The sequence below is a fragment of the Rhinatrema bivittatum genome, chromosome 1 (assembly GCF_901001135.1).
Source record: "Rhinatrema bivittatum chromosome 1, aRhiBiv1.1, whole genome shotgun sequence".
Lineage (NCBI taxonomy): Eukaryota > Metazoa > Chordata > Amphibia > Gymnophiona > Rhinatrematidae > Rhinatrema > Rhinatrema bivittatum.
The window spans coordinates 34,592,922-34,665,010 of record NC_042615.1 but is presented as its reverse complement, the minus strand read 5'-3'; positions in this window follow the sequence as shown (position 1 = coordinate 34,665,010).

Genomic DNA, 72,089 nt, shown 5'->3' with positions numbered 1-72,089 from the left:
GCCAAATACCAAGGCATTAGACACGAAGGCTTCCCCAATATAAAAATTATTCGACTCATAAATGCTGTCAAGAGAACCTGTAAAGATTTTTCTCTGTCGTGAAATAAATAGTGCTTTCCTGTTTAAGTGGGTTTAGCATGCACTAGCGACCGGGGTTCAAATTGAAGCCTACCTTTATTTGTAAAAATTATAGAATGAGGCAGATCCTTTTTTTTTTTTTTGCTGTTGTTGCCCCTGAAAATACTGAACTCAGAAACAAATCTTCCATCGCTGAGCAATGCAAATCAAGAGAAAAACGGATTCTGAAATGTCTCACTCACATCATTCTCGACCGATCCACAGGGAGAGCAATTTTCCAAAGGACACCTGGGCAGATTGAGTTGCAATTGGTCCTCATCTGCTGACATCCACGATGCTGCTACTACCCCCACCAGCTATTAGACACACCCAACGTTGTTTAGATATACCTAAGAGGCAGTCCCTGCTCCATAGAGCTTACAGCCCGGTCATGGCAGATAGAAAGGACAATCAAGAATCCAAGGGAAGAGCACTTATTGCAGAGACGTGGTTAGGATTCAAAAGTAGCCTGAATAAAAGGTGAACCCTAGAAGGAGCCCGACGCCCCAGCTCGGAAAGTCCATTCCATGCATATGCGGCACAGCAAGGTAGAGAGGGTGGAGTCAGTGGAGGAGGAACCATTTACCTGGGTAAATCAACTCCCAATGCCCCAGTTTTTGCTGGGCAACATTTGAAAGCATGCATATGACATTTGATTTTTTGTTTATTTTGTTTATGCTTTTTATATACCGTTGTTCCAACAGAAGATCAGAATGGCTCACATAAATTGCATTCATTGATCTGCACGGACACATTTACACCTGCTAATGATTGACTGTAAATGTGCACACATAAGGCTGCGCTGTATTCTGTCTACTCACAGCCGCTAATTTTATGCATGCAAGTCTGCTCCGGAAATTCAGGGCAAAGCCTGTGTGTGAAAATTCCCCTGCTAGTACTGAAGTGAAATAACAACACTTTGCTCTTACTCAGTAGGAAACTGTCTTCTGAATTTTTATAGGATCCATCTTTGTGGGTTTTTTTAGTTACTTGTCCTTCTGGCTATTTAAGCAATGTCTCCAGCAGCCCTGGTGCTGTTTTACAGAGGTCTCTGTCCTTTTCCTCTGTTATTGGTGTCCTAATTGTTCAAACCACTCCATGGTCTCAGAAGAAATGTTCTAATACCACTTACTCCTTCTACATTCAATGCACTTTCTTATTACTGATTATAGCAAAACAACATTAGACATAACATACGTGATTTAGCACCAGCTTAAGCTTTAATATTCCTAGGGGAGAGTTCTCGTATCTGTGCTAGGCCTAAAGAAAACCAAATCCTTGCCTGTTGTGCGACCTTTTATTGGATCACCATAAGAATTACGCAGGTCCTTTCTTCGGATGTGACAAGGCTGAAGGGAAGACGCATATATTTGAAAAACTAATCAATAGTTCTTCTTGAATTGGATGGCATGAAGCATTGCGGATGATACAAAATTATTCAGAGTAGTTAAATCACAAGCAGACTGTGATACATTACAGGAGGATCGTGCAAGACTGGAAGATTGGGCATCCAAATGGCAGATGAAATTTAATGTGGACAAGTGCAAGGTGTTGCATATAGGGAAAAATAACCCTTGCTGTAGTTACACAATCTTAGGTTCCATATTAGGAGCTACCACCCAGGAAATAGATCTAGGCATCATAGTGGATAATACTTTAAAATTGTCGGCTCAGTGTGCTGCAGCAGTCAAAAAAGCAAACAATGTTAGGAATTATTAGGAAGGGAATGGTTAATAAAATGGAAAATGTCATAATGCCTCTGTATCACTCCATGGTGAGACCGCACCTTGAATACCGTGCGCAATTCTGGTCGCCGCATCTCAAAAAAGATATAATTGCGATGGAGAAGGTACAGAGAAGAGCAACCAAAATGATAAAGGGGATGGAACAGCTCCCCTATGAGGAAAGGCTGAAGAGGTTAGGGCTGTTCAGCTTGGAAAAGAGACGGCTGAGGGGGGATATGATAGAGGTCTTTAAGATCATGAGAGGTCTTGAACGAGTAGATGTGAATTGGTTATTTACACTTTCAAATAATAGAAGGACTAGCGGGCACTCCATGAAGTTACAAGTAGCACATTTGAGACGTCACCTAAAGATCAAGGAAGACCATCTAAAGTATGATGAATCAGAGGACACAGAGAAGCAGCAAATACAGACATATAGTCCAACGGACATGACATTTGTTTAATCTAGACTGACATTGACATTTTCATTTTATATGCCGTCCTACTGCAGGAAGCACCTAGAGTGACTCAGCACAGAACAGCAACAATATAACCAGCTGTTGCATCAAAAAATAAAATAGCAAATTCAAGCAGCATGAAAGTACATCAACAGATGGTTATTTCCACAAACTACTATACAGTTTGGTATCAAATTTGATCATAACAGCACGATGTCAAAAAAGATATAGTTGCGATGGAGAAGGTACAGAGAAAAGCAACCAAAATGATAAAGGGGATGGAACAGGTCCCCTATGAGGGGGACCTGTTCCATCCCCTAAAGAGGTTAGGGCTGTTCAGCTTGGAGAAGAGGTGGCTGAGGGGGATATGATAGAGGTCTTTAAAATTATGGGAGGTCTTGAACAAGTGGATGTGAATTGGTTATTTACACTTTCGGATAATAGAAGGACTAGGGGGCATTCCATGAAGTTAGCAAGTAGCACATTTAAGACTAATCGGAGAAAATGCCAGAGGAATTGGTTAGTGCAGTTAGTGTAGCTGGGTTTAAAAAAGGTTTGGATAAGTTCTTGGAGGAGAAGTCCATTAACTGCTATGAATCAAGTTGACGTAGGGAATGGCCTCTGCTATTACTGGCATCAGTAGTATGAGATCTTCTTAGTGTTTGACTACTTGCCAGGTTCTTGTAGCCTGGTTTGGCTTCTGTTGGAAACAGGATTCTGGGCTTGATGGACCCTTGGTCTGACCCAGCATGGCAAGTTCTTATGTTCTTATATTCTTATGATGTCAGGAGTTAAAATACCTTGATGGAGCTTCAAGAAGTAAAATATGATGGGCAAAGCCAATTGTGTGGGCTTCTGTGGAAGGGTATCACCCCTTCCCAAGACCAGAGCTGACTGAGCTTTTACCAGAAATTCTGGGCCTCTGAGAAGCACGACCATGTGGATGTGCTAAGCACACCCTTAACATGAATTCTGTGTGGGTGTGAGGAAACCCACGAGATTGACCAGCATACAAGGCAAAGATGAGGCTGTAGCGTGTAGTGCAGTCTTTATTTGAATGACAAAACTTGGGGAGACCCAGCCTTTGAGGCTTCCAGTCTGGCTTTGTGATTTGCCTTAAAGTAGCGTGGCTCACAGTTATAGTAGCAGGGTTTCCAGTACCAAGCAGGTGATTGCCTTAATTTAAAAAAAGGCCGCTGGCCTAAACATAAGGAAAGCACTTGGCTTTAAACAAAGGGAAAAACGTTTAGATGGTAACTTCTAATGAGGTGCGCGGGTGCACGTGTGCGCACATTTGCCAGTTCGTGCCTATGGACGCAGCCATTTATAGCATATGCGCATACACGCGGGCATGTTATAAAATAAACTGAATGGGCCGGATTTTAAAAGGTACGCCCGATTCTATAACACGTGCGCGCACGTTATAAAATCTAGGGTCGGCGCGAGCAAAGGAGTGCACAATTGTACAACTTGCGCGTGCCGAGCCGCGCAGCCTTCCTCCATTCCCTCCAAGGCCGCTCCGAGGGAACTTTCCTTCTGCCCCCCACCCCCACCTTCCCCTCCCTTCCCCTACCTAACCCGCCCCCCCAGCCCTACCTATATCCCCCCCTACCTTTCTTTTGTTATTTACGCCTGCCTCTGGGCAGCGTAGGTTGTCCGCGCCGGCTGAGTGCCAGCGCGCGATCCTCGGGCCCAGCAGCAGTGGAGAGGCCTCTGGCCACGTCCACGCCCTGCTCCCGGACCGCCCCGCCCACTCCCCGCCCATTTTTTCAAGCCCCGGGACTTACACGTGTGCTGGGGCTTGCGCTCGTCGCCGGGCTTATGCAAAATAGGCTCGGCACGCGCAACCCCCCCCAGGCACGTAAATCCACCTAGATTTATGCGCGTAGGCTTTGAAAATCTGCCCCAATGTGTGCACATGTGCATGCAATTTTAAGTGGGCACGCGTGTGTGTGCGCGCACAAGTCCCGCATAAGTGGGGGAATTTTAAAAGGGGCGCGCGTCCAACGCCATTGCCAGTTTCACCAATTTGTTCCCAGTTTGGCCAGGTAAGGGATAGGACTTCCAAACTTCCCTCGTTTAATAGCCTCCCTTCTCCCCCTGTTAGCCCCGACCCTTCAAACCCCGCTGACCTGCCTGGATTGTTTTATTTTATTACTTACATGCCATCCATAGCAGAAGTAAATGTACGCGGCAGGGGACCACCCAGCGCGCGCTTGTGTGAGGAAGTAACTTATGCGCTAGTTTCATTGTGAAATCCAGGAGCGTCCATGCCCCTCCCAGACCATGTCCAAGCCCTGCCCCTTTCTTGAAACGTTTTATTTGTGGGTGTGGCATACGAGAGCAAATGAGTGTGTGAGTGTATGATTGAGCAGGTGAGAGAGAGTAACTGAGCATGTGTATGTGTGTGCCAAATGTAGGCAGTGACTAACTTGCAGATGTAGGCTAAAGAAATGCAGGGCTGGCAAAAAGAAAAGATTATTATTATTATTATTATTTTTATTTTCAAGTTATTTTCTGTGGCCGCTAGTTGGCAAGGTGTTTATCGATAGCACACACAATGCGAAGTCTTCTGGAAAGTGCAAGACACACACACACATGCTTGTTCACTCTCACGTACTCAATTATACACACACATGCTCATTCGCCCACTCACATGCTCAGTCATCCACACGTACACACTCGCTTGTACTCTCACACTTAATTATACACACACATGCTCATTCGCCCACTCACATGCTCAGTCATACACACGTACACACTCGCTTGTACTCTCACACTTAATTATACACACACATGCTCATTCGCCCACTCACATGCTCAGTCATACACACGTACACACTCGCTTGTACTCTCACACTTAATTATACACACACATGCTCATTCGCCCACTCACATGCTCAGTCATACACACGTACACACTCGCTTGTACTCTCACACTTAATTATACACACACATGCTCATTCGCCCACTCACATGCTCAGTCATCCACACGTACACACTCACTTGTACTCTCACACTTAATTATACACACACATGCTCATTCGCCCACTCACATGCTCAGTCATCCACACGTACACACTCGCTTGTACTCTCACACTTAATTATACACACACATGCTCATTCGCCCACTCACATGCTCAGTCATCCACACGTACACACTCGCTTGTACTCTCACACTTAATTATACACACACATGCACATTCGCCCACTCACATGCTCAGTCATCCACACGTACACACTCGCTTGCACTCTCACACTTAATTATACACACACATGCTCATTCGCCCACTCACATGCTCAGTCATCCACACGTACACACTCGCTTGCACTCTCACACTTAATTATACACACACATGCTCATTCGCCCACTCACATGCTCAGTCATCCACACGTACACACTCGCTTGCACTCTCACACTTAATTATACACACACATGCTCATTCGCCCACTCACATGCTCAGTCATCCACACGTACACACTCGCTTGCACTCTCACACTTAATTATACACACACATGCTCATTCGCCCACTCACATGCTCAGTCATCCACACGTACACACTCGCTTGCACTCTCACACTTAATTATACACACAACATGCTCATTCGCCCACTCACATGCTCAGTCATCCACACGTACACACTCGCTTGCACTCTCACACTTAATTATACACACACATGCTCATTCGCCCACTCACATGCTCAGTCATCCACACGTACACACTCGCTTGTACTCTCACACTTAATTATACACACACATGCTCAGTCATCCACACGTACACACTCGCTTGTACTCTCACACTTAATTATACACACACATGCTCATTCGCCCACTCACATGCTCAGTCATCCACACGTACACACTCGCTTGTACTCTCACACTTAATTATACACATACATGCTCATTCGCCCACTCACATGCTCAGTCATCCACACGTACACACTCGCTTGTACTCTCACACTTAATTATACACACACATGCTCATACACACAAACTCTTTGCTCTGTCTCTCCTATGTTCAATTATACACACACAGACATACTCATTTGGTTTCTCTCACATACACAATTGCACACATACTCTCAAATGCACAATCATACACACATATACACATTCGCTCAATCTCTCACATGCACAATCACTCACATGCTTGCTTTCTCTTTTACATATACAATTATACACACAGAAAAGCTCATTTACTCCCACACATGCTCAATCACACACACACAAGTACTCGTTTGCTCTCTCACATGTTCAAACATAAACACAAACAAATGCTCATTTGCTTTCTCACATGTTCAGTCATGCACCCACTCATGCTGCACTCTCTCATACGCTCAACCATACACACATGCTCAAATCATACATAAATGCTCGCTTGCTTTCTCACATGTTCAATCATATACACACACATGCTCCGCTCTCTCTCATACATGCTCAGACATGCGCACACACACACACACCTCATTCGCTCACTCGCATGCTCACATACACACACATGCTCCTGTGCTCTCTCTCATACACACATGATCAGCCCTACACACATGCTCCGCTCTCTCTCACACGTGCTCAATCACAAACACACACACATACCTGGTCCTTTGCTCTTTCTCACACACACACACACACCCACACACACACATGCTCCTCCTTTCTCTCTCTTTCTCTTTGCAGGCATGCTTCTTCTGACTGCAGGGGCAGAATGGGAGGCCATGGTTTGGTTTTGTTTTTCAGTCTGCTGGCCATGCTCTTCTTAAATGTGGAGGAGGCCTCTGTTACTGCATGGGCTGGCTCCGCCTCACTTCCAGGGGTGAGAGGTGAATGCTGCTTTTGTTGCTGCGTGGGCTGCGCTCATTCTGACTGCCGAGGCAGGGTGGGAAGCCGATGCAGCTCCGAGGGCAGTACTTCTTTCAGGCTGCGGGGGCGGAGTGAGAGGTTGGTTTTGTTTTTGTGGCTCACGGCCCCCCCTAAATGCAGTGGAGGAGGCTGACGCTGCTTGGCAGGGTGTGTGCTCCTGACCTCCGCGGCTGGGGAGACCGATGCTGCTTCTTGCAGCTCTATGGGCCCCTCTGCTTCTGACCGCGCATGTGCAGGGGGCAGCGGTGGTGGGGGTTTTTTTTGTCCCAATTTGGGGGCCGCTGCTGCTTCCCACCCCGGACTCCAGAAGCTGGTACAGCAGTTCTTCCTCCCCTGGCAGCTGAGCTCGAGGCGCCAAGCCTCTGTCAGTAGAGGGGAGGATGGCGGATTGTCTATCAAATTTTGAAAGTCTTGGCCCCCCTCGTGGATGGTGCCGAGGCCATATCGGCCAAGGGCTAGCTATGGCTCTGGAGCCCCGCCATGGTTTGTTTAAGGTACTTCCACAAGGAAGGGTAGCTAAACCTCAGGGGAGAAATCTTTCTTTTCCTCTAAGGTAAAATGTACCCTCTCCTGGCAGTTTGGGCAGTGACTCCGTGGAAGGCTTTCCATGTTCTGGTTCTCTCTCTTGCTCCCTCCCTTCTGAGTAAGGAGAGGGTGCTATAGAGGAGAAAGATGTGGCTCCACGACTCTGCAGCTCTCTTACCCTCCTTCTCCTTACTACACATTTCATAGGGAGGAGTTTGGGCCGAGTTGCTCGGAAGGATCTGGAGACTCGTTCGCACTTGGGAATGTGGGAAATGGAAACGAGACCCCTTCCTCACTAGGACTCCCCCCTTGTGGTTTTGAAACAAATCTGACTTAAGCCTCCCTGAACTAAGGAGGCAATGGCATAACGCCTCCCGCTGCAGCGTGTTTATTCTCATGAATGTCGTTCGGCGTGAAGGCTACATGTTCACAGCATAATGCATTCAGGAAAGGCTCATGTTTATAGGCCTTCTCAGGGGTCTAGAGAGGCCTGGGCCATTTCCAGCTTTTGAGACCCCCCCCTGGCCATAATAAAAATAAAAAATGATAACACACGACGATGTGAACAAGTACAAAAGGGATACGCCCACTAACAATATACAGCTGTGTGGCGTTCTTGTAGACTTGCCCGTGTCTGCCTGGCCAGTGTGAAAGTTGGCGATTGCAACTACTACACAATACTCTCAAAGAGCAACATCCTACTTCCTGTCATTTTGCATGCGATATTAGATCACAGACAAACAGACAGACGGACATGGTCTCTCCATAAGGTATTCTAGCTCTACTTTATACAAGAATGTCTAAAAATTAACAAGTTCTCAAAACTGGAGACCCCCATTTAACTTGAAACATAGGCAAAATGGCCCTCCCGACCACCTTCTGATCTCCCCTCCTTCCTCCACCAGTCTGCAGTCGGAGAGTGGCGCTTCATGATGAAGCCTCCTTTTTATCCATCTGAGGCTGATGACCATTCAAACCTCGAACCTGGCCCCAGGCTGACCGAGGGAGAGGATGTGGTATAAAGTGCCAGTCTCTCCTGTACGCTGCTCCAAGCAGCCCAAGTGACCAACCCCAACCTGGCTCCATCCTGCTGTGGCTTCCCAGCTCTTGCCGCAGGTTTGATGGCTTCCTGAGATTCCGTGAGAGGTGGCACTTTCTGCATCAAGGATCAGATTTTGTGTCTCTTGCTGTAGCATTGGGGGAAACCAGGGGGGGCTATGATGTTATCTACTACTCTCAAATGGTGGATAAAATCACGGCCCCTGTGATTTTCATTTGCTGCTTGTTGTGGGAAGTGCTTATGAAAAAGTATAATAATAATAATATCTCTGGATTCCTATAGCATGTGTTGTTACTTAGCAGAGAAAGGTGAGGGGTTTTTTTTGTGGCATGGGTGGTACTCGTCACAGAAAAATATCCTATGAGATGTTCTCAGATAAAGACCATTTGGCCCTAGTCTGTCTGACTACCTCTGCCTACATTATTCTAGCTCTGCTCATCACGCTTCCTTGCCCTTATTATTAACCTCTGTGCTATGGAGATCTCTCAGTTCTCACGTGTACAAGTGTGACCATCTGTAAAAGATTGTTTCTTAATTAGGGTTATGCTGAGGAAATATATTTTTTTCTTCATTTCATTTTTGGTTTTGCTTTTAGCGCATATTACATGTTTTAGCATATACTAAATGGTTTTAGTGCAGGTTAGAAAGAAACGTGCAGTGGATGTCAACATCCACTGAATGTGTATTCAAATGTTTTAACACATGCAAAACTTTTTTTTTGCGTGCACTGAGAAAGATAACAAAAGCACATCCGCTCTGATCAACTTGCCCTGGAAAATTGGGCCACATAAGATTTTAGAAATAAATGAAATAGATGCAGTACAAATATGCCTTATCCTTTCTGCCTTTAGCTGGAGAGTAGCCAAGCCATCCTGCAGTCCATGCTAGGCACCCTGCTGCCTTCCTCAAGCTACGTCTAAGAGCGTGCCAGGAGCTATTGTCTCATTAGTGCATCCTTACAAAAATTAATGCAGACAGCTTCTGATATGTTAATTGAATGATATGGCTTGTACTGATTTGGAGAAGGGTAGGAGATGTGATACAAGTTTAGGAATCCGTGTATAATGATTTTTCTTTTTAAACATGCACTTCACACCGAAAAAGAACTTACCGTGTTGAGACTAGAGCTCTGCCTCTCTAGCATGGCCTGGAGGGTGACGTTTGCTGCAGAATGTCGAGTGGTCAGCGGGTTCAGAGTGCTGCTCCTCCATTCAGGCCTTTGCCGTGCCTTCTGAACCCGGGCAGCTTGAGTACCATTTGTGGCCAAATACCTCTTACTGTATTCACTCAAATTTAGGGCTTTACAGGCTCGGACACATTTGGTGAATGAAACAACTATCTCCTTTGTGTCAAAAAAAAAAAGCTGAGAAGTCCTGGGTATCTCTGGGAAACCGAATAAACCTCTATACAGGAAGGAGTCTCAAAACCATTTAACCTAGTAATTAGGGATTTTCTCTGAGGGAAATGGCTTGGCTGTGAATGGGCCTCGTTGGCCTGGCTATTCACAGCAAGTGCCCAAGGGGCATGGCCACGGGCGGGTTTAGGTTGGGGAAGGAGTAGAACAGCGTGAGAGTTTCATCCCCTTTCTGCACCCGCAGGTGAACAGTACATGGATGCTTTCTGAGGGTAAAATTTATAACAACCCAGCAGCGCACAAGTTATGCCAGTTTTCAGAGCAAATGTAGGCGCGTAAGTTGACTTTGAAAATTACCCCTGAAGATTGTGCACAAACTAACCCGTGCACAAAGTTACTCTGCCTCTTTGCAGGGCACAGCTTGTGCTGCTTAATTTAAATGCACGCTTTTTTTTTTATTTTCTGAAGTTTTTACAGTTTACACAAGAATACACTTGTATTAGAAAAGTTGTGCATCTCAAAACTTATAATCATATATTGAAATTATTACATGCAAATATACATTTTGCACCAGAAAACATTTTGCAGAAAAATAGAAGCGTCATATTTATATTATATAAGATGGTAACGCCGTGTAACCAAACTTATATCTACTATGTGGATATCTCGATGGAACTTATACGGGGATGCGCATTTGTGCAATAAGAAAAGCTTTGAGTTGTTCAGGTTCAAAGAATACATAATTAGTATTTAAATATCTTATACAACATTTGCATGGATATCTTATAACGAATCTAGCTCCCAACTGGAGCACTTCAGTACGCATAGCCAGGAAACTTTTTCTATGCATTTGTGTTATTTTAATCACATCCGGATACATCCAAATCTGACGGCCATAAAAGGGAATTTGGCGATTTCTAAGAAAAAATTTCAATACATTATTACGGTCGGACAGAAATGCGAACGAAATCAGGAGTGTTCTTCTGTGAGTGATTTCCATTTCTTGCGACATCTCTAAAATCTGAGAAATATCCAGCGTTGACGTCTGTCTATCCATAACTCCCTCTACCCGTCCTGCCTGTTGGAGGTAGTAAGCCTTAGTAATTGGTGGCATCGCATGCGAAGGAATTTTCAGAATTTGCTGAATATATTGCTTAATTAGCTCCAAAGGTGGGATCAAATTTATAACAGGAAAATTTAAAACCCTGAGGTTGTGGGACCTCAGAGCGTTCTCAATAGACTCTATTCTCCTGTTACTAGATAAATCAGACTGAACCAGCTTCAGTTGAATTTTGTCCATATCAGAAACCAATTAAGGAGCAGACTGGGAGGAAACTTCCCTATCCCCCTAACTACACTTCCTACCATTTCCCCTCTCCTCTCCTCCCCATCCCCTAACCCCTACCTAGCTAGCCCAAATTTTTTTGTTTTATTACTTTACTGCTCCTTCCGAGCAGAAGTAACTGTGGTGCATCGGCCCCCACCCTGCCCAGACCCCGCCCACATCTTTTCGATGGCCCGGCCCTTCTGCGCGTACCAGGAGATACGCGCATGGCTGAGCTGTTTATAAAATGCGTTCGGCACGCGCACAGCCCAGCCACGCCACGCACAAGTCCCCCAGATTTTAAGTTCGCGGGCTTTTTAAAATTTGGGATTTAGCCTGCAACACCATCTCCAACTCTGCCCCTCCAGAACACCCATTTTTTGGTATACATGAAAGTATGTTTGAAATTGGGTTATGCAATACATGTATTCACACACCATCCACATCTTTTTTTTTTTAACAAGTCAGTTGTGCACATAAACTGTTGTTAATTTTCAAAGGGAAAAATACTTTTGGTTTGCCTATGAAAACTGACTGCAAAGAATGTGGATTAAATGAGCCTGGGCACATTGCAAAGAACAGGGTCTACTGAAAAGTTCCCCTTTAAGTGGATTTGTGGCCCATCTCACATTAAAACCTTATCAGTTTCATTACAATATGCAGGACTCCCATTATCTCGTTCCTGATATGTAGGCTCACTCTCCTTTCATCACCAGAAGAAGCATATTGTGCATACTCAAGCTATGATATCAACTGAGCTTGATAACAGCAGGGGTGTGGAGAGAGTAAAAGATAAAAGATATGAGATGCTTGAATGTGTGTTCATATATGGAAATTGGAAACAAATACTTCTCTAACTGGAATGGAGGAGGACCAAATAGGGGAGATAGCAAAATTGACTTTGATAAGTAATGATCTCCTGCAGATGGTCAATCTTGTATGGCTGACAGCTGGGAAATATCCTTAACTAGATCTGGGTAGGCAAAAAAACTGGGTAGAATGAGTGTGTGAATTGGTTCTCATCGCTGACATCCACTCTGTTGCTGCTGCTGCTACTACTACTACTACTGTTTATCATTTCCAAAGTGCTACTAGATATACACAGCACTGTATGTGAATATGTATGACTGTTCCTGCTCCATGGAGCTTATAGTCTAGTCAAGACAAATATACATGAATAACAAGAGTCTATGGGAAGTGTATTTAATGTAGAGAAATGGCTAGGATTTAAAAGTAACCTTAAAAAGTGAGCTGGATTTAAATATGACCAGAGCGGGTGCATAGTATATCAGCTTAGAAATTCTTTTCCATGCATATAGTGTGGCAAGGTGGAAAGCATGGAGCTAGGAGTTGTCAGTGGAGGAGGTTGTGTGGATGAAAGCAAATAGCCCAATGAATGGAGTTCATGAGCAAGGATGTAGAGAGATAGAAGATGTAATGAGGAGCTGCAGAATGAATGCATTTGTAGGAGAGTAAAAGAAGCTTGAAATGTATATGCAAGCAGATGGGAACCAATTTGAGAAGAGTGGTTACATGGTCATAGTGACGATGAAGGAAGATAAGTTATATGGCTGAATTTTGAATAGATTGCAATGGAGAAGGATGGTTCGGTGGGAGGCCCGTGATAAGCAAGTTGCAGAAGTCTAAGCAGGAGTGGATAAGAGAATAGATAAGCAGGAGTGGATAAGCATTTTGGTAGCCTTTTTTTTTTTTTTTTTTTTTAATAAAGGAAGGGACAGAGTTTAGTGATGCTATAGAAAAAGAAACACCACTAGAAGATGGAGAAGCCATACAAAATCATTAATCAAGAAAAAGGAAGTGTGAGCAAAAGTTTGCAGGAATGTCCATAATCCAAGGAAGTTAGAAAATTCAATAAATGTATTATGAAACAAAAAACAGATCAATATGTTTGGCAACATCACTTTATCTAATGTAACTTTCTTCTATTTCTCTCTTTTCATTGGTTTGCAGTTTTTTTAGTTGTTATTGGCTAGCTTTCATCAAGTGACTTTTGGTGCCATTTTTTGAACACTTATCTAAGGTTTCAGTGATTCTCGTTTGTCTTTGGCAAAATCGTATCAATCTGAAGTGGGTTAATTGTAATTGTTGAAGTGTTATTAAGGTGTTGAGCCTTTTTTATTCTTTTGTGCATCCAATCTGTATTTGTTTGTGGACATGTTTTATATATTTATTTCTTGTTTAGGGTTGTTGCTTCTTCTGATACAGCTCTAGAAAATCACTGTCCATGTCAGGTGACCAGAGACTTTTTGGTGTTGAAGTCATGGATCCTTGGACCAAGGTGAGTCTTCACAGCCTGCAGGGAGGATCCCTGCAAGTCTTCACTTTTGGCTGGTGGAATCAGATGAATCAGAAGCCCAACTGCAGCTTCACCTATAGTAGCCCACATTCTCCTTAGATTCAGCCCTCGGGTGCTGGGGCCATTAAGTCTTAGGTAGGGGCTTCTGCTGAAGTCTTGAAGATCCTTAAGTGAGGCAATGGTGAGCAGGTGAGGTTGAAGGCAGGCCAGGGTGGCAATCACAGGAGGTCTGATAGTCAGGCAGTGGCAGGCGGCAGTCAAGAGAAGCTCTGGTGGTCAGCCAGTGGTCAGTGGCAGGCGGCAGTCAAACGAAGGTCCGGTGGACAGGCAGTAGTCCATGGCAGATGGCAATCAAGAGACTACCTCCAGTCTAGAGCTGCTCTCTAGTAGGCACAGAATGATGAGGAAACAATGGAATCATGCAAGGTTTATTATATAAACTCACCACATAAAATGAAACTAGCTAACCTCCACCTAGGATATATATCACTTGAAGTTGAGCTGCTTTAGAAGTCAGTGGTCAACTGAGTTCTTTAGCAGGGCATGTCTATGCACTGTCACAGACTTTCTCTATGATGTCTTCTGTTCTCAGCAATTCCTGTTTTCTGTTGCAGTCTTCTTCCTGGAGCTCCTGCACTAAAGATTTTGTATGACCATAATCTGGATAGTTCACACTAGCATGGTGAGAAGTGTCTGGCTTATGAGTGGCTGGTATCTGGTGACTGGGCAAGATACATTGGTTAGCTAGTTCCAGATATTTGACTGGTTATGGCTGAGTTGCTCTCATATTTTGATTGGCTAGAGTCCCGATTGAATGGCAGGGAAATCCTACTTATGGAGACAGTTCATTATCAGGTTTTTTTTGGCTAGTGTTCACTTTAAAGCTTATTTGGCCAGCATCATGCCCTGTCTAGAAGAGATCAACTGTACTTTCCTTAGATCTGCATTTGTAGATAGTTGTATAGCTACACTAGTCATCTATCCCCATTCCCTTCGGGTTTTCCTGTTTAGCTGTAGTTTCCTGTGCAAGATTTAGAGACATGGAGTTCCTTTTTCTATAAAAAATGGACTTTTGTATTTTAAATGGCATCCCACAAGGATCATCCCTCTCATCCACCCTCTTTAACATATACATGCTGCCCCTCAGCAAATTTCTGTTCGGACTAGGCCTATCCTATTACATCTATGCGGACGACGTTCAAATTCTGCTCCCCCTAAATGAGTCTCTTGAGAACACCCTAAAACACTGGGAGACCTATCTATCAGAAATAACACAGCTTCTCTCACAAATGTCTCTTTCACTCAACCATAATAAAACTGAAATTTTATATATAACAAACAAAACCACCACATCTCTTTGCCATGATCGCACTGCATCCCATCTGAAGAATCAAACAGTCTCAACAGTAAAAGATCTAGCCGTGATCATAAGATAGCGATCTAAGCTTTAAAAAACACATTAACACAGTGATAAAAGATGGATACTTCAAACTCCAGGTATTAAAAAAACTCAAACCGCTTCTTTATACCCAAGACTTCTGAACAGTACTTCAGGCACTACTTTTCTCTAAACTTGATTACTGCAACGCATTCCTCCTGGGCTTCCCGGCTGCCACCCTCAGACCAATGCAGCTGCTACAGAATGCAGCAGCAGGATCACTCACTAACAGCAAAAGAGCAGAGCATATTACACCAATCCTCAAAGACCTACACTGGCCACCCATCCCATTTAGAATCCAATAGAAAGCCCTAACTCTCATTCACAAAACACTCAACAATGACAGGATTGACTGGCTGAAGGCGTCCCTACACTTCTACATCCCCCAAAGGAACCTCTGCTCCACTAATACTGGACTGCTTCCAATCCCCTCTCCAAAAGAGGCGCACCTGATCATAGTTAAGAGAGCAGGCCCCGCCATTTGGAACAATCTACCAGTACAGCTAAGAATGGAGCCCACAGCACAAACATTTAAAAAAAAAAACCTGAAGACATGGCTCTTTCAAAAGCCTTCCCATCAGCATCCTGACGCCTACCAGCCACCAACACTAATCTGCACCCCATCGATACTCACCGATAATGCTCCTCGTAGGATCTTGCTTTACGTTAATCTCAATTACTATAGACTATAAGTTATTCTCTTAAAATCATGAAGGCTAGGTCCCCCCTAGCACCTTTGATACCCTTTGTTTAAGTTCATAGTAGCAAGAAAGGTTAATGTTACTTTACCTCAGTTAATGTTTGTTCTAAGTTACACTGTAAGATTTAATAAGAAAGCATTGTCTTCTTAGCTCCTTGTTTTACTGTAAACCGATGTGATATGTCAGATCGAATGTCGCTATATAAAAATAAATAACTATGAAAATTGGCTAGTTTCTGCATATGAAAACTTTCTAATATTGATCACTGCTGATCACTAATAAGAAGAGTCAAGCTAAGAAGTAAAAAATGCCTGTCTATTCTTCAGTCAGGCTACTCCCTCATTTAAATATGTGCCATAGCAAAATATCTCCCACCGTTTTCCCCTTTTCAGATCAAGTATAAGCCAGCCTTTCCGGACTAACTTTGCTACAAACCACCCTCACCCTCCGTCCCTGTAAATATTTGCCCCCCCCCTCCTTCCACCCCATCCTTGTATTTTAGCCCCCCTAATTTTACACCCTTCCAACTCCCTCTGTGTAAATAGCTCCCCCTTCCTCCCCCCTCCCCCTTTTCTATTTTAACTATTGCCTCGGGCTCCCTGTTAGAGCCCCTCTAACTCTTGTTCCTGCTGGTTCTCCACCCCCAGCTCCCCGTTCGATGTACTTTCTACCTGCTGTTATAATGTAAACCGATATGATGTGTATTTTAATGCCGGTATAAAAAAAACTGTTAAATAAATAAATAAATAAATAAATAAATACATTAAGTGACATGACTTGCCATGCGATTGTTCATTTTTCTGTGATCATCTGTTCTTGTAATTTTTTTCACTGTTATTTAGTAATTTTTATTTTATTTAATTCTCTTTTTGTGTACACCACTAGGTTTATTACTAATGCCTTATAAAATTAAGTTATAGCAATGCATAAGAAATATTATTCCACTAATCCTGGAACTTGTTTGTGTAATATATAGAAATGTCTCTCATTTGTGCTTATTCATGAGGAGGATGCCCGTTGATAGATTGGGACTGTATATTCATTTTCTTCTTGTTGCATGCAGTGCAATGTTCTTGAAATCAGTCCCCTTTAGGCATGGCTGAGGGCATCCTCCAATTTCCAGTGCACTACACCAGATTCTTCAATTCAGTATTTATTGCTTTGATGCGTGCACTGTGCATTTGCATGTATGCGGTACAATAACTGTTATGCCTTCTCATATAATGTGACAGACCACCAGTGAGCAAGTAGGCAAATAGAATGAGTAAATACAAACTTCTCAACTGCTTTGCTTTTCTGTACTTTTAATCCCTGTCTAAAGATGACAGATGTTTTGGCCAGAGCTATATTTATAATGTAAAAGTCTACCTAATGGTTTCTGGCTGCACTAGGCCGATGTCACATTCCACTGCATACAATTACCATTGTATGAGTACCTCAGCACGCTCAGTGTCCTCTCGCCTTTCCCATCTCACCCTCAGGACTGAACTGCTCTGGAGCATGGACCCTATCGCCTGATGGGAGAGGCTTCCAGTCTGGTGGCCTGTGTTGTAATTCTGGATGCTGCCTCAGCCGGCCCCGCTGAGACGTGAACTTACGGCCCCCGAGTGCCGGGGTGGTCAGTCACTGTGCCAGCTGAGGAAATTAGTTTCCTGAGGGGGTCTCTAAGCCAGCAGAAAAACGAGGACGCTGCAGTTCCTGCGCAGAACAACTTACAAAATAAAAGATTTTCTGTAACATCGCAGTTAAAAATAAACAGCAGCTCTTGAACATTCGTACAGAAAGTTTCACAAAAGATGCAAAATTATGCGGGCGTCTGCACAAGTTTGTAGGAATGCATAAATATTCATACAGAGCTGAGAAGTGTACTGGAGGGAATAAGAAGATTGCAGTCACCTGTTCTTCCATGGTTTGCTTAAGTGTGTAAACTTGCATGTCCCCAAAGAGATTTACTTATAAAAAGAGACATTTTGATTCCATTCAAGTCATCATCTCCTAAGAAATATTTACTTTTTTAGAGATCTATTTGCTGAGCACAAAATTGGTGAAAATCTTTAATAAATAGGCACGGGGGAGTGCAATATTCAAAACCTTTTACCCATGGAAATTGGGGCTTTGAATATTGACCAACCTGTCAGTCAGTGCTGGTAATTTTACCCCAGGGGCGGTCAGAGAGCAGAGGTCGCAGCAGCCTTCCTTGGTTTAATTATTGAAAACTATGCACACTGGGCTCGGTTTAAAAAAGCAGCGCGCACGCGGTTCCCAGCACCCGCACACGGGCACCCTGATTTTCTAACACGTGTGCGACGGCCCGTGCATGTTTAAAATCAGATGGCTTCACATTCACGCGTGTCAGATTTTAAAATACGTGCGTGCAGGGGAGGGATTTTCGCAAAATATGCACGGCGAAGCAATCAGGCCTCCCCCAGTTCCCTCCTCTCCAATTAAGGAACGGACTGGGAGGGAACTTTCCTATCCCCCTACCTAACCTTCCTCCCTCTTCCCCGCCCCCTAAACCTAACCTAACTATCTGAGTGCTTGCTGCTCCTCTGGAGCAGAAGTAATCTCCGTGTGCTGGTTGTGGCTGCCAGCGCGGACAGCATTGAATGGTGCCATCCCAGCCCAGCCCTTTGGAGAGGCCCAGGACTTTGGCACGTACCAGTTTACATGCGTGGCTGGGCCCGTTGTAAAATGCGTGCGACACGCGCAAGGCCCAGCCACACGCGTAAACCCCGACATTTACTTGCGTAGCCAATTTAAAATTTACTTCCACTGGAAAGAATACTGACGGAGAAAGCAAGTGCAAATATCCAGGGTAAATTTTCCCTAAGCAATAATGAAAGCAAAACCGCCCACATTGTTAGAATTATCTGCAACCCACAGAGACTAATTATTCATTCTCCCACCCCCCCCAGGGGGTAATTTTGTAACAGCCTTCATAAAGGAGATGGCAAATATGCATGTAACGGTGGCTCCACCCCTTTACCAAACATTTTGCATCTGCTGGGAGATTTTTTGCATCTTCCTCAGGTGTTGGCCACGCCCCCTTGTTTTAGGATTGGTCAGGCTCTCCTTTATAATCTGGGTTGAGCATGCTCAAATTGAGGTAGATCTTAAATAACTATGCGCAACTGGCGCAAACAAAAGTATGCCGGATTTTATAAGATACGCGCGTAGCCGCGCGTATCTTATAAAATCCAGGGTTGGCGCGTGCAAGGCTGCGCAAAATCGGCAGCCTGCGCGCGCTGAGCCGTGCAGCCTGCCTCCGTTCCCTCCGAGGCCGTTCCGAAATCGGAGCGGCCTCGGAGGGAACTTTCCTTCCGCATCCCCCCACCTTCCCCTCCCTTCCCCTATCTACCCCACCCCCAGCCTTACCTAAATCCCCCCCTACCTTTTGTTGTGCAAGTTACGCCTGCTTGAAGCAGGCGTAACTTGCGCGCGCCACCTCGGCATCCCCCAGCACAGGCCGCAGTGCCGGGGGACTCGGAACCGCCCTCCCAGCCTGCCCCTGACCCATCGCCACGCCCCCAGACCCGCCTCGGACTGCCCCTGACCCCGGACACGCCCCCAGGACACGCCCCCGGACTGCCGACATGCCCCGGACACGCCCCCTCCACCCCTTTTACAAAGCCCCGGGACTTACGCGCGTCCCGGGGCTTTGCACACGCTGGAGGCCTATGCAAAATAGGTGCGCCGGCGCGCGAGTGTCCTGCGCGTGTAAATCCGGCAGGATTTACACGCGCAGGGCTTTTAAAATCTAGCCCATTGTGTTTGCATGTAGTCTTGAGTTTTGGAAGCTTGGAGTTTTGTTGCTGGAGATCCCAGTAGGCCCTTCAGCCTACAAGAAGGGATAACAGGGAGACATCCTCTCTTTTGTGCCCTCCTGGAGAGAAGCAGAAAATAGATTTTTTTTGTCTTACCGAGAATGGCTTTGTTTTTTCCCAAGCTGCCTATCCTAGAAGGAAGCCCCCTTCTTGCACAGAGTAGGATTGAGGCTGCCTGTCTGTTTACCATTCAGGTGGGCTGGCAGTGCTCTGAAGAGAACGTCTTGTTCCGGCCCTCACCTTCCTACCCCACATTTTGAAGCGCTATCTTTCCCTTTTCGACCCCTGGGAAAAGGACATTGATTCAAGGTTAGAGATGGACAAGGAGGACTGAAATACTGGGAGTTCTTTTACTTTTTATGCTGATGATTTCTGCCATTGTGGCATGGACATTGTTCTTTAAGTTGCAGTAAACGATTTTTGTGAACACCACTCCAGGTCTCTTGCTTGATGTTTTTATCGATTCCTCTTTTTTCGAGAATCTGCCTGAAGAGAATGTCCTACGTGAGTATGAGTGGAAGAGATCACCTATCCCAACTAGGGCCCCGGAGGCTTGGTCCTCCTTCCCGCCAGTGCAACCTTGGCACCCAGGGACAGACTGGGTGCCTAAAAGTACCCACATGTGGCAGACTTGCATCTGCTTCTCTGTTAATTATTATTATTATTTTGTAGTAGAACAATGCACATAGTTCTGATTAGACAAAACTACACATGTTGTTCCTTCCCGTGTCTTTTCCCCACATCTCAAGATTTCCCAGCTGTGATGGGGCCACTGCATAGCAGCATGGTGCTAGCTACTTTTTATCCAATCTGGAGAGTTTTCACTGTGGATCCAGTAACTTTCTTCAGGTAGGGTTAAGGACATAAGAAATTGCCATACTGGGTCAGACCAAGGGTCCATCAAGCCCAGCATCCTGTTTCCAACAGTGGCCAATCCAGGCCATAAGAACCTGGCAAGTACCCAAACACTAAGAAGATCCCATGCTACTGATGCCAGTAATAGCAGTGGCTATTTTCTAAGTCAACCTGATTAACAGCAGGCAATGGACCCCTCCAAGAACTTATCCAAACCCCCTTTAAACCCAGTTACACTAACTGCACTAACCACAACCCTTGATTATCTGAATTCCTCCAGAGTTTCTGTCAATTCAGTCTATGCCTGCTTCATAGGACACTGGCCAAACCTGTCTACTTCCATTTCTAGTTTCTTTGTGCTTCTTGTGTCCCTGGAGCACAGTGAGTTTCCTTTCTACAAACCCTGGTTATCTGTGACCATATTGATTGCTCCTTGGCAGTTCTCCTGTTCTTGTTTTTCTGTGTTGCTACCTATGCCGTCTCTGCCTTTTTTGGCTACTGCTCATTCTGGTTGCATAATGCAGGACTTCTCCTATGCCTCATGGTGAAATTTAAATTCACCTGTTAATTTCCTTTCCTTTACTCCTGCTAGATCAGTCCAAACAAGTGGGTTATGTCCTTTTCTTCCTGCTAGCAGATGGAGACAGAGAAAAATGCTCAAAGCTGACCTTGCTCTCCCTACAAAGGCCTGGTGATGCCTTCAGCTCTTCAGTATCCTATATCAAACTAAGACAACCTAAGTCAATTGTTTGGTTTGATTTCCAAATCACTACCACAACCAAAACCTGATGCAGCCCAAAACTTTCACTCCATGTTTATTAACACAGGAATAAGATCCCTAACCAAGCTTATGTAACCCCTGGGGTTAAAAATTAGTGGGGGGGGGGGGCAATATATTTTTTTTATTTAAAGTGGAGAGAAACCTTGGAAAAAATAAATATAAACATCTTTTTTTACTTGGCTGAGGCACAGAGGAGATGATCTGGGACTTGCATGGCCCATGTTGGAAGATTCCAGAGTCCTGGAATGTCCCAGGCTTGATTGTTTGGCTACTGGGATGGCAACCTAGGTGTTGTTGCAGAGAGGTGCTGCCAGGGAGAGTCTGGAGGCAGAAATCAGGTATTCTTGGCAGCCACAGTCATTGTGGCTGAGAGATAAAAAGGCACCCAGCTGATCAAGACAGCCGTGTGGGTTCCCTGCCCCATGGCTGCAGATGGAAGCGAGTTGGCCATCAGCTGATCAGGCCATGGCGGTGAAGAGAGCGACAGGCAGGCTGGGATGTGAGCTGCGTATATCTTATGTTATTATCAATAGTGATCATAATATGATCAAATTTGAATTAATGACTGAAAGGGGGACAGTAAGTAAATCCACAGCTCTAGCGCTAAACTTTCAAAAGGGAAAGTTTGATAAAATGAGAAAAATAGTTAGAAAAAAACTGAGAGCAGCTACAAATATAAAAAGTGTGCAAGAGGTGTGGTCATTGTTAAAAAATACCATCCTAGAAGCACAGTCCAGATGTATTCCACACATTAAGAAAGGTGGAAAGAAGGCAAAACAATTACCGGCATGGTTAAAAGGGGAGGTGAAAGAAGCTATTTTAGCCAAAAGATCTTCATTCAAAAATTGGAAGAAGGATCCAACAGAAGAAAATAGGATAAAGCATAAATGTTAGCAAGTTAAATGTAAGACATTGATAAGACAGGCTAAGAGAGAATTTGAAAAGAAGTTGGCTGTAGACACAAAAACACACAATAAAAACTTTAAAAAATATAGCAGAAGCAGAAAGCCTGCAAGGGAGTCGGTCGAAACGTTAGATGATCGAGGGGTTAAAAGAGTACTTAGAGAAGTTAAGGCCATCGCGGAAAGATTAAATGATTTCTTTACTTCGGTGTTTACTGAAGAGAGATCCGGAGAAGATTTTCATGGGTGATAATTCGGATGAATGTAACCAAATCACAGTGAACCTGGAAGATGTGGTAGACCTTATTGACAAACTGAAGAGTAGTAAATCACCTGGACTGGATGCATACACTCCAGGGTTCTGAAAGAAGTAAAAAATTGAAATTTCAGACCTATTTCAATTTTATTTGTAACCTATCTTTAAAATCATCTGATGTACCTGAAGAGTGGAAGATGGCCAATATAACCCCAATATTTAAAAATGGATCCAGAGGTGAGCCAGGAAACTATAGACTGGTGAGCGTGACTTCAGTGCAGAGAAAAATTGTGGAAACTGTTATAAAGTATAAAATCACAAAACATTTAGATAGACATGGTTTGATGGGACACAGCCAACATGGATTTACCCAAGGAAAGTCTTGCCTCACAAATCTGCTACATTTTTTTGAAGGGGGTGAATAAACATGTGGACAAAAGTGAACCAGTAGATGTGGTGTATTTGGATTTTCAGAAGGCATCCAACAAAGTTCCACATGGGAGGCTTCTAAAAAGTAATGGGATCGGGTTAAAAGACAGGAAACATAGAGTAGGATTAAATAATGTGTTTTCAAAGTGAATAAAAGTTAACAGTGGAGTGCCTCAGGGTTCTGTACTTTTTAATATATTTATCACTAATTTATCACAAGTGAGGTGATCAAATTTACAGATGAAACAAAATTATGCAGAGTAGTTATATCTCAAGTGGATTGTGATGAATTGCAAGAGGACCTTGCGAGACTGGAAGATTGGGCTTCCAAATGGCAGATGAAATTTAATGTGGGAAGTGCAAAGTGATGCATATAGGGAAAAATAACCCTTGCTGTAGTTACACAATGTTAGGTTCTATCTTAGGAGTTACCACCAAGGAAAGAGATATAGGTGTCATAGTAGATAATACATTGAAATTGTTGGCTCAGTGTGCTGTGATGATCAAAAAAGCAAACAGAATATTAGGAATTATTAGGAAGGGAATGGCAAATAAAAGAATGGATGTCATAATGACTCTGCATTGCTTCATAGTGAGACCGCACCTTGAATACTGTGTGTAATTCTGGTCTCCCCAAAGAACAACTATGGACTCTATGCTCTGATGTCATCAGCAGTGTGGAGATCTTTCAACAGAGCTGAATTAGAATCCAGTGAGCGTGTGCGTGGCAGTTGGCACACTTGGTGAGCAGAGGTGCTTACCCCCTTAAATCTCTTCAGAGAATGATCTAAGTGCCAGAATAACAGCAAATAAACACAGAGGGAATGTTAATAGGTGCATTGAGAGATGAATTGCATTGTGTGGATAGTGTGCTCGGGATTTGTAATTGATGAATTTACCAGTACTCCAAGGAAAGGTGCAAGATAGAGACCAGGTACCTGTAAAATTGCTGAGCCGCTGTATTTTCATCAGCTGGATGGCTGATGTTCAAGAGAACATCAGTTTGTGAGTGTGAAAGAGCCTCAGACTTTTAGAAAAAAATTCCATTGAGACATTCAGACTCTCAGAAGAGTTTTCATAACTGGGCTGGCTATTAACTCTAGTGCCATTTTCAATAATATAGGATAATGGCATATGCACTGTTACCTGCCTGAGTCCCCATTGCTTTCACTAAATTGCCTTGCTCAGTTTATCTTCATTCCAGAAAGGGATCTCCCACCCTGAATGCTCTGATATATGTAAAGTTACACAGGGAGAAAGAAAGGGAGAGAAAATGCAATTTCTGAAAGTTCAAGGCTGATACGTGAGAGGGACATAAGGTTCATGGTGGTAAATACTGTACCCGAGTTGAAATATTAATAGGGAACCTGACCAGTGTGGCCATTAAAGACAGCGTGATCTGCTGTGAAAGGCGAAACAATAACCTAATAGACCACACTGATTTTTTTTTTTAAACAGATAAGACCTCACCTTGCTTTAACTAAGAGATGGCAAGAAGTGATTATTCTCCTCAAACACAGCTTGTGTGTGGTGGAGAGTACCTGAGAGTTTGAGTGTAAGAATACACTGCATGCTATATGATTGATTCCCTCTGTAACACAGTAGACAAGGAAATACAAATTATCATTTTGGTGGGTTTTTTTTCACTAAAGGACAGTAAAGTACAACCAAGCCTGCTTGGACAACATTCAGCAAGATAATAGCACAGTAGCAGAAGATCAGCAGGGTCAGCGTAGCTAGCGCACGCTCTGTTACATTATTTAAAGTTAGGGCACACTGTTGGATCCAGAATCGACAGCCCCTCCCCCCCCCATAAAGTTCACGTACTAAAGAAATTAAGACCCTTCCTACATGTGAATGACTTTCGAACTGTCCTACAGACCATTATCTTTTCCAAAATTGATTATTGCAACATCCTCCTCTTAGGCCTCCCAGCCTCCACCATCAGACCTCTACAACTACTACAGAATGCCACAGCTAGAATTCTCACTAACACACGGAAGAAAGACCACATTACCCCTACTCTAAAAAACCTACACTGGCTCCCTATCTCTTCGAAATTTCAATACCATACCCTATCTCTTATACACAAAACACTATTCAATGAAGACAATACATACTCTGGCTACAAGACTCTCTACGCTTCCATTCTTCCAACAGACCCACCAGATCTGCTCACCAAGGAACAAGCCCCACACCCTCTCCCAAACTCACACACCTCTCCTCGACAAGAAATCGAGCTTTCTCAATAGCAGGACCATCACTCTGGAATGCCATGCCCCCTGACCTCCGCATAGAACCATCAACACAGACTTTCAAAAGGAAATTAAAAACATGGCTTTTCAAACAGGCCTTTGACTAACCCCTATCTTTGCAATGCCCACAGGCCTTCTGTGTTATTTGTCGAACCCCTAACTTTGCATTGCTCTCAGGCCATCTGAGTTAATTACCAGCTGTTAATTATATATATATGAACTTTTATACATAGTTGTGTTATTTTCTGAATGCCTTATTTATTCATTTCCCTCCTAACAACATATATATGCTATCATTTGTACATAATCCAACCTTAATATATTAATGCTATCCTCTTAACCCTTTCTTACCACCTGACCGCTATATTTAATTTCTCTCCTGTTAACAATATATCTCAATAATTGTTCTATGTAAACGCCACTGTTTATTGTAAACCGATACGATGTGCAAATGGTTATCAGTATATAATAAATTAAATAAAACATTAAATAAATAAATAAATAAAGTTGCCAACTTCTTTTAATTCTTGTTCCAATCCAAGTACCAACGGGTTCTAAAGTGAGCATAAATAATACGGGGGATAAAGGTCACTCGGTCTAGTACCATTGAATAATTTAAAATAATTAGAAAGTATTCCATTTGCTCATGCATTTACTTCAGGATTAGAATACAAGACTTTTATAGAGTTCTATAGCTTAAGGCCCTGAAAACCAAACATGTCTAATACAACTTTGAGAAATGTCAGGAAATCCTATGAAAGGCCTTCTTGGTGTCAAATCCTATGAGAAGGATAGCTGCTTAGCGCACATCTCCAATAAGTGTGAACAGGGGTTTAAAGAAATAAAAGATCCTTACTTGGGAGCTCCTGAGGTAGCTGCATGAGGCCCATTGATCTCGAGAGACCTGCAGGAGGAGAGAGAGGACTGGAGTGGCAGGGCAGAGGGTTGTGCTGCTGGCAGCCGCAGTATAGTTTAAAAAATATGGCTGTGCTGCAAGTTCTTTTTCACAGCTTTTTATAGTCAGCAAGTAATACTGGGAAAGAGAGATTGAGATTTATTTAAAAAAAAAAAAAAAGCAAAAATAATAAAAACATACCCTGATCTCTCAGATTACAGTCTACAAATGCCCATCACTCCACAAGGAGCTAAATAACTCTATTGCAAGATCACAAGCAGTCAAGTTGGCCCAGCTTCTGGGCATCATTACCTCAGAGGCCTATGAAAGAACATGTAAGAGAGTGGCAGGATGAGAAAGTGTCTGCTAGAGCAGAGCTTCCAAGAATAGAATTGAAAAAAAAACCCTTGGAAAATTTCAAGGCCAATCCCTGAGAGGAGCTCTTTCTAGCTAAAAAAAACAAACAAACCTGAGAGCCAGTTTTATCAAATCCTTAGGAGAGAGTGATATCACACCTTGGCATTATCAACAAACTGATGTGAGAGAGTGTTTATGAGAGAAAGTATTCCTGTCCTCCCACATAGAAAAGGGGACTCTCACTTATTCTTTAGTTTCATTCTCGTTAGCAAAACAGTTTCACTAAGCCGTTGTAGACATCAAGTAGGGAACATAATAGATTTCAGAAGAACTTTGGTGGCAGGGAGATAGTTTTCTTTCTTTTTCTTTTTTTAAAGTGGAGGATAGGTAGGGAAGAGAATCCATGAGAAAGAGAGATACGACGTCAAAGAGTTACCAGAGACCGGAGCTCCAGGCCTTGATTCCTAGCAGTGCAAACCAGCCATTCAATTCGAAACTACTTTCCAATGCACGCTAGCCGCAAACACAAGCAACATACATGAACACATCAATCTTGGAGAAGGCTTGAGCTAAGTATGTACATACATACATTGTCAGGCCTAAAGAGGCAATGAAAGTGAGATGAAAGTGAGAAGGCAAAACAGAGATTGAGGAAAGTAAAAGAAAAAAGTGAAAGAAAATTCAGGTAGAGGACACACAGAATTAGGGAAAGTTATACTGATACTTGCCTGAAAGAAAGATCCGAAGCATTCATATTTCTCGGCAGTTGTTACCACTCCACGATCCTTGACTCTGGGGGCATTTCCCGGCTGTAGCGCGGCCCGGCGCGCGTCGTATCCTGGCTCCACTCACCGAGGTGCGTCATCACTCCTCCTGTAATTCCCCGCGTTTACGCGGGAAATTCTGATATTTAAAGCCCTGGTTCCAGCACAGCACTGCCTCGGCTACAGGCTTGCTTGTGCTGGTGCTCTCGTTGGATTCCCTTGTTTCTTGCGTTTCTGACTCTGGACTGTGCCTGGATGTTGCCTCTTGCTGCCTGCCCTTGACTCGAATGGATTTGGTTCTTCTCTTGCCTGCTGCCTGCCCTGACCCCTGACTGGGCTTGGATGCTGTCCTCCTCTGCCTGCCTTTGTATTGGCTTGGATTGAACCCTATTGCCAGTTACCAGTCCTGGGACGAACCGGCATCATCTCTAAGCTTGTCAGCTTTGGCCTAAGGTAAGACTTTTGTTCTTCTAAGGGATTCACTATCAGATCTGTAACAGCAGTGCTGAGACATTTCTGGGAAGAGAGAAGAAAGTCACAAAGAATCAATTCTTAAAGTTTCAACAAAAAGAACATTCAAAGGAAATGGTTTAATATTTAGAATTATACTTATCTAGAAGTTACTCTTTAGTAGGGATGTGAATCGTTTTTCAACGATTAAAATTATCGTCCGATAATGTTTATATCGTCTTAAATCGTTATAGAACACGATACAATAGAAATTCTAACGATTTATCGTTAAAAATCGTTAAATCGTGTTAGTGCGCACTAACTCGAGTTAGTGCGCACTAACTCCCCGTTAGTGCGCACTAACTCGATTTAGTGCGCACTAACTGAAAATGATACAAATAAACACTTTCCAGGTCACTGAAGGTCAGTTAGGAATGAATATGTGTTCCTATTGGCTGGCTGCCCTCTTATCTATTGATATTACCAAGGTTACCACTGAGGTGATGGTTGGGGGGATGGGAAATGGAACTGGAAACTAACGAACACCAACAGAAAATGAAACAAAGTGTTCACACTTCCCAGGTCAGTAAAGGTCACTTAGGAATGAATATGTATGTATGTATTCCTATTGGCTGGCTGTGCTCTTATCTATTGATGTTACCAATATGGTTGGGGGGATGTGAAATGGAAACAGTTGGAAGCTTGACAAAAAAAGTAATGTAATGATCAGCACTCACGTGACTAGAACTTGTTTGTTTATTATTTTTGTTAGCAGGCACCTGAAATGCTAGTGCATGTTGAATTTGCCAATCACTGTGCATTTTAGAAAGGTGGTCCTGGCTGGAACTGTACACAGTTCAAATATATGTAATTGATTGTTGGTAAGTGTATTTTTTAAGTAGCCACACTGGCACCAGTATGTTTACTTTTCCTCCTACTTAACTCACTAGCTCAGCTTTGTAAGAAGGGCTTCTCTGCTTGTGTGTTGTTTTTGTTTGGTGTGAGGAGAGCAGAAACATCAGATCTTTATTCAATCTACTACAGTCATCTCTTACAGTGCCCTATCCCTATTAATACCAGGAGTGTTGTGATCTTCCTGCACACAGTGCCCTAACCCTGATACCAGTCTGAGACAGCTCCCTCCCTGCATTACTAGTGAGAGGCTGGCTTCACAGACAGGGGGGAGCTGCCTGACCCTCACTCCTGACTTCCCCCATGTCCCAGCTAGTGAATGGTGTGTGGGTGAGGGGGGGGGGGGGAGGATGGTGAAGTCTGAGACAGCTCCCTCCCTGCATTACTAGTGAGAGGCTGGCTTCACAGACAGGGGGGAGCTGCCTGACCCTCACTCCTGACTTCCCCCATGTCCCAGCTAGTGAATGGTGTGTGGGTGAGGGGGGGGGGGAGGATGGTGAAGTCTGAGACAGCTCCCTCCCTGCATTACTAGTGAGAGGCTGGCTTCACAGACAGGGGGGAGCTGCCTGACCCTCACTCCTGACTTCCCCCATGTCCCAGCTAGTGAATGGTGTGTGGGTGAGGGGGGGGGGAAGGATGGTGAAGTCTGAGACAGCTCCCTCCCTGCATTACTAGTGAGAGGCTGGCTTCACAGACAGGGGGGAGCTGCCTGACCCTCACTCAAGACTTCCCCCATGTCCCAGCTAGTGAATGGTGTGTGGGTGAGGGGGGGGGGGGGAGGATGGTGAAGTCTGAGACAGCTCCCTCCCTGCATTACTAGTGAGAGGCTGGCTTCACAGACAGGGGGGAGCTGCCTGACCCTCACTCCTGACTTCCCCCATGTCCCAGCTAGTGAATGGTGTGTGGGTGAGGGGGGGGGGGAGGATGGTGAAGTCTGAGACAGCTCCCTCCCTGCATTACTAGTGAGAGGCTGGCTTCACAGACAGGGGGGAGCTGCCTGACCCTCACTCCTGACTTCCCCCATGTCCCAGCTAGTGAATGGTGTGTGGGTGAGGGGGGGGGGGGAGGATGGTGAAGTCTGAGACAGCTCCCTCCCTGCATTACTAGTGAGAGGCTGGCTTCACAGACAGGGGGGAGCTGCCTGACCCTCACTCCTGAGTTCCCCCATGTCCCAGCTAGTGAATGGTGTGTGGGTGAGGGGGGGGGGGGAGGATGGTGAAGTCTGAGACAGCTCCCTCCCTGCATTACTAGTGAGAGGCTGGCTTCACAGACAGGGGGGGAGCTGCCTGACCCTCACTCCTGACTTCCCCCATGTCCCAGCTAGTGAATGGTGTGTGGGTGAGGGGGGGGGGAGGATGGTGAAGTCTGAGACAGCTCCCTCCCTGCATTACTAGTGAGAGGCTGGCTTCACAGACAGGGGGGAGCTGCCTGACACTCACTCCTGACTTCCCCCATGTCCCAGCTAGTGAATGGTGTGTGGGTGAGGGGGGGGGAGGATGGTGAAGTCTGAGACAGCTCCCTCCCTGCATTACTAGTGAGAGGCTGGCTTCACAGACAGGAGGGAGCTGCCTGACCCTCACTCCTGACTTCCCCCATGTCCCAGCTAGTGAATGGTGTGTGGGTGAGGGGGGGGGGAGGATGGTGAAGTCTGAGACAGCTCCCTCCCTGCATTACTAGTGAGAGGCTGGCTTCACAGACAGGGGGGAGCTGCCTGACCCTCACTCCTGACTTCCCCCATGTCCCAGCTAGTGAATGGTGTGTGGGTGAGGGGGGGGGGAGGATGGTGAAGTCTGAGACAGCTCCCTCCCTGCATTACTAGTGAGAGGCTGGCTTCGCAGACAGGGGGGAGCTGCCTGACCCTCACTCCTGACTTCCCCCATGTCCCAGCTAGTGAATGGTGTGTGGGTGAGGGGGGGGGGGGAGGATGGTGAAGTCTGAGACAGCTCCCTCCCTGCATTACTAGTGAGAGGCTGGCTTCACAGACAGGGGGGAGCTGCCTGACCCTCACTCCTGACTTCCCCCATGTCCCAGCTAGTGAATGGTGTGTGGGTGAGGGGGGGGGGGGGGGGAGGATGGTGAAGTCTGAGACAGCTCCCTCCCTGCATTACTAGTGAGAGGCTGGCTTCACAGACAGGGGGGAGCTGCCTGTCCCTCACTCCTGACTTTCCCCATGTCCCAGCTAGTGAATGGTGTGTGGGTGAGGGGGGGGGTGGATGGTGAAGTCTGAGACAGCTCCCTCCCTGCATTACTAGTGAGAGGCTGGCTTCACAGACAGGGGGGAGCTGCCTGACCCTCACTCCTGACTTCCCCCATGTCCCAGCTAGTGAATGGTGTGTGGGTGAGGGGGGGGGGGGAGGATGGTGAAGTCTGAGACAGCTCCCTCCCTGCATTACTAGTGAGAGGCTGGCTTCGCAGACAGGGGGGAGCTGCCTGACCCTCACTCCTGACTTCCCCCATGTCCCAGCTAGTGAATGGTGTGTGGGTGAAGGGGGGGGGGGGAGGATGGTGAAGTCTGAGACAGCTCCCTCCCTGCATTACTAGTGAGAGGCTGGCTTCACAGACAGGGGGGAGCTGCCTGACCCTCACTCCTGACTTCCCCCATGTCCCAGCTAGTGAATGGTGTGTGGGTGAGGGGGGGGGGAGGATGGTGAAGTCTGAGACAGCTCCCTCCCTGCATTACTAGTGAGAGGCTGGCTTCACAGACAGGGGGGAGCTGCCTGTCCCTCACTCCTGACTTCCCCCATGTCCCAGCTAGTGAATGGTGTGTGGGTGAGGGGGGGGGGTGGATGGTGAAGTCTGAGACAGCTCCCTCCCTGCATTACTAGTGAGAGGCTGGCTTCACAGACAGGGGGGAGCTGCCTGACCCTCACTCCTGACTTCCCCCATGTCCCAGCTAGTGAATGGTGTGTGGGTAAGGGGGGGGGGAGGATGGTGAAGTCTGAGACAGCTCCCTCCCTGCATTACTAGTGAGAGGCTGGCTTCACAGACAGGGGGGAGCTGCCTGACCCTCACTCCTCCGGGGTATTGTGATCTTCCTGCACACAGTGCCCTATCCCTGATACCAGGGGTGTTGTGATCTTCCTGCATGCAGTGCCCTATCCCTATTAATACCAGGAGTGTTGTGATCTTCCTGCATGCAGTGCCCTATCCCTATTAATACCAGGAGTGTTGTGATCTTCCTGCATGCAGTGCCCTATCCCTGATATCGGGATGTGTGCAAGAAGATCACAACACCCCCGGTATCAGGAATAGGGCACTGTGTGCAGGAAGATCACAACACCCCCAGTATCAGGAATAGGGCACTGTGTGCAGGAAGATCACAACACCCCTGGTATTAGGGATAGGGCACTGTGTGCAGGAAGATCACAACACTCCTGGTATTAATAGGGATAGGGCACTGTGTGCAGGAAGATCACAATACCCCTGGTATCAGGGTTAGGGCACAAGTTCTAGTCACATTGACTGATCACATTACTTGTTTTGTCAAGCTACCAACTGTTTCCATTTCCCATCCCCCATATACTGTCAGTAGGAAACTTGGTAACATGAATAAATAAGAGGGCAGCCAATAGGAATACATATTCATTCCTAAACTGACCTTAACTGACCTGAAAAGTGTCAAATTGTATCATTTTCAGTTAGTGCGCACTAACTCGAGTTAGTGCGCACTAATCGGAAAAAACGATTTTTAACGATTTTTTAACTAAAAAATCGTGCCTAAGACGATTTTCTTGCCCTGCCACACGATTTCTATCGTTAAGACGATATGGAAAACGATTCACATCCCTACTCTTTAGTTGTCTGAAGGAACCAATTTCCTAAGAGAAACAAAGGAGAGAAAGCGTTTATGTAAATAGCACACACATATTTTATATAAAAGTTGAATTATGTTACCAGAAACAATTGCTTGCAAAATTATCATTTTGAAAAACGTTTTCTTTTCTGACATTATTCAGCTCGGGAGGAGAGTTCCGTTCCTTCACTTAATCCCTGCTTCCCCTTCTTTCCCTGGTGGGCCACGGATCCCTTTCCTGTCTGGGAGGAGGGAACTGAACTGCACAATTATGGGATGACGAGCCTGCTGCCAGTGACCACGTTCACAATTACATAGCAACTCCTGATTCATCTCCCCCCACAGGGGCTGCACTTTACATAAGTATGCAATGAACCTTAATGCTAGACCTCTTACCCCGGACAGACCCAACCTGCCCAGGGGAAATTAAACGTGACAGAACATTTTTAAGCCTATTGGCCAGGACCTTCGCAAAACTATGTATATCCTGATTTAATAGTGAAACCGGTCGATAAGATGCTGTAAATGTTATATCCTGTACAGTTTTTGAAAGGACCTCAATATTTTCTATTTTCAAGGGATCAGGAATGACACTCCTATTAATCATTTCCTCAAAGCCTTAAGACTTTCCAAAAGCAAAGATTTAATAGATTTCTAAAAATGGAGCCGACAAGCCAGCTGGGCCTGGTGACTTGAAATTCTGAAGCTCGGAAATTACACAGGTGATCTCAGACACTTGTAAACGTACATTAAGATATTCCAGTTGTTGGGGAGTCAGTTTGGGTAAAGAGCAATTTGACAAAACGTTTTCCCTCATCTCTCCGACTTCTACCTCTGCAGAATATAATTTTTGATTATATTCCATAAATATTTCACAGGAGTTTACTAATTCTCCTGGACTATACCTTAAAGAAGGAATATAGACTGAACTACCCCTCACCTTAAATAAGTTGGTGAGCATCCTTCTAGCTTTATTGCAGTGCAGAACGAGTCTGTGTTTCAATGACAAAGAATTTTGATTGACAAAGAATTATTTCTTCCGAGTCCCCACCAACTAAGTTGAGTCCTTTTTAGGATGTAATGGTAAGCGGAAGTAGGAATCTCCCCTCTCCACACTATCCTTTTTTGGACAGCAGGGAGGAAAGGAAGTTCTCCCCAGAATGATTTTTTTCTTTTTTTTAAACAGTGAGTAGACTTGGTGGCTGTGGGGACATTTATAACCATTCTTTTACAGCAAGGAGACATGGAGGTAGAGAAGATGGCTCTGGGGACATCTTTGAAATGTTTTTACAGTGGGGAGAACTGGGAGGAAGGGGAGATTGGAATGATCACAAACGCCCGTAGTCTGAGCAATAAAATCACAGACCAGCAGGCTCTAACGGTGGAAGTGGATTTGACCATTGTTGCTGTAACAGGGACATGGTCCACGGAGTCTCATGACGGAGATACAGACATCCCGGGCTATAACTTATTGAGGAAAGATAGAGAGGACAGGAAAAGAGGGAGGAGTAGCTCTTTATGTCAAAAATAATATTTAAGCAACTTAAATGCAAGGGATGTGGGATAGGGAAGAAGCATTATGGACTGTTCTAAAAAACAGAAGACGGTGCTTCCATTTACATCAGTGTGGTCTACAGGCCTCCGATTCAGTCAAAAGATCTGGAGAGAGATCCGACAACATCCAAAAAATGGGGAAGAAAGGAGCGGTGTTGCTTGTTGGAGATTTTTTTTTTTTTTAAATTCTTTATTTATTAATTTTAATACATAAACAAAACAATATCACTTTGCTTATACAGAAATATTGTGTATTCTTACTCACAAAATATTTATAAACTTATTATCCCTCTGCTACCATTTCAAGGAAATTTTTAATAGGTAATAATAAAATTAAATGTCTTACAGAAATGGCCGTGGGATAAATTGCAATCCTTTTCCAAAACACTCTTCAGCTATTAAGAAAAACACAAACCTAGCAGATTAAATCATCCATGGGGGGAAGGAAAAGAAATCTTTTAAGAAGGATACATTTGAAAATATTATACTTAAACTGGTGCACGTAACAGCAGTGTCCTATTATACTTTCACTGGACTAGTGTGTTCAGTCTCCTGGCCTGTATAAACTCTTTAAACTGTTCCACTGCAAAAAATACAAAGCGCTCATTCCCTTTCGTAAGAAAACATTTACAAGGAAATAATATTTTTACAGTATAACCCAGCCCTATAGCCTCTTGTCTGAGGTTCAAAAAACCCCGACGTCTGGCTTGAGTAGCTGGAGCTAAATCAGGGAAGATCTTAACTACAGCCTCATGATAATTCACAGGATATTTCCTAAAGTATTGTTTCATCACAAAAGCAATATCCTTAACCGTTATAAATGAAACTAAGAGTGTTCCTCTATTTATCACGTTCAGTGTTGAGTCTTCCAAAAACTCCGTTAAGTTCCCACCAAAGGAAACATTAGGGGTATTTCCTGAGCGTTTTGGCACAGGAAGGAAAAAGCAAGTATTTATCGAAGGTAAATTGGTTTCAGCAATCTCCAGCTTTTCTAAAAGAAATTTTTTAAGGGTAGTATAAGGGATTTCTCCCACTACCCTGGGAAAATTAATGAAACGCAAGTTCAAATGTCTGGATTTGTTTTCAACAAATTCCATCCTCCTGGATAGTATTTGACTGTCTTTTATTGCTGATACTTTATATTTTTGAATCTGTTTTCCTTCCTCTTCCAGGGCATTTACTTTTGCTTTCAACTCATCTACTTGTAATTGTAGGGCGGCAGTTTTTTGAGTGCTTTGCAAAGTAGAGGAATCCATTTTCACATCCAAGGAGTTTATAGCTGTGGCCATCCCAGCCATAAAATCCCAGAGGGAGTCTAAAGTTACCTGTGCAGGGCGCGCTGGTATCACAAACAGTTCCTTCCTCATGGCAGATTCCACAGGCACACCTTCTTCCAGGATTACTCCGGGTCCGGTTGCTCCTTCCACTCTCAGTTCTTCCACCGGGCTTGAGGTGGAAAATCCCGGTTCTATGCCATGGGGAGTTTCTGAAAAAGCCTCTGGGTTCAATTCAGACGCGATACTAATTGTACCTTCGTTCCTCATCTCCTCCGTTAGCCTCTGCACAGGCGGCGCCCTCTGTTCCGGGGTTAGAGACACCTCCCCCGCAGGCATGTACAGCTCCTCCTTGCCTCCATGCACATCGGACTCCTCGGTTCTCTGACTTAGCACTGCTGGACTCAAAAAGCCGGTAATCTCCGTGTGGATAGTCGCGGATGGTGGTAGTTCGGCTGGGTAAGTCCGAACTTTTCCCTTCCTTTTTGTGGGCATTTTTCAAAGGAAAAAAAAGCAAATCTAAGACGGCAGAGCTCCCGCTTAGGTCTCAATGCGTGCGGCCATCTTGGTTCCGCCCCCCCTCCTTGTTGGAGATTTTAATCTGCCAGATATAGACTGGAGTATCTCTTCTATGGAATCTACAAGAAGCTGAGATATAGAGGATGCCCTTGAAGAAGCTCTGCTCAAACAAACAGTAATGGAACCTGTGGGGGACCCATGGTCTCCCAGTAGCTGGCCCTAGATCCCTGGCTGCAGGTGATAGCGAAAGGGACAAACCATTTCCAGCAGCACCTCTACCTGAGGATGCCTGCAATGGTTCAGTCCTTGTCTAGAAGGGGGGGTTGGAGCCTTAGTCAATGTGATCAGTTGAGTTTGGGTTTTGTTGTGTTAGGAGCTGTTTCACTCCTGTTCTGATTTTAGATTGGAAAATTGCTCTTGGCTTTCCAGTGCACCCCTTGCTTGGTAGGGGCTATCCCTTCCTGAGAGTAGAAAGGACTTTAGTAAGAAGATTTTTCAGGATTGTGTTTGTGCCTGGATGAATTCTTTCCCTGCTGGTGAGGCAACCCCCGTAATCACAGGGTGGGAGGGAGAAGCTGGTTATTCCTTTCCAGCCAGTGAGAGGACTACAGTGACTCCTCATCCATGGGTGAACTTTTGGATTTTTGTGCAATGTTGCAGTTTTAGAGAGGAGATTTTTGTCCCATCCCTCCTCACCGTGTGGCTGGTTTGTAAAAACCCTGCTGGTACCAGAAAAGGACCTTTTCTCCTAAGAGGTCAAACTACAGAAAGAGTCCAGAAGAGAAGAGTTTCCAGATCAATTGGAGACCCCAAATGGATCTCTACCCCGGGGAACTTAGGACACAAGCTGGGAAAATCTGGGACACTGTTGGACTGCAGGTACTAGACTTTCTTTCTGGATTTAGGGGACTCCACTCAATAGGCTTCCCTGTGAGCTGCTCTCAGAGAGTAGTACTGAGGACACCTGCACAGAGTGAAGAAGAGAGAGTTCCCTATGTATGACCCAGATTGAACACCAATGTGAAGTAATACAAGTAACACATCGATACAAGTAACACATCGATTGGACATTTATTTAATTTCTGCAAATCAAAGTAAAGTTTCTTTTCAACACCCACATCATGTCCTGCCTATTTCTACATTTTTAACATCACCAAAAGAGACAGTAACATTCCTCAGGGAGGATTCCCATTCATTGCCTGGGCCTTGCCTGGGCCTAAAAGGTTACGCCTTTCCCCCATAGAAAGAATCCACTCCTTGGGACTTGTTATGGGAAGTGTCAAAATGTGATAATCCCAAGAGAAATTATTTTGTGTGCCTTTGGAATACCATAAAATCTGAAAGAGGGTTACAGAGCCCATGAGGGAGGGTGTTATACTCAACCTGAGAGATATAAATACCAATCTAGTGTGAGTGCATTATGGCTAGTCTCTCTCTCTCTCTCTCTCTGGGCCTGATAGCTTGGCTGGCTCTCCAGGAGCTTAAAACCACACAAAACACGTCACAACCGTGATAAAGCCATATTGCACAGCTTAACGCAAATGATAAAGGTGTGGTTAAAAGCCCCTCCCCTTTTTTTCATTTGAAAAGCACCAAACGTCATGGTGCTTTCGCATGCATTAATGGCGTTTTCGCATGCGGTAAAGGCATTTTTTGCATGCGAAATGACCCACATAGATTGTAAGCCCTCTGAGGATAGCGAATTACCTACAGTACCTGAATGTAATCCACTTTGAAGCGCTGAAAAAAGTGCGAAAAGTAGAATATAAATAAATAAATAATGAAAATAAAAAATCTGAGCACCAGTGATCATCAGACAGTATGGTTTGATGTCGCAAATAAGATACGTAAAAATTGCACAAAGACCCAGGTTTTGAATTTCAGAAATTCGGCCTTTGTCGAAATGGGGATGTTCCTGGGGGGGGGAAGGGTGAGGTGGAACAATAGTGGGCCAAATGAAAAAAAGCAATTACAAAGGCAACAAATCTATATGTTAGAAAAGTAAACAAAAGTAAGAGGAGGTGGCTAAAAAAATAAAAGCAAAAAGAACAGCATTCAGGAAGTATAAAGGATCCCAAAAAGAGGAACTCAGGGAAGAATACCTGGGGAAACTGAGGGAGATGAAGAAAGAAATCAGGAAAGCAAAAGGTCAAGCAGAAGAAAGGATTGCCAAAGAGGTAGAGCAAGGTGACAAAACATTTTTCAGATATATCAGAGAAAGGAGAAAGGTCCGAAGTGGTATAGTGAAATTGAAAGCTTATGGGGAGCAATGTGTAGAGAAAGATGAAGAAATAGCAAAAATATTAAACAAATGCCATGTATCATGTTTCTCAAACAAAGTGGATTCTTTGTGGAAGTTTTCTTTGAAATCTCAATAAACAATAAATGAAAAAGAAAGAAAGAAAGAAATACTTCTGTTCAGGGTCCAGTAAAGAAGACCCTGGAGAAGGACCATTGCTGATTGACAAGACCATGAACAGAAAAGAATGTATGGGAGAAGCTAGGAAACCTGAAAATGTTCAAGGCCATGGGGCTGGATGAGGTACACCCTTAGATATGTACCAGCAGGCCTGCTGAAAGACCTGTGTGATAGATCCCTGGAAACGGGAGTGGTGCCGCGGGATTGGAGAAGAGTGGCTGTGGTCCCGTATCACCAGAGTGGGAGCAAAGAGGAGGTTGGAAACTACAGGCTGGTGGGAGACTAATGGAGCCTCTGCTGAAAGAAAGGATAGTGAACTGTTTTGCAATCTGGTGGGTTTGCTGGACCCCAAGCAGCAGGGATTCACCAGGGGAAGGTCCTCCCAGACAAATCTGATTGATTTTTTTGATTGGGTGACAAGAGACCTGGATCAAGAAGAGTGCTCAATGTGAAAACTTACCCCTAGATTTATCATTTTGCTAAAGAGAGAGAGAGAGAGAGAGAGAGAGCGAGAGAGAAACACTCTTTATAAGCTTCTCATACAAGTAAACTATTTATACCACTGTAAGAGAGGCAATGAGTAACTTGAGGTGAGGTTTTGTTGGTGGACTACATTTTGGGAGGCAGTTCTATTTGCACAGTCAGAGGTATGAACAGCACAGTGAAGAGTTTATATGATTTGGAGGGATGAAAGTTACACAAAGATCCCAACAATCTCAGCAAACTGGTGCTGTCTCCCCAAACATCTTTAGGAGGAAGGCAATCGGCCTCCTGCCAGTACTAGGGATGTGCAGAGCAAAATTTTATGTTCATATTTTTTATGTCCGAAAGGGGGTCCCACTTGCGGCCAATATGGACATAAAAAAAATCCAATGAGTTGGGTATATGTACATATGTGCAAAAAAAAAATTTAAACCCCCTCACCCTCCTTAATCCCCCCCCCAGACTTACCACAACTCCCTGGTGATCGAGCGAGGAGTGAGGACGTCATTTCTGCAATCCTTGGCGAGAAGCATGTGACGTCGGTGGCACGTCGAGTGACGCGGCGTCACGTGATTCCCGGCTCGTTCGCGCCGGACGGCTCGTTCGGCCCAAAAAGAACTTTTGGCCAGCTTGGGGGGGCCTCCTGACCTCCCCAAGCTGGCCAAAAGTTCTTTTTGGGCCGAACGAGCCGTCCGGCGCGAACGAGCCGGGAATCACTTGACGCCGGCGTCACTCGACGTGCCGCCGACGTCACATGCTTCTCGCCAAGGATTGCAGAAATGGCGTCCTCACTCCTCGCTCCATCACCAGGGAGTTGTGGTAAGTCGGGGGGGGGGATTAAGGAGGGTGAGGGGGTTTATATTTTTATTTTGGCTCAATAATCGCGATTTCCCACATATCGAACATATCTATGTTCGATATGTGGGAAATCCGATCGTTTATGTCGAATCAATTTTTTAAGTAAAAAAAAAATATGAGTTGCGTTTTACTAATGCGGTCAATCCGAATGCACACCCCTAGCCAGTACCACCACACAACTCCATGTGCTACGGCCTAACAACACTTCACAGTTCACACTGTGTTCGGTTCTATATTTATAAAGCAGACAGGACAGACAACAGAACCCCGAGCAGCAGTAATACAATGCTCAAAGATCAATCAGTCTACAAAATATAGCAAAGGTCTGAAGTATTATGTCATGGCAATGGGTTTCAGTATTTACAATCCACTCACCCTCTTCATCCTTGAAACTTAGGTTCACAGCCATCCACACTCAAACATTCTTGCTACAACAGACTCTGTACAATCTCTATAATGTATCTCTGATGTCTCATAGTAGACGGCATCACCAACAACCTTTCAAAAGGAGTCTCTCAGTTCCTGGGCTCATGAATTAAAGAACACATCCCCCCATGTATAATAGTTTTCAATCTCTTTTTCTCTGGCACCCCCATGCTGAGATTTTCTCCAGCTGCATCAAAAGCATCATCTGCATTTGTCACACCTTAAATTGGGGTAGGGGGGGTCACATTGCATCCATTTAGTAAGTATGCATTTCCTTTCCTGTGCTAAATAAAGACATTTCCTGCTCGCTTTAGAAAGACTCTGTATTTGTTCCTGTTCCCCTGCTGATGGAAAACACATTTATATTATATTCTTAATGTCTTTTGCAATTAGTTCTCTAAAATTCCGTCATTTAGTACAGAAAAGAAAAATGTTGTTCCATATGCAACGGCGGACTCTCAGCATTAATCTGAATGGTCAGCATAACTGCTATGAATAATCTTGAACCGCGTTGCTTTGGTAGCTTCATGCTGAAAATAAATGGGAGGGGAGGTCTTGATCCAAGGGCCATTATTGGGGGGACACTTCGTTGGGAGGGTGTCAGAAAGGGCGCCTTCCTCTGGGGTACAGGATCCTGAAACGGCTATGGTGCTTCTCGAGGTAGGGCATCCCCCAAGCTAATTGACTCTTGCACTTTGAGACCATTCAAGCTGGGGATTTAAATATGCAGATCAATCAGCTGCTAAAAGGGCTGCGCTTCTTTTCGTGTGTTTGCCTTTTAATGGGCACATCATTTAGCTTTGTGACTACTAAACAATTTAGCATGCACAAATGAAATACTTTTAGCACAAGCCTTTAGCAACTTGGTCCCTATGTGTTTACATCTGTGTCGTTCAATGCCTTGCTAAAACACGAAGGAAAACTACATTAAAAGGGCTTGATGACCTTGTACAGAATAAAAGTTCATTAAACCCATGTTTAAGATTCCCTAAAAAAGAAGCCACATAAATTGCCCTAATTGATAAATAATGCCCTCTTTGCTTTAGCACCAGAGTATTCATTTAAATGCATCGCTTATTTCCAAAATGCTTAACTTCTTATAATTAGGCATCTGTTCGACAATGAAATGTGTCCCCCCTGCATACCAAACCGGTCGTCTTTTCTAATGTAGCTTAGATAATGACGATTACTTTCTCATGAGAGACTAATTTGTTGCCTAAATTGTCAAGAAGGAAGTTTCAACATTTACATTACATTGGTTGTTAAATTATGTCTACAGCAAGGCAATGGCGGAACATCGCCGCATGTACAAGACAGCACTCCCATCCCCTTCTCATCTTTCTGCTAAACATTACAGCTTGATAAACTGCAGTATATATAAGCCATGAAATATCACATTAGCATTGCACACACACAGAGAGCTGGCTTACAGCTTAGACAAAACAACATCAATCGTGCAACAGTAGACTACTAAATCTAATTATCTGCAGTTCATGAAACGTCATCCTAACTAGTGATTTATGTTGGATTGTTAGTTTTCATGGCAATTACTAATATCCAAAATATATGTGGTGGGGGAATTCTTTGCAAGCTTCTAAAACTGTGCCAAACCTCAAAAAACTGGTGGAACAAAGTACTAATTTTCTGCTGGAATATGAGATACTCTACTAGCTAGGTATAGTCACAGCAATATATATTTATATACTGTACCACCAGATACAAACTGACGTGTGAAGATTAGACAGCAGAATAGACATTTCCAAAATGGGTGAGTCTGAGAATATGTTCATCACTGCTGTGGGAAGGAAGCAGGCAGCACATTTGCATGTTGGTGAGGGAAGAGAAGGTTATTATGATCCCCTTGAAAGTTGCTTGTGACCTCTCTGGGGTCGGCCATGACCCACATTTTGAGAACCCATTGTAATCCGCTTTTAGTAAAAGACAATGAAATGATGTGGTAAATGTTAATCCTGACACTGCAGGGCTGCAAACTGAGTGCTGTCTCTTTAAGATCTGCAGAATGAAAGGCAAGCACTGAGCATGTGCAGGCTGTCTGCTGATGCTACAGCCCAAGACAGAGAGAAATCAGTTCTATTTATTTATTTATTTATTTAAAGGCTTTTATATACCGGAGTTCATGTACTAGTACATACCACTTCGGTTTACACAGAACCAATGTTGGAAAATTACATCAAACAAATACAGTAAATACAAATAAATCAAACAAGTGGGTATAAATAACAAGGCTAACTTTGTAGGAACTTTGAACTAGAGATAAAGGAGAGAACAGAACCAAGAGGTAACAGATCCATGTAAATAGCTAAATAATAAATATAAATTCGTACAATAAATACAAATATAAATTCTTACAATAAATACAAATGCTTACAGATTACAGTCTTCAAAATCTAAGTTTATATCTTCAGAATAAGGTTTAAGTCTACAAGAACTAATGGTTACATCTTCAAGGTTTGTAGACTTCAAGCTGAGGTTACATCTGACTTAAACGGTATTGGTGTAGCATGCTGTAGTTCTAGTGCAACGCCTAAAAGTTAGCAAAATTGAGGTGGAGTTGGTTGCAATTGTTTTTCAGAAAATTGTGGTTACGTTATCCACCAGTATTTCATTTTTCTGTAACAATGCAGGCTGCTAATTTTTGAAGTTATGCAAACCTCTGTTGTCTAGTTGCATGAACAAACTGAGTCAATGGAAGTAATGCATATAACATTTTAAATGATAATGAGCTTGACATTTAAAGGCATTTATCTAGGAAAATTTTGAGTTATCTGGATAAATGCCACATTTTGGATATCATTGGCATCTATCTGGCTAAATTTTATAACCTAGGAGCATTTTGGGAACATTCTGCGGCAGGGATGACTTAGCCGGGTAACTTATCAGGCTAACTCTGATATGTGAAGTTATTTGGTTAACTTTAGTTGGCTCCAAGAGCAGGATTAAAGTTATCTGGGAAGGTGTTTCTGGATAACTTTGGAGGTGGCCCTGTGGTAGCTTCCAGTGGACATTTTCACGCCAAACTTTGGTGATGCGGGTAATGTTTGTTTTATCTATGTTTCCTTTGATTACCAAGCCAAATAATTTTCTAGTATCTGTTCTGTGCTCTCCTTCTATTTTAATGCAATATTTTCCAAAGAGAATGTCTGATAAATTTGCTTTCATGGCATCCACTGTTCAACAAATTCATTTTGTGCTTTACATTTCAATAAAAACTGATTGAATTTCTCCAATGATTTTTGCAATCTTCATGATAACAGAAGACTTACTACACCCTGATGGACCAACAAAGCAGGAGGGTAGGCTATCTAAAAAAGCCGTGAGGGCAACAAAGTAGATTAGACGCCAAAGCTGTCCGATCAGAACTTTTTATTAATGGAGATGTGTTCTTTGTAAAATGAGCCCGACTCAGGCCGAGTTTCACCCCCACATTGGGGCTGCCTCAGGGGCTAAAATGCACAAATAAATATAATTCAACAAACTGGACCTTTCATAAGAATAATAAATCATACCAACGATCAAAAGAAAACAACCAAGTATTTAAGGATGATCAAGTATTCAATGATGATAAGAAAGACAAAAGGTCGAACGATAATCCGGATTTAGGTAGGAGTGCTAAAAGGGTCTGAAGTTATACTAACACAGAAGTAGATCCATCAGCTCCTCTTTTTTCAGACGCGGTTAGTCGTGACACAAGATGTATTGCCAGTAGACCCATGACTCAAGCATATGAAGTGGGCAAATTATGGAGGAGAGATTCTAGTAAGGAAGATTTGCCCTATAAAAAATGTGATAGCCCTTTTTGGAGGGGACAAGGAGCATGGAGAGGAAGAGGGAGAGGGAAAGGGACAGGGAGAGGGAGAGGGTTTAACCAACAACAGAACAACCAATATCACAATCATTACCAGCCATTTCAAGATTAACAGCATCAAACCCCAAAGAAAATAACTCTATAGTCAATATCTCATCACTCACTCTCACAATACACGAGGAAAAAGCACTTCAAAAAGGGTTTTCATTTGTACCTACACCAGCTTATAATGCTTTCAAAACACGTATTGAATTATTCAAGTTTACCAGGAAACTTAAAATTATAGATGCATTTTCTGACAAAGCATCGAAGAATCAAGATATTTCTATAGTTAAGAGACTGAGGAAATGGATTCCAGACAATACTCCCAACCCAACCATCCAAACATATGAGAGTTTGATCCTACATGACTTAGAGGAATTAGAATTGAAAAACAATTCAAAAAAGAAATTCTATAATATGAGTTATCAAGAAAGGATGGCATTAACTGCTCTCAGTAAAGATAGTAATATTATTATTAAGGCAGCAGACAAAGGCAGTTGTGTAGTTATAATGGATAGGGAAAACTACATACACGAGATCGACTGCCAACTCTCTGACAAAACTTTCTATAAAAGGTTGGACAAAGATCCTACAGTTGAAATGAAAAAAGATATTGACAACTTATTGTCTGTAGCCAAAGAAGGTGGTTATCTAACTAATAAAGAGTATGAAATTTTAACTGTCAAGTTTCCCATTTTACCTATTATTTACATCCTCCCAAAGATCCATAAATCCATCACAAATCCTCCTGGTAGACCAATCATATCAGTGAATGGCTCACTCCTCGAACCCCTCTCCATTTTTTTAGACACTTTTTTAAAACCCGAGATTAAGAAAATCCCATCCTATATCCGGGATTCTGCACATTTTATTACCTTTTTAAATGATTTTAAAGATCTTAAAGATGAAATCATAATGGTAACCAATGACGTAGAATCTTTATAAACTAACATTCCCCAAGATGCAGCTTTAGACATTATTTCATACCAACTCGCAGAATGGAACATACACATGCGGATACCGAATCAATTCTTAATTGATTCGGTATCCGCATATCAATTAATTTTTTTATGTTTAATAAAAAAATATTCTTGCAGACAAAGGGGTAGCGATGGGCTCGCCGATGGCACCATTGGTGGCAAACTTATATGAGGCCAGATTTGAAAAATTGTTTTTAACAGAACATAACTTTAAGGAAAATATTTTAATCTGGAAATGCTACATAGATGATATTTTTATTATTTGGAAAGGAAATATTAATTCTCTTCAGCTATTTCTTGAATGGGTCAATACTTTGGTCAATAATTTAAAATTCACAATGGCTTATAATTATCATGATATTCCGTTTTTAGATGTTTTGGTGACTTTTAAAAATGGTTCTTTCACAACAGATATTTATAGGAAACCCACAGACACAAACAAACTTTTACATTATATCTGTTGCCATACTACGTCCTTACAAAAAAACTTACCATATTCCCAATTTTTGAGATTAAGAAGATTATGTGGTGATAAAGACACCTTTTTTCTAGATCTAAAGAAATGTGTGATAGATTTCTTGAAAAATCATATCCCAAAAGACATATTGTAGCAGGTTTCAAAAAAGCATCAGTAGCAAACAGAAGTGAATTACTGGTTAACAAAGCTAAAAATCTGTGGATCGTATAGTGTGTCCTATCACATATACACATATGTCTTTTCACATCACAAACATTCTTAAGAAATATAGGCCTGTGTTACAACTATTACCCTGTTTTAAAGATAGAAATCTCATGATAGCTAATAAAAGAGAAAAAAATATTAAAGAATTTGTCTCCCCCATCTGCATTACCAGTTAAAACATCTATTGATATAAGACCTCCAGGTCATCACTCTTGTGGAAATTGTTCTGTAAATATGAAAGTTACTAGTCTACAGATTCCAGGACTAAATAAAGATTTCAAATTAAAGTCTTTTACCAACTGCAAAGTATAGGAGTAGTGTATTTGGTGCTATGTCCTTGTAACAAAATTTATATTTGCAAAATTATAAGACAATTCAATAAGCATACCATAGAACATAAGAGCAGTATAAAAAGAAAGATTGAGTCCAAGCCTTTAGTCTTACATACATTACAGATGAACCACAGCTTTAATGACTACAAGTTTTGCATACTACATCAACCTGTTCCGAATTGGCGGGGTGGTGATTTAGATAATTTACTATTACTGTTAGAACAGAAATATATTTTTGAGTTTAAGACCACGGAACCTATTTAGAAATAGACCTTTGTTTTTCTGTAGATCTTTTCATTGGCGACTCATTGATTTAATGCATGATTTTACCTCGTACTCAATCTTTGATCATTTTTTGTGTGCATCATTTTACTCTTTTAAAATATTTTTTTAACTTTCACATGTTTTTTTTTTTTTTATTCCTTATTTGTCTTATTGTATTAACTTTCTTAATTTATTTTTATTATTTTATTATTTTTATTTTTGTTTTTGATGTCATTATTTTTAATTATTTAAAATATGTTTTAAATGTGGTGTACAACCAGCTCTTTTTAATATTTGTTCTTTTTAATATTTAATCATTCATAATTTTTTATTTTAGTTTTTAACTACTGATTTTTAATTCACCTAACTTACTTTTCAGTTTTAGCTGTCATACACGGGGACTTTGGCGCGGTTTCTAGTGTTGTGTCCCACAGCTGTGGCAGGCCACGACTGTGGTCCCCTACCTCGTCCGTGGCGGCGACCCGCCGCGGCAGCCTCGGGGGAAACCCCTGACCGGGTGCGTGTTTTCCCGGCGTTGTCCCAGGCCTGACCGCCGGGTGGATAGACATGTCTGCTCTGTCCCCGTGCCGTTCCTGCAGCCTTTCCTCCGCGGAGGAAATTCAAGATGGCCGCTGCCATCCTTAGGCACGAGGCCGCACCCCCTTCAGAGAGTTAAAGGGACCTGATCCCTTTAACAAGCCTCACCTGTCCTTAATCAGCCTGAGCAGGGGAAGTATAAAGGGAAGCTTCCTCTGCTCATTCCCTGACTTGGCAATGTTCTCCAGCGCTGTCTAGTCTGCTTGCCTCGGTGAGTTCTTGAGCTTCGGATCCCTGTTCCTGTTTCATCTTGGTCTTCTCGTTTCCTGACTTTGGATTGGCTTTCGGTGTTTCTCTGGTGTGCGACTCGGATTGGCAAGCGGTGATTCTCTGGTGTGACTTCTGACTGGCAAGTGGTGATCCCTCGGTGTGTGACCTCAGCCTGGTAAGCGACAACTCTCTGGCACCTGATCTTGGACCCCTCCTGGACTCCGTCTCCAAGGGCCCACCTAAGTCCCAGCGGTCTGGGTCCCTACGGGCTTGTTCTGAGGGGACCGCGGACTTCCAGGGCGAAGCTCCAGTCAGCCCTTGCACCAATACCCGCGACTCCTCGGGGTCCACCTAAGTCCCAGCGGTCTGGGTCCCTATGGGCTCCTCTTCTGTTCTTCCAGGGGTGAAGATTCAACTCCTCTTCTAGCCTCTTCATCTGTCTGCAGTCGTCTCCGCCTGGGTCAGACCAAGGGGCCATCAAGCCCAGCATCCTGTTTCCAACAGAGGCCAAACCAGGCCACAAGAACCTGGCAATTATCCAAACACTAAGAAGATCCCATGCTTCTGATGCAATTAATAGCAGTGGCGATTTTTACTGTATCAGCCCGTATATGAGAGAGAGAGAGAGAGAGAATTCTTCTGCTCTGAGTCACTTGTATAGGCAAAGAGGTTTTGTTGAAGCAGATTGTGGTTTTGGTGTTGGAGTTATTTCTGGACTGCCACTTCCCCACTTAGGCTTTGTTGTTAGTTAGTAAATTTGGGTAGTGTAGGAGCAGTTTTATTTTTCTGATAGATTTCTGGGTAATCACATTAGAGTCAAACTGGGTAATCACATTAGAGTATAGCATAGGCCAAAAAATAATAAACTCCTACAAGAGGATGGATTCTTACATAGTAAATTAGACTATCATGTTAAGAACTGGGTGATTACTCACTGTTGGTGGATGACAGGACAGAGTAGAATTTAACAGTTGCTACCAAAGTTTCACATGAAGGGGCAGACAAAGAGGCACACCTCTTGGCATGGACCTTTGGAGTTGAGCCCAACTAGGTGGCCTGTTTAGGTAGCCCCTTAAAGGGCCTTAGGAGAAGCTGCAGGGCTGCTAAGGTGGTCTAGGAGAGGAGTTCTTGGGCTCGACCCTCCCTGCTGATGCAGTGTCTGTGCTTGGGGGAGGGAGGGACATACTACTTTATTGTGCTTTCGTTTATAAAGGCCAATATTGAACCATAAGAACATAAGAAATTGTCATGCTGGGTCAGACCAAGGGTCCATCAAGCCCAGCATCCTGTTTCCAACAGAGGCCAAACCAGGCCACAAGAACCTGGCAATTATCCAAACACTAAGAAGATCCCATGCTACTGATGCAATTAATAGCAGTGGCTATTTCCTAGTAAACTTGATTAATAGCCATTAATGGACTTCTCCTCCAAGAACTTATCCAAACCTTTTTTTAACCCAGCTCACTAACTGCACTAACCATATCCTCTGGCAGCAAATTCCAGAGCTTTATTGTGCGTTGAGTGAAAAAGAATTTTCTCCGATTAGTCTTAAATGTGCTACTTGCTAACTTCATGGAATGCCCCCTAGTCCTTCTATTATTCGAAAGTGTAAATAACCGAGTCACATCTACTCATTCAAGACCTCTCATGATCTTAAAGACCTCTATCATATCCCCCCTCAGCCGTCTCTTCTCCAAGCTGAACAGCCCTAACCTCTTCAGTCTTTTCTCATAGGGGAGCTGTTCCATCCCCTTTATCATTTTGGTTGCCCTTCTCTATACCTTCTCCATCACAACTATATCTTTTTTTTAGATGCGGCAACCATAATTGTACACAGTATTCAAGGTGCGGTCTCACCATGGAGCGATATAGAGGCATTATGACATTTCCGTTCTATTAACCATTCCCTTCCTAATAATTCCTAACATTCTATTTGCTTTTTTGACTGCTGAAGCACACTGAGCCAACAATTTTAAAGTATTATCCACTATGACACCCAAATCTTTTTCCTGTGTGGTAGCTCCTAATATGGAACCTAACATCGTGTAACTACAGCAAGGGTTATTTTTCCCTATATGCATCACCTTGCACTTGTCCACATTAAATTTCATCTGCCATTTGGATGCCCAATCTTCCAATCTTGCAAGGTCCTCCTGTAATGTATCACAGTCCACTTGTGATTTAAGTACTCTGAATAATTTTGTATCATCTAAAAATTTGATAACCTCACTCATCGTATTCCTTTCCAGATCATTTATAAATATATTTAAAAGCACCGGTCCAAGTACAGATCCCTGAGGCACTCCACTGTTTACCCTTTTCCACTGAGAAAATGGACCATTTAATCCTACTCTCCCATCTCAAGCTCTCTGCTAAACAAAATCTACATTTGTCTGTTTTTTTCTTGTTTTTTTTAAGCTGGCTAAAAGTTATCTTGGAGTAGATATTCAGCCGCTAAGCGACAAGTTAAGTAAGCCGGATACCCATATCCAGCTAACTTAGCCGGGATAGTCAGCGGTGCAGCCGCACCGCTGAATATACCTGGATAAATTACAGTGGATATGTGGTAGCCGACTAACTTTAGACCTGCCCTATTGCACGTCTAGGCTAACTCAGCTTCTCCCCAGAACGCCTACCTCCTGCCCCAGGAAACCCCCAATTTAACCAGCTAAATTCTAGCTGGTTATTATCTGGCTAGAATTTAGCTGGGTAAGCATTTTAAAAATGCAGTTAAGCCATTTAGATGGATAACTTTCCCATTATCTGTCTAAATGGCTTTTGAATATGTACCCTCTTGTGCATAGTCTACTATCTATCCTGTGCTAAAATTACCAATGTCATATCTTTAAGTTTAAGTTTACCTCTATTTAGTGATTCATGTCTCATGTGTTGGTCTACATGTGGTTGTTGATATAACCCTTTGTATTATCCACTATAGATGTCCTTTTGTCACTCATATTTCCTTGTTTGTTGGATCAATCGTATCTTTCCCTGTTTTGCAAAATCTTTGTGGCAAAGTGTGTATCTTTCCTCACTTGTACTGGAAGGTTGTCACTCATTTCTTCTGTTCTTCGAAACATCTGTCCATCTTGGATGACAGAAAATGTTTGTGGCTGTTTACTTCTGTACTGTAGTGTTATCTGAGCATTTGGATCAGTTGATATCTTTAATTGTACTTGTACTTGTAAGCCTCCTATAATATAATCTATTCCTATAAGGCTGATAATGGCTCTCTGTTTAGGCTTAAGACATTTGTATATCCTACATGCCAAGACCTCTGTTGCAGGTCTGGTCCCAATTAACTGTCCTTCTGTGAATTGATTTCAACCTCTAAATGTCCTTACAAATATGGCGTCCAGAAATGAACACAGTTGGGGTCTCATTAGAGATCTGTACAAAGATAATATTACCTCTTTTTTTTTCCCTTCTGATGATATCTCTACTTAGGGATCTCAGCTTTATCTGTCGATCTATTAGATTGACTGTCAATCATCAAGTCATACGTGGTGGACATTTTACCCTCATCAACATGGATTCCCTTGACCCACCACCCTCTGTGTTCTGTTGTTCAACTGGTTCCTTGCCCAATTAGCTTTCTGTGCTACGTCTAATAAAATGAATCTGACTCTTCAAATCTGTTCTTATTAAATGGCCATGGTAACAACTAGAAAATAATGTGAAGTAGGCACACAGTCAGAGGAGAAACTGCTTTGCTTTAGTAAGCAACATTACCAAATGATCCCATCTGCTTCACTGAGAGGAATCTATGGGACAGTAAAGAAAAGGCCAAGCAAGTAAGTAAGGCAAAGGACTGCAAATGCCTGTTCTAAAGGAGACTTCTTGCAGAGTTTCCCCTTAAAAATTTGGACCAACGGTGCACAGCAGGTTCTTATTGCCTATGTGCAAATGTCGACACAGAATGTACATGGGGGTCTTTAAAAATGCAAGGCTCTCCCCCCCCTCCAACTTTCTTTCCCTCCCTTGATCGAACTCTGCCCCTGGTTTAGCTTGGGAAAAGCAGCTACGATGTGAACAATGCAGTGAGAGGACTGGGGAAGGGGCAATTTTCAAAGATCCTATTTCCATCCGTTAAATGATGTTTTAGCCACTGAAATGGCTTACAAAATTGACCTCTTTGTATAAAGAAAGAAGAAAACAGGAAAGAAGTGCGGAGAAAGTGCTAGCCAGGCGTAATAAACACAATTGCTTTCAGAAAAAACATAAACCGCTCTCATAGACTACAGCCAGAAAAGAAATGAATTTCAAAATAATTTATTCTTTTTTTTTTTCTGCATGAAGTTAATAAAACATTGATTTGTCTGTGAGAATTGGGCTGGATTTCTCTCTTTAAATTATGAGTTGTGTTCTGTTGTGAATACTTTCCTAACATCATGCTTCGTGTTAAATAATTGTATGCTATAGGGCACGGTCTAAGGGCAGTTCTTGTTTATTGATATTTACAGCATGAATTAAAGAACCGCATTCAGTTGATTACCCTGGTTCCTTGACGACTTACATCTTGATAATGGATTAGTTTTGTTACCTCTCCTTGCTTTTTATGAGTTCTTTATGCATATAGAAGACTCTGCGTCCAAATCCATGCATGCATCCATCCATGAATGGATTGGTCTTCCTTTCCCATGCTTTTTATGAGTTCTTTGTGCATAGAGAAGGAGACTGTCCATTCATCTGTCCATCCATGTTTGCACATAAGTCAGTCTCTGTGCACATCAGCTGAGAGTTCATTGTAGGAATAAGGTACCACACATGTAAATCATCATGCGAGTCCGTGACTGCCGACTCACCAACATGCAGAAACTGACTTAATCATACGTGTGAAGAAAGCCATGATTCAGGGTCCAGACTGCAAAGGGGTAACTCTAGTGCCCACCAGGTATGCATTTGGTCATCCATTTACACTTAAAGGCGAATATTCCTTCACAAACATTCTTTTTATTATTTCTCAATCATTACCCAATTCTCTTTCACTTATTAAAATTCTTTCCACCTTCCTTCCATGTCTTTTCTTCCCTGTATTCTCTCCTTTTATCTTGAGAAACCATGCTTTCCACTTGAATCTGTTGCACGTCCCAGCCGCATTGGTGCCGTGACCTGGCCTGCTCATCTCGCGCTTCCTTCAACCAGCTCCGGCTCCTCGTCCCTTGCAGCCGCAGCCAGCATCTCTCACCCACGGCATCCCCGGGCCCATCAGGGCCTTCTGACTCTCAGCACTCCTTACGCCGGGGCTCAGCGTCCTCCTCAATGTCGGCCCCACCTCTAGGCGTGCACGCGCGCAGACCGCTCGGCCCTTTAAAGGGCCCAGCGCGGGAATCCTGTCCGTGGCGCCCGATGCTGACATCACTTAGCCCTTGTATATAAGGCAAAGTCCAGTCCCCAGAACCTCGCCTTGGCAATCGTGTCGACACTGCGGTGTAGCTAGTTTGCTGTTCCTTGTTCCTGTGTCTCCTGCTTCCTTGATCCAGTCTTCTTCAAGAGTTCCTGCATTCCTGTGTTCCTGTCTTGTTCCAGTGCTCCTGTGTTCCTGTCTTGTTCCAGTGCTCCTGCATTCCTGTGTTCCCATGGTCCTCCCTGTGTTCCAGCATCTCTCCAGATTCCTGCTTTCCGTTCCTCCTCTTGTCGTACCTTGTCGGACTGATTCACGGTACTGACCTTTGCTTGCCTGACCATGTTTGACTGCTGCCTGGAAATGACCACTGCCTGCCTTCTGACCATGCTTGATTGCCACCTGGACCTGACCCTTGCTCATCTTGACTATGTACGGACTGATCTTGGAACTGACCCTTGCTTTGGCTGACCACCCTCGGATGGATACCCTGGCTTTGACCCTTGCGCAACATTCAGATACCCTGTTCGCTCCTGTGACCACCAGACCAGCCTGCTCGGACATTATTTGCGGCCTACATCCGACTAGACCAATAGACGCTGCCTATCTTGACCGGAGGACCTTCACTTCCTGTCTCCTTCCAGAGGTCTCCGATAATCCTGATCCTGGTCTAGCCCATCCTCTCTTCACCAGCCACACACCTTTGCTCATGGTGGGCACACCTCTCCGCTACCTCTCTGGGAGACCCTCGGAGGCCTACCTAAGTCCAGGCGGTCCGGGTACCCAAGGGCTCAACCTGAGGAAACCCCGGACTGTTATTGGCGAAGCTCCAGCTAGCCTCTGTCTCCTTGTGTGCTCCGCCTCCTGGTGGCAGGCGCTCTCTGGGTCCGACCAGAGGGCCGTACCAATCCTGCACCAGACCAAGGGTCCACCTCCAGCGCAACAGAATCCCTTTGCAGGTTGTTTCTAATGTGCTAGAGATACACTGTAGCTTAGTGATTAGAGGAGTATCCTAGATAATAAGGTGATAGATTTCAGATTTCTGACCTTTTTCAAATTCAGACTAAAAACTCAGCTTTTCAAGGTTGCTTTTAAATCTTAACCTGTGGTCCCAGGGCTGGCAGGTCCATTAGTGGACTAGGCAAGTACCTAGGATGCCGGAAGTGCGCAGGCACCATAGGCCGACGGAAGGGCGTTGGCATTCTTGATTTTTCAGGAGGCCCTCTGGACAATACAATCAGGTATTACATATGCAGACTGACTTAAACATGGCAACCAAATATCTTTCTATGGTACTACATCTTATCCCTGGTTTGTAGAGATGTGCAGAGGGACACCATACGTTACATTCGGGATTCATATTCGTTGGGGGCAGATACGTTGCATTTGGCAAGGGGGGCTCCTGATACATACATGCGTTCTTATTCGTTTCCCGGCTAAAATTGAATTAAGTACAACCCCCCACCCTCCTGACCCCCCCAAGACTTACCAAAACTCCCTGGTGGTCCAGCAGGGGGGTCTAGGAGCCATCTCCTGCACTCACACCCTCGGCTGCCGGTATGCAAAATGGCGCCGATAGCCTTTGACCTTCTATGTCACAGGGGCTACCAGTGCCATTGGTCAGCCCCTGTCACATGGTAGGAGCAATGGATGGCCGGACTACCAGGGACTTTTGGCAAGTCTTGGGGGACCCTCCTGACCCCCACAAGACTTGCAAGTCTTGGGGGACTCTCCCCCACAAGACTTGCCAAAAGTCCCTGGTGATCCAGCGGGGGTCCGGGAGCGATCTCCTGCACTCGGGCCGTTGGCTGCCAGTAATCAAAATGGCGCCAACAGCCTTTGCCCTCACTATGTCACAGGGGCTATCGGTGTCATTGGTCAGCCCCTGTCACATGGTAGGAGCACAAGATGGCGTCGGCCATCCATTGCTCCTACCATGTGACAGGGGCTGACCAATGGCACCGGTAGCCCCTGTGACATAGAAGGTCAAAGGCTATCAGCGCCATTTTGAATACCGGCAGCCGAGGGTGTGAGTGCAGGAGATGGCTCCCGGACCCCCCGCTGGACCACCAGGGAGTTTTGGTAAGTCTTGGGGGGGGGGGCAGGAGGGTGGGGGGTTTGTTTAAATTTCCATCTTTAGACAGCCGAATAATTCGGTGAAGATTCATTGTATTCATGGGGAATCGCAATACGTTTCGCTTCCCCACGAATACAAAGAATATGGCCCTATACGTTGTGGATTACAAATACGTAGGAAATAAATGCACACCCCTACTGGTTTGCACGCAGCTGGGTGGAGTCGTAACTCTATAATAAACTACTACCCCCAAGAGTCTCCTTTTTAGAGTCACATTCCTTCTTTCTCATCTGCTATTCCTTTTATCAACACTAATAGCCTACTGCTCTTCCAAGTATGTGTTCTGTCTCAAAACAAAATTAGGGAAATATTGACAAAATGTTTTTCTGCAGTAAATGTGACCCAATTCCCAAAGTTGTGAGCACCTTTTTATGCATGATGCTACTGGCCCAGACCATGCATGATTAATTGATTTTGTAGATTGAGGAAGACTCAGTCATAACAATGAAAAATGAGACTGAAAAATAATTGCAAGAATCATATTTAGATCCTGAAAGAGGTGCTGTGAATTTCATTTGGTTTAGGGAAATTTGAATCTAGATAGTACTGAATATTTACTTCAGTGGTTCTCACTGGGTTTTTTTTAGGATACCTACAATGAATATGCAAGAGATATGCATGCATATAATGGTGGCAGTCCACAAATATAACTCATGCATATTCATGATGAATATCATGAAAACTAGACCTGTTTGCAGCACTAGAGGATCAGAGTTGCCTACCCCTGGTTTTTGTATGCTATTTAAAATGCAATAAAAGTTTAAATGAAAATAAAAAAAACCTTACATGTAGCCTAGAAAAACAGATTTCAGAACCAATGAAAGAGTATGACAGTGATCATGAAATAAAGCAGTGGTTTTTAACCCTATCCTGTGGCACACTTAAATAGTCGATTTTAACATAGCCACAATAAATATACATGAGATAGATTTGCATATGCATTTTCTAGGCTCCAAGGAGGTCAATTTTCAATGATTTTATTTAAACTATTATTATACACATGTGCAGAAGAAAATTAATTGGTTCAGTTTGTTAATTTGCTTTCTGGGCACCACAATTTGTTTCATTAGTTTAACAATGAAAAAAAAAAGTGTTTTATTTGTTTGCCATTTAAGTCAATGGAGGAGACCCAGCAGCCTATTCTACTCCAGAACTGGATTTTCCCCTCAGTTCTAATGAAACTTGTGTGAAGACATCATCAGAAAGGAGAAAGAACTCCAAGGCATCTAGACTGTAGCAAAGTGGCCTCAAAGGTGGCACAAATAGCCTACGATACAGTAAAGGGGCAAAGGGGTAGAAGCAGTGGCAGGAATTCTCCAAGGCACCAGGAGAAGAGCAAAGAAGCAGCAAAAGGGGGAAACCCCCCCCCCAAGGCTTCAAAAGAGGGCACCAACAGTGGCATGAACCCTCAAAGGCTGCAAGAGATGCAAAGTGGCACCAACAGTGGCATCAACATCCTAAGGCACCATGAAGGAGGAACAAAGCAGAAAGGTGGCAGGAAAACCCCCCAAGGCTCTGATAAAGGCACATAGCTGCACAAAAAGTGGCATCAGCAAACCAAGGCACTGTGACAGGTGCAAAATAGTACCCCACCATGGTCTGGGTATAGCAGCAGGGCAGAGTGGCATGTGAGATATTTGTCTTACTGTTGAAGCACAATTGCCACTTGTCAGATTTTGTAAAAGAGAATCATCTCTCATTGCAGTCCTTTTGTGTGACATGAGCTTTTACTTAGCGCCTTATTTCAACTTGATCTTGCTACTGGGTGGAATTTTGGACTTCTTGTGAAATTTGCTTTCTGATTAAAATGTAATCACAATCAGAACATAAAAACGGTCTCTCCTCAGGGTGGCTTTCCTAATATTTGAGATGTTTGCTTTATTAAGAAAGCTTTTCCCATCCAGGCAGCCTGAAGCACATAGAGAAGAGAACAGCCATTCTGCTCTCTAATCCAGCCCCTCCTCTCTTGTTCCCCCTCCTGGATTGAAGGGAACAGAAGGGAAAGGGGTGATATTGAAGCCACTGCAGAGCAAAGAACAGGCACATGTAAATCACCACCCCTGCGGGGTGAAGAAGACTGCTGTTGTGACCAGGGCTGACGAGAGGTATTCGGCGGACTAGGCAACCACCTAGGGCACCAGAAGTGGGTGGGACATCGTAGGTTGACACAAGGGCACCATGTTTAAAAGTGACAGTCACGTGATGTAAAGCAGAGAGCATGAACGGGAGCTGTGGAGGAACAGTTAGTGTGATTTTAACTTATTCTTTCAGGTGATTAGAGCTGGAGGTAACACTGGTCATTGCACAAGAGAGAGAGAGTCACGTGATGCAGTGATGTCACCACCTAGGGCGGCCGTCCATCATTCCACCGGCACTGGTCATGATGACCGGGGCAGCAAGATCTCATATGTTGCCCCCAGAGGTGCAGTTCAGAGTCCTCCTCCCAGCCAGGACTCCCAAAAGGATAAGGGTTTGCAACCCACCCAGCAGAGTCTCACAGGGTTAATAGGGGAGGCAAAGATAAAACAAGCCAAGGAATGAATTTCTTTCAGACATATTCAAATGTAACAGTATTTAAAACAGAACAGTTTTGCTAGCAAGCAATACTTTTGTTACACAAACACAGTTTTATGTTAACCCACAGAATTCTTTTGTTTCATTGTATATCTGTTTCTTTTATGTAACCTTAGGAATCAATTATTTGTGGTTTCTTTTATGTCTCTCTAGGTTACCAGTGAATACTTATTCTTCCTTCTGCAGCATTTCAGGGTAAGTATTTTTCTTTTATATTTTTCTGTCTTTCTTTGTGTGTTTTTCCTATTCTTTTTTTCCTTTCTTTCAGTGTTCTTGCTTTTCTCTGTTGTCTCTAATAAACAGGCCTGCATGATGAGCTGGTGGGTACACATTTAACTCTTTTCCTCTTGGACTTGTCTGGAGTTCTTTGAGTTAGTTGCCCCTGGGATGTATTGATTGTTCCTCTTGAACGCTACCCTTCTGCCATGAAGCCTTGTCATAGCCGAGGTTTGATGCTCAGAATGTAGTCGTTATGGCAGCAAGTAATCTGATGGTTTTTATTCAAGGTGTACCATTTAATATTCCCTACCTCTTTATCCCAAGTGACAAATAAACTCTTTTACCAAATAAAGGTGGCAGGAATAACAAATAATAAACACACAAATAAATGATCAAATATCTTTTATTTTTATATCTTGTTTTAAAATGTCTTTTCTTTCATGTTTGTTATAGAAACTCTATGTAAACATATTATAATTGTGCATATATTCATTAACTTATTTTATACTTTTTTTTAAAACTATATAACAGAAAAAAATTAAATACTTCATTTCCGGTGCCAGAACGACCGTTGGGGCTCGCACGGTGGCAGGGAGACGCCCCCGCCGCATGCATCCGGCCTCCTCCTCTCCCGCGGCTCCTGCCACCAACGTTGCACCGCGCTTCACAGCAGAGGGGACGACTTCCGGTCCCCTCATCGCAGCGTTGGCCAGCAGGGCGACGCCATCCACAGCCTGCTTCCAGTCGGGCCCTTCCTAGGCGCTCGGCCACGCCTACTGCTGAGTTCTTAAAGGGCCAGCAGCAGGAACTTCCGGGACCTCTCCCTGATGACATCATTGACCCAGGCCTATTTCGGCCTGCCTCTCCGATCCTTCCATGACTTGGCAACGAGTCTGTTTTGCTGCGGTGAAGTCCTTCTGCTTCGGTGGTATCTTGAATCCTGAGTCCTGTTCCTGTTCCTAATTCACTGTCCGTTCCTGCCTCCAGAGTCCTATTCCTGCCTTCCTCGCCTTCTTCCTTTCCTGCTCCAGCTCCCATCCTTGGTCTCCTTCGGATGGATTTCCTGGCTTCGACCTCAGACTGGCTTTCGGCGACTCTCTGGCTTCTGACTCTGGACTGATCTTGGACAATTCCGCTGAGGCTTCCACTCTCTTCCTAGGGGCCCACCTAAGACCAGCTGGCCCCCGAACCCAAGGGCTCAATCTGCGGGGAATGGGGTTGGTATTGGCGAAGCTCCAGCCGGCCATCTGCACCAGACGGGCCTCGCCTTCCGATGGTGGGGACCTGCGGGGGTTCGCCCTCGCAGGTTGTGCCAACGTCACCTCGGGCAAGGGGGTCCATGCTCTCATCCGGCACCATAACAAATACTCCTGAGCAATCTATTAAAACTTTATCAAAGTTTCCGGAACTCTTTCCAAGACTGCTATCAGATAAGTATTCGAGTCATTCAGTTAGTCACTCTACAGTTCTCTGTTATTTTGTGTTCTGCTTCTGTTTTGCTTTCTTCAGAATTCATACTTTTTGTTATATTCTCCAGCGTGAAATACAACTCATTAGAAGAAGGTATTCTCACAAGGTAAGTATAATGTTTTTCTTTCTCATTTCTTTATATTTACTATAAATGTGTCTTTCTATTTTCTAACTTCCTTTTACTTTTCTTTTACATATATCTATAGAAACATAGAAATGACGGCAGAAGAAGACCAAATGGTCCATCCAGTCTGCCCAGCAAGCTTTCATACTTATTTTTTTTCATACTTTTCTGTTACTCTTGTCCCTTTAAATAACTTTTTTGGTTCTATTTTCCTTCCACCCCTGCCATCGTAGATAGCAGTGCTGGAGATGCATCTAAGTGAAGTATCTAGCTAATTGGTTTGGGGTAGTAACCGCCGTAACAAGCAAGCTACTGCCACGCTTGTTTACCCAGCCTGTGCAACTCAGTCCTTGTTGGTTGTTTGAATACAAATCCTCTTTTCTTCATTCCCCCTGCCATTGAAGCAGTGAGCTGCACTGGATATATATTTTAAGTGAAGTATCAGGCTTGATTTGGGGTAGTAACCACCATAGCATGCAAGCTACACTCATGCTTATTTGTTTTACCCAGACTATGTAATTCAGACCTTGTTGGTAGTTGTCTGAATATAAATAATCTTTTCTTCATTCCCCCTGCCATTGAAGCAGAGAGCTATGCTGGATATGTATTGAAAGTGAAGTATTGGACTTATTTGGTTTGGGGTAGTAACTGCCGCAACAAGCAAGCTACTCCCCTGCTTTTATGTGGATGCAAATCCTTTTTTCCACATTTCCTCTTGCTGTTGAAGCATAGAGCAATGTTGGAGTTGCACTAACCGTGTGTATGTTTATTGAATAATGATATTAATCTTTTGCTTGCCTTGTGCGAAATCGTCTGGCTTGGCTAGCAGTATCTGCACATACGTGTATACACTTATCGGCGGCTATTCTGCAATTATTTTTCTTTTGTTGCTGGCCAGTTCTTCCCTCCGTATCTTCTTATTCTCCTTCTTCGTTTCTTCTTCTAGGAATCTTTTTGACTTGCTGACCTATTCTTGAAATAAATGAACAAGAAAAGCTAACTCTTTGACACCGATCCTGCTTCTTCCGCCAGCTATGTCAGTGTAGTTCCCTAAAGCATGCGAGCCCTCAACGTCTTCTTGTAACTGTTTTATGTCTAACAGAAAATAAAAGAGCATTATTTCCTCCCTACCTTTTTCTGTGAAAGAACAGTTTGTCAAACATTCTGTCTCTCTCCCTCTTCCTGTACTCTCAGCATATTAGTATCACTTAAAAGATCACAGAATGTGATCAGGGAGAGCATACTTTAAATATTTTCTCTCCTTCTCCCTCTCAGGAAAATTGTTCTCCCCAATATTATATGTTTATTAAGCAAACTCTTCAAACACTCTGAAGTTCAGTTTGCTAGGAATTTCAGTTCTCCTTCTTGGTGCCACGAGATCCAAAACACTAAACTCTCTCCAGTGCGCCGGCATTCAGTGTACAATACTAGAAAACAAAATCAGTCACGCTCGTATTATGATCCCTCACATTCACACTCAGTCTTTACTGCTACTGTTCTTTCACTATTTAAAGTGTTTATATACTTTTTGTAGGCCATTGGACAGAGGATTACAACAGCACCTCTGCGCTCTTCCACATCAGGCTACACTCTTAACATCAACCTCAGCCATAGCAGCAGTCTCAACCCACAGGGGCGGTGGTTTGCACACATAAAAAGGTTTGAATAGTACAAATTTGAAAGTTATGAGCAGTAATGCCAATTGTTAAGGCTTCAACCCTGGTCTCGATGAATGGCACTGTGTAAACTACTAGGGAAGAAATCTTGGTGAATTGTCTTTAATCCACCCTCAAATCTCTTCCATTAGTTTGGTGTGATAAACTTCTCCTTGCTTATCTCAACAAAATATATTTCATAATAGCAGACAAGATATATAGAGATCAATATTCATAGTGGGGCAGATTTTAAAAGCCCTGCACGCGTAAATCCAGCCAGATTTATGCGCGCAGGGGACTTGCGCGCCGTCGTGCCTATGATGCATAGGCCGCCGGCGCGCGCAAAGCCCCGGGACGCGCGTAAGTCCCGGGGCATGTCAGGGGCGGCGCGGCATTCAGGGGCGTTCCATGGGTGGGGCCGTGGGCGTGGTGCCGGCCCAGGGGTGTTCCAGGGCGTGGCTGAGGCCTCCGAACAAGCCCCCGGGCTGGGGAATGGCGCGCGTCAGCTGGCTGGCGCACGCAAGTTACGCCTGCCTCAGGCAGGCATAGCTTTCTGAACAAAGGTTGGGGGAGGATTTAGTTAGGGCTGGGGGTGGGTTAGGGAGGGGAAGGGAGGGGAAGGGAGGGGAAGGTGAGGGGGCTAGAAAAAAGTTCCCTCTAAGGCATAACTTGAAAAATCTACCCCAGTGTATTCAGTGCGATTTAGCCAGATGCGTGCAGGTTCAGAGGCCACCACTTAGCCGTATAAGTCCTTAAAAGGTCAGCCGCATAAATTGTGGGCGGGCAGAGGGCGGATTGGGGCGGAGTGAGTTATTCCTACAACTTATGCAGTTAACAGCCGAGGTTCGAATTTAGCTGCATAAGTTGTACGGCTAAGCCAGATGTGCCATAACGCAGGGCTAACAAGCTGGTTAGACTTATCCAGCTAAGCGCTCAGTTACACTCGTACATTCAGCGGCAGAGCTGTGCTACCGAATATACATCAGAAGGGAGATATCAGAGGTTTACTGTAAAATAGGACTACTGACCCCGCAAGATGGATGCTGCTGACATCTATGTTTTAACAGGAAAAGAAAATGAGGAACTTTTGACCAGGACAACAATACTACCCAGGTTATCTGATCTAATTTAAGGGCTATACATTTCTTTCCACAAATAATAAAGTAAGCGGCCCAGGTCAGAGACGCGCAAGCAATTCAAATCTGCTTGGAAACAAGAAACAACCAATCCAAGACGTGGGCTCGAAGGTGAACTCAGAAAACAACTTAATCTACCCAGAGAGAGCTGAACAGCTCTGGTCAGTAGGTGACAGGACTGAGAACAGACCCTGGTCCAGGGGCACAATGCAGCTCGAGAAGTGACTCCCCCCCCCACCCAATGGAGAAGGAGAGCCAGCACTGAAATGAAGAAATGACCCCATCCATCCCGGTGCTTAACCATGCATGAGCTGTTTACATATGCATGTCTGCACCTTAAAATCAGCAGGGGAGAGAGAGAAGTTGAGTTAGGATGTGAGGTCCCTGTTTCCCCTGATAAGACTGTAAAAAGATTCAAATCAGACAGTCCATCTCATGGCAGTCAGATCCTTTCCCTTTATTCAAGATGTGTGCACACAGAGGCTCGCTGCCAAGGAAAAGTCAGGTAGCAAGGCCTGACTTTGCACTTTCAATTCAGACTTAAATATACTTTTTTACTTCTGCTTTCTTACATATAAGGCAAGGCATTGAGAATTATCCAATGATATGTCAGCTCCAGTACTCTCTTACTAATTAATTTTCTGTTTATCTCTAGAAAAGGCAGAAATGTGACATTATGCTAATTGGTTATCAAAAATCAGACCTTTGCTCATTAATATTCATTAATGACAGGCGCAGCGATAAGGTAGTTTTAAAAAAATGCTCTATTGTAATAGGTCGTGTCTGTGGTCTTCTTGACAACATGTCCTGCCTTGGCTCTGACAAAACAGTGAGGTCAGACATAACTCACAGGGAAGGGCTGATTGCCATAGTTACCTATACCTGCTCCCCATTAATTTCAATTGCCCATAGACTTCAATGGGCCATAGAAATTAATGGGGAACAAAAGCAAATGGGATGAAGAGGATTCACAAATGAAACAAATAGGATATCATTCATTTTAGTTATGCCCATGCACTTAAAACGAATGTGCACCCTATGACATTGTATTGGATCAATTTATAAATAATCCAGAGCTGGTTTAGAAAATGAGAAGAATACAAAAAAAAAAGAAAAGCAGTAATGTGTGTATTTGCTAACAATGCCCATTTTTTGTGAAACTTGTTTATAGCTCTACAAATATGGCAGTAGATTGCTTGCATTTTTGCTTTAAGGACATGACTACAGATTTGTGCCTGAGTGACTGAGGCAGAATTTGAATATGCAGGCTCATTATCTTTGCACACCAGGGCCTTTATAAAGGGTGGCCAAGATAGGGGCTTAATCTGGGTGCCAGGATAGGGGATGGATGCCAGAGGATCGTGCTACTATTGTTGTGCAAGCTGTGGAATCAATCTCCTCCATGCTACCTGCAGCCACTACTGTGTGGCCAAATCATTGGAGGAAGTGTTACAGTTTTGGCTGCAGTGCAACCGCCCCACCACCAGGGGTCCCTCTAGTGCTGGCTTTCCTGACAGGCCCAGTCCATCTCCTCTGTCCACTCTATGCTCTGGGTGTGCCCTTATAACCCTGCCTGACAGTTGCCTCGGTGCTTCGGCATCGAGCTCCCCTGGGCTCCCTGCTCTAGCCTTGCGCGGCCTTCGGGCCTTTCCTTGCCTTGCCCTGCGCGGCCTTTGGGCCTTTCCTTGCCTTGCCTTGCGCGGCCTTCGGGCCTTCTTCCTCGCCTTTCTTACCTGGCCTACGGGCCTTCTGACCTGCCTTGCCCCGCTTACGGTGTGTGGCCTACGGGCCTTCTGTGTATGTGTGGCCTACGGGCCTTCTGACCTGCCTTGCTCTGCTTACGGTGTGTGGCCCACGGGCCTTCTGTGTGTGTGTGGCCTCCGGGCCTTCTGACCTGCCTTGCCCCGCTTACGGTGTGTGGCCTATGGGCCTTCTGTGTATGTGTGGCCTACGGGCCTTCTGACATGCCTTGCTCTGCTTACGGTGTGTGGCCTATGGGCCTTCTGTGTGTGTGTGGCCTACGGGCCTTCTGACCTGCCTTGCCCCGACTACGGTGTGTGGCCTACGGGCCTTCTGTGTGTGTGTGTGGCCTACGGGCCTTCTGACCTGCCTTGCCCTGCTTACTGTGCCCTGATCCAGCCTGAACCCAGACACTGCTATCTGCCGCCTGCCCTGACCCAGCCTGAACCTAGACACTGCTATCTGCCGCCTGCCCTGACCCAGCCTGAACCTAGACACTGCTTTCTGCCGCCTGCCCTGACCCAGCCTGAACCTAGACACTGCTATCTGCCGCCTGCCCTGACCCAGCCTGGACCCAGACACTGCTATCTGCCGCTTGCCCTGACCCAGCCTGGACCCAGACTCTGTTTTTGCCATTCCTGTCTCTCTCAACCTGGAGCCACTCTTCTGGGTGGTGTTCACGACTCCTGACCGGAGCCCAGTCGTAACAGGAAGGGGCCACAACATCAGAAGGGGGTCACTCCTTCAACCTTCTGGGGTGCCATTTAGCTATGCAGTGGTCCTGTTGGCTACTGTTTGTCCTATTGTAGCTCCCTATTTGTTCTTGCTTGACTTTGATTCTTGTTTTCCATTGCATAAGCATTCCCTAATCCCTTTTATTTTCAGTGGCATAAATGGAAGAACATAAAGTTTCGTGTTCTAAATTGCTTTATACATTTATAAAAATGTTCAGAATATAAGAATTTAGTTTTCTTATTCATCGTTTTACTTTCAAATGATTTTAATATGTCAACACTGAAATGGAAAAGTGATTTAAAAAAAGGACTTGCAAAATGAAAATCACTAGTAATTTATTTACAGTGCATGAAATATAATAAACACATGACAATGGATCTATACAAACATCTTATTACATGCTGTACAATAATGTTTCTATATTAAAAGCTGCATCCTTTGTGCATTGCTCAGCATTTCAGAATTACATAAGTCTTTTTCCAGTGGTAGTGTGGCCAATGATTGCTCAAATTAAACTGTGCCTTTACAAACTTTTCCAGTATTTCTGTGATGCAGTTAAATGAGAAGTGCTGCCAATTATTTTTTCTTCCAGATTTAAGAATCCCATTGTCGGCTTATCTGGCATCTACCATTTTGTAGGCATTCTTGTTCAAAGTAAAGCAAGAGCATCTTATGTACAGCTCATGTCTGTCCATCTGTCTGTTTGTGATTTGGAATTAGCAGGCAATCCAGCAAAAAGAATGAGCTGAGATTTGAGAACATGAGCGAAAACTTTGCCGGAGAGGCTCTTGGTTTCATGCCCTATCCTATTTGCTTTAGAACTCCTGTGTGGTTAAATTCTGTATGAAGCCCCATGTGCAAGCAGGGAAACCTGGCCATTTATTACTCTTGCCTTGTACACAGCACCTGCTATCTTTAAGAAGCGATCCAATGAAAGGGGCAAAGCAGAATGAACAGGGTCATGAATAGCCCAAGATTCTGTGAGAGGGCTCATTTAATGCTAAAAAATGCAGAGTTATGTATTTAGGCTGCAAAAACTCACAAGAGAGGTGAAAATCTTCTGAGCACGAAAGAGAAGGAGCTGGGTTGATCATATCTGATAATCTTAAGGTGACCAAACAGGAAGATAAAGCAACAGTAAAAGCCAGAAAGATGCTTAGATACATAGGGAGAGGAGAGGTCAGCAGAAAATGGGAGGTGATATTGCCCCTGTATAAGTCCCAGGTGAGACCTCACTTGGAATACTGGGTATTATTATGGAGACTGTCCCTCATAAGGATAGATACCAGTTGGAGTAGGTCAAGATGGTGGCTACTAAAATGGTCTTGATCTACATTCTAAAGAATGTGGGGACAGGCTTAAGGATATAAATATGTATACCCTAGAAGAAAGGCAAAATAGGGGAGATATGATAGATACATTTAAATACCTCTAAGGTTTCCATGCATTCCATTCAATGGAAAGGAGGCTCTAGAACAAGGGGTCATGGGATGAGGGTGAAAAGAGACAGACTCAGGCATAATCTAGGGAAATATTTCTATAGAGAGAGGATACTGGATGTATTCTTGTCTCCATTATCTCTGTGGAGGTAATGGAGAGAAGAATACAGCCCTGGATTGGTCAATAGGCACTCATTAGGGTGGTAAATATTTAGGAGCAGCAGGCTGGCTATGATTTGCTGCCTTCCAGTTCTGCTGAATCTCATTCAATAGAGAACGGCCGTCTGCCACCCTGTAACAGACCCTTAACAGGAGGAAGGGGGCTGAAAGTACAAAAAGTGCCTGGAAGTGGCAAAATTCGAAATCCTTCTTTGATGGGAAAAACACGGGGGATCTCTGAAGGAGTGGTAGGGATTGTAAAGATGAATTAGTTAGTGTGGGTGGGCAGACCGGATGGACTGTGTAGTCTTTTTCTGCCATCACGTTTCTGTTTCTATGTAAAATAATGCCAACAAGTGGTAGGAAAACCATAAGAAACCATGATGGGGCAAACCAACTGTGGCATGAACATCTAAAGGCATCATGATAGGAGCAAAGGGGCACTTACAAAGTGGCAAGAAAAGCCCAGAATACCATGAAACGGACAAAGCAGCACAAACAGTAACATAACAACACTGTGATGTAATCAATGATGGCAAAAAAAGAAAAAAATGGTCCATTCAGTCTGGCCAGAAAAGTGTTTAGGGTTTTATCACCAGTCTGTGAAGGTTACCCTAAGGCAGCGGTTCTCAACTGGTGTGTCATGACACACCGGTGTGTCGCCAAGCACGCACGGGTGTGTTGCTACATTTCCTGGGCCCCCGCTGGTCCAGCTGCTCACCCTGGCCCAACGAGATGAGAAATCTTCCTCTGCCCGGGTTTGAAATGCTGGTAGCCCGAACGGGATGCAACAATAAGTGAGAGAGAGAGAGAGCACGTGTGCTGTGATTGAGAGCCTATGTGTATAAGTGAGAGAGAGAGAGCATGTGTATGTGGGATTGAGAGCCTATGTGTATGTGAGAGAGAGAGAGCATGCATGTCTGTGATTGAGAGCCTATGTGTATAAGTGAGAGAGAGAGCATGTGTGTCTGTGATTGAGAGCCTATGTGTATACGTGAGAGAGAGAGAGCATGTGTGTCTGTGATTGAGAGCCTATGTGTATAAGTGAGAGAGAGAGCATGTGTGTCTGTGATTGAGAGCCTATGTGTATACGTGAGAGAGAGAGCATGTGTGATTGAGAGCCTATGTGTGTATACGTGAGAGAGAGCATGTGTACGTGTGATTGAGAGCCTATGTGTATACGTGAGAGAGAGAGAGAGCATGTGTATGTGTGATTGAGAGCCTATGTGTATACGTGAGAGAGAGAGAGAGAGAGAGCATGTGTGTCTGTGATTGAGAGCCTATGTGTATACGTGAGAGAGAGAGAGAGAGCATGTGTATGTGTGATTGAGAACCTATGTGTATAAGTGAGAGAGAGAGAGAGAGAGCATGTGTATGTGGGATTGAGAGCCTATGTGTATGTGAGAGAGATAGAGCATGTGTGTCTGTGATTGAGAGCCTATGTGTATACGTGAGAGAGAGAGCATGTGTGTCTGTGATTGAGAGCCTATGTGTGTATACGTGAGAGAGAGCATGTGTACGTGTGATTGAGAGCCTATGTGTATACGTGAGAGAGAGAGAGAGCATGTGTATGTGTGATTGAGAGCCTATGTGTATACGTGAGAGAGAGAGAGAGAGAGAGCATGTGTGTCTGTGATTGAGAGCCTATGTGTATACGTGAGAGAGAGAGAGAGAGCATGTGTATGTGTGATTGAGAACCTATGTGTATAAGTGAGAGAGAGAGAGAGAGAGCATGTGTATGTGGGATTGAGAGCCTATGTGTATGTGAGAGAGATAGAGCATGTGTGTCTGTGATTGAGAGCCTATGTGTATAAGTGAGAGAGAGAGAGCATGTGTATGTGAGATTGAGAGCCTATGTATTGTGTATAAGTGAGAGAGAGAGAGCATGTGTGTCGGTGATTGAGAGCCTATGTGTATAAGTGAGAGAGAGAGAGAGCACGTGTATGTGTGATTGAGAGCCTATGTATTGTGTATAAGTGAGAGAGAGAATGTATGTCTGTGATTGAGAGCCTATGTGTATAAGTAAGAGAGAGAGCATGTGTGTCTGTGATTGAGAGCCTATGTGTATAAGTGAGAGAGAGAGAGCATGTGTGTCTTTGATTGAGAGCCTATGTATAGTGTATAAGTGAGAGAGAGAGCATGTGTGTCTGTGATTGAGAGCCTATGTGTATAAGTGAGAGAGAGAGCATGTGTGTCTGTGATTGAGATATGTGTATAAGTGAGAGAGAGAGCATGTGTGTCTGTAATTGAGTGCCTATGTGTATGTGAGGGAGAATGTGTATGTGTGATTGAGAGCCTATGTGTATAAGTGAGCGAGAGAGAGCATGTGTGTCTATGATTGAGAGCCTATGTGTATGTGAGAGAGAGAGAGCATGTGTGTCTGTAATTGAGTGCCTATGTGTATGTGAGGGAGAATGTGTATGTGTGATTGAGAGCCTATGTGTATAAGTGAGCGAGAGAGAGCATGTGTGTCTATGATTGAGAGCCTATGTGTATGTGAGAGAGACAGAGCATGTGTGTCTATGATTGAGAGCCTATGTGTATGTGAGAGAGAGAGCATGTGTATGTGTGATTGAGAGCCTATGTGTATAAGTGTGAGAGAGAGAGAGCATGTGTGTCTGTGATTGAGAAATATGTATAAGTGAGAGAGAGAGAGCATGTGTGTCTGTAATTGAGTGCCTATGTGTATGTGAGAGAGAATGTGTATGTGTGATTGACAGCCTATGTGTATAAGTGAGAGAGAGAGGGCATGTGTGTCTGTGATTGAGATATGTGTATAAGTGAGAGAGAGAGAGCATGTGTGTCTGTGATTGAGTGCCTATGTGTATGTGAGAGAGAATGTGTATGTGTGATTGAGAGCCTATGTGTATAAGTGAGAGAGAGAGGGCATGTGTGTCTGTGATTGAGATATGTGTATAATTGAGAGAGAGAGCATGTGTGTCTGTGATTGAGAGCCTATGTGTATAAGTGAGAGAGAGAGGGCATGTGTGTCTGTGATTGAGATATGTGTATAAGTGAGAGAGAGAGCATGTGTGTCTGTGATTGAGTGCCTATGTGTATAAGTGAGAGAGAGAGGGCATGTGTTTCTGTGATTGAGATATGTGTATAAGTGAGAGAGAGAGCATGTGTGTCTGTGATTGAGAGCCTATGTGTATAAGTGAGAGAGAGAGGGCATGTGTGTCTGTGATTGAGAGCCTATGTGTATAAGTGAGAGAGAGAGCATGTGTGTCTGTGATTGAGAGCCTATGTGTATAAGTGAGAGAGAGAGGGCATGTGGGTCTGTGATTGAGAGCCTATGTGTATAAGTGAGAGAGAGAGGGCATGTGTGTCTGTGATTGAGATATGTGTATAAGTGAGAGAGAGCATGTGTGTCTGTGATTGAGAGCCTATGTGTATAAGTGAGAGAGAGAGGGCATGTGTGTCTGTGATTGAGATATGTGTATAAGTGTGTGAGAGAGAGAGCATGTGTGTCTGTGATTGAGAGCCTATGTGTATAAGTGAGAGAGAGAGGGCATGTGTGTCTGTGATTGAGATATGTGTATAAGTGAGAGAGAGAGCATGTGTGTCTGTGATTGAGAGCCTATGTGTATAAGTGAGAGAGAGAGAGCATGTGTGTCTGTGATTGAGATATGTGTATAAGTGTGTGAGAGAGAGAGCATGTGTGTCTGTGATTGAGAGCCTATGTGTATAAGTGAGAGAGGGCATGTGTGTCTGTGATTGAGATATGTGTATAAGTGAGAGAGAGAGGGCATGTGTGTCTGTGATTGAGATATGTGTATAAATGAGAGAGAGAGAGCATGTGTCTCTGTGATTGAGTGCCTATGTGTATGTGAGAGAGAATGTGTATGTGTGATTGAGAGCCTATGTGTATAAGTGAGAGAGAGAGGGCATGTGTGTCTGTGATTGAGATATGTGTATAAGTGAGAGAGAGAGCATGTGTGTCTGTGATTGAGATATGTGTATAAGTGAGAGAGAGAGCATGTGTGTCTGTGATTGAGATATGTGTATAAATGAGAGAGAGAGAGCATGTGTCTCTGTGATTGAGTGCCTATGTGTATGTGAGAGAGAATGTGTATGTGTGATTGAGAGCCTATGTGTATAAGTGAGAGAGAGAGGGCATGTGTGACTGTGATTGATAGCCTATGTGTATAAGTGAGAGAGAGAGGGCATGTGTGTCTGTGATTGAGATATGTGTATAAGTGAGAGAGAGAGCATGTGTGTCTGTGATTGAGATATGTGTATAAGTGAGAGAGAGAGCATGTGTGTCTGTGATTGAGATATGTGTATAAGTGAGAGAGAGAGAGCATGTGTGTCTGTGATTGAGATATGTGTATAAATGAGAGAGAGAGAGCATGTGTCTCTGTGATTGAGTGCCTATGTGTATGTGAGAGAGAATGTGTATGTGTGATTGAGAGCCTATGTGTATAAGTGAGAGAGAGAGGGCATGTGTGACTGTGATTGATAGCCTATGTGTATAAGTGAGAGAGAGAGAGCATGTGTGTCTGTGATTGAGATATGTGTATGTGAGAGAGAGAGCATGTGTGTCTGTGATTGAGATATGTGTATAAGTGAGAGAGAGAGCATGTGTGTCTGTGATTGAGATATGTGTATAAGTGAGAGAGAGAGAGCATGTGTGTCTGTGATTGAGATATGTGTATAAGTGAGAGAGAGAGCATGTGTGTCTGTGATTGAGATATGTGTATAAGTGAGAGAGAGAGAGCATGTGTGTCTGTGATTGAGATATGTGTATAAATGAGAGAGAGAGAGCATGTGTCTCTGTGATTGAGTGCCTATGTGTATGTGAGAGAGAATGTGTATGTGTGATTGAGAGCCTATGTGTATAAGTGAGAGAGAGAGGGCATGTGTGACTGTGATTGATAGCCTATGTGTATAAGTGAGAGAGAGAGAGCATGTGTGTCTGTGATTGAGATATGTGTATAAGTGAGAGAGAGAGCATGTGTGTCTGTGATTGAGATATGTGTATAAGTGAGAGAAAGAGCATGTGTATGTGTGATTGAGAGCCTATGTGTATTATGGTCCATAGGCAGAAGAACAGCACTGGGGCCGGCACCACTAAGCATTTCCTTCTGCCGTGATTAAAGATCGGCTCTTTGAACCATACAGGACAGAGGAGAGCTGGTAGCAGAAGGCGCTTGGAACTGACAGGCTCCAAAGCTGCTCTCCTATATCAGGTCAGGAGATGGGTCGTAGGGAGAGAAAGCTTGTGCTAAGGAAGAGATGGGGGGGGGGGGGGGGGCGGGCTACTGTGGCTGAAGGAGTGGTTAGGAAAGATGAGATGATGGACCTGAGACGGGGGGAGGAGGAGAGGAGAGCTGGGGCATAGTGAATGGGAAAGGTGGTTTGGTGGGGAGGTGGGGAAGAGAGATGGGGCTGCAGTGGCTTGGGGGATGAAAGAGAAGTTGCTGGATCTGGAGAGTGAACGTACTGAGAAAGAAACAGGTGTTTTCTGAGGAAAGAAAGAAGGCTTGTTGAGAGGGGGTGGGAAAGAGGGCCCACTGAGGATGAAGAAGAAGAGGCAGCTGCTGGGGATGGGGGACTGGGAAAAATGGGGCTACTGATTGGCTTGGAAAAAAGTGGGTGCTGAGGGAAGTGAGTGAGGGGACTTGCTGGAGCTGGGAGGGTGGGAAAGAGAAGTTGCTAGAATTGGGAAGGGAAAAAGGAGAAAGGGAATTGATGGGTCTAATGGGGGAGAAGAGAGAAGCTTCTGGGCAGAGAGAGAGAGGGGTATGCTGGGGTTCATGGATGGAGAGAGTGATACTGTGCCAGGGCCACTGCTCTTCAGTAGGGGTGTAATTGTGTATGTTGGGGGGGGGGGAGAGGAGAGGAGCTTCTGGGCAGAGAGAGAGAGAGAGAGAGAAGGGTATGCTGGGGTTCAGGGATGGAGAGAGTGATATTGTGCCAGGGCCACTACTCTTCAGTAGGTGTGTAATTGGGTGTGTCGGGGGAGGGGGGGGAGGTGGATGATGCAATAATGAAGGTTCACCTAAGGCATCTAATATCCTTCTACCAGCCTTGGAGAGAGATGTACGGGAAGAAGTAAGAAAGACAGGGAGAAGAAACAGAAAATGGAAAAAAGCCCTGGAAAAGGAGTTAGGAGAAAACTGATAACAGGAAAGCAGGACTGGGCAGCAAACGGTAGAAAAAATGTATTTCCAGTTCAGTGATTGGAATATGTCAGCTTTAGGAATGTGCATCTCTGATATGTCAGTATTTTGTACACTGTAAGAGGAAATGTATCTTTTTCTTCATGGAGTTGTACCTCATGGAGAGTCTGACTTCTTAGCATTTCCATTTGTTTAAGTTTGCATGTTTCTATTTCAAGATCTTGGTAACATGTTCTGTGTGTGTGATCAAGGTGAAGTAAGGGTCATTAGCAGTTTGGCTTATTCTGTTTTTTTTTCAGGAGGTGTATTGGTGTTTTAGGGCCTAGTATAATATTTGTAACGCTTCCTTTTCATAGGCAATGTTGTTGTTGTTAGAGTCCTGGCAATCAGTACTGTTATAATATGGAAGATTTACTAT